Raw genomic sequence first — 71,112 nt, 5'->3', positions numbered from 1 at the left:
TAAAGAGGGAGGAAGCATCAGGCTTGTGCTTGTTTGTGTGTGGGAAGCGTACACAAGGGGGCAAATAACTGTATATGAATGATGAGAGTGACAGAGGCAGATGTCTGCTGAGGGCCTGTGTGGCTTCAGAAATAAAGATATTTTGGTGCAAAGTGGCTTCATTCTATCTTAAATGTTCCATAATCGCTCTATAATTGACATCTTTTGCTTCCAGTAAGGAGAGTGAAAAATGCGGGTCGTTTGTGTAAAGTGCCACTGGGATTTTCGGTCACGTCAACCGAGAAAAAGCAACTTTAACGCTGCAAGTGTTCCATTTATTTTCATATAAAACATTCAAATATGATGGACTGCATGCACTCAGTCTGTGAAAATTACATGCTGCTGTTGCCCTCAGTTTGTATGAGGCTGAGATGGTATCATCATTGAAAAGCTGGTTTTTCAGTGCGGTTGTACAGTCAGTTTGATGGAAAATTGAAATAATCATCTCCTGGTGATGCTTCTCTGGTCATCAGCGGCACTTCTCACAGGTAATTTTAATGGCATCGTCAATATGTTTTGTGTTCGACTCTTAACAGCCTTTTTTTTCTTAAATGAATACTTTCCTGTGTGGAAAGCAATTTGTGAAGTTCTTAAAAAGACCAGAATTGCTCTCTGCCTCTCAGCTGGAAGTCAAGCGTCAAACACCCACTCATTTTACTTTGAACACACAGATGCTGTATGATATATACACTCATCGTCTACTTTATTAGATACACCTTAGTAGTACTAAGCATTTCTCAGAGATTTTCATCCATATTGACATGATAGCATCATGCACCTTCTGCAGATTTATCAGCTGTACGTCCATGATGCTTGATTGGGCTGAGATCTGGTGACTGTGGAGACCATTGGAGTCCGGTGAATTGTTTTTCCAGTCTCTTATTTTTCAGTTTTGGTGCAATTTGTAGCTTCTGTTACCTGTTCTTAGCTGACAGGATTGTTACCAGGTCCCATCTGCTTCAAGGTTGGACGTGTTGTGTGTTCAGAGATGGACTGCTGCCTTTCTGTCATCCTGAACCAGTCTGAATATGCCCCTCTGACCTCTGACATCATCAAGGCGTTTTGGTCCACACAACTGCCGCTGGCTGGATATTTTCTTTTTTAGACCATTCTCTGTAAACCCTAGAGATGGTTGTGTGTGAAAATAGTTCAGGACAGGTCAACTAAACTAAACCTTTGTGAGTGGATTTATCATGTTGCCCTGTCGGCAGTGGCGGGGCTAGCTCACCAACATGTCCACTCCCAACGCTAGACCTAAAGTGAGCCTATCGAATGCAAGAATGGTGTGCAGCATAACCCGCTGTGTCAAACATTGGATTCAAAACAATGATTTTGTGTTGAAAAACTCATTTGTAATTCTAAAATTAGAAGATAAACTATCAGTCAATCAGCTTGAATCAGACATACAGAAAACTAAGGGCAGAGGGAAGACAGCGGGGTATTTTCTCCAGCATGTTAGGCCTGTTTTTCATGTTTATAGATACACTAAAGATTGCTCACAGCTGGATGTTATTTAACTAACTATGAGGCTTCTGAACAAAATGGTTGGGGATTTAATGAAGAAGAGGTGAATACATATACATGCACCAATTTGTCAGTTTTATATGTTTCAGAATTATTTATCAGAAGTTTTTATTTCCGTTTAACTTAGTTAATTTGGATTATTTATTGTAGAATTATTGCTTACAATTAATTTAAGAATCTAATAAAACCCCAGGTTGTTAGGCAATAAAACAGAGAGAATACTGTGGGGAGGTGGACAGTTTTGCAACCATTGTGTTTGTCAGTGTGAGTCACTTGGTGAGAGGAAAGAGTTGGTGTGTTTACATCGAGTATGGATGCTGTCCTGTATGCACAGCTGTGCACCTGTCTGTCCGTTATTTCACACTGTTAAAAATAAAAAATATTCTCGTTTCAGGAGGGAAAAGGCTTCCACTTATCTAATTTAATTATTAGATTTTGAGAGGCACACAAGATCCAACTCTGACCCGTGGGAGGGGGAGGGAGAAAAAAGGTGACAATGTTGTGCACAAAAAAGGCAACAAGATTTTTTTTTTCACAGAAAATGTAAAGCAATTTTTAATATTTGTGTGGTTAGCAATTCAGGAATCAAAGACAACTAATATTTATGCTCAGGAGCTGCTCCTGCTAGATCAGTTTCTGAAAACACCACAATCAAAGTCACTTTAATCCCCTTTCTTCCCTGTTCTGGTGCTCGATTTAAACTTCAGCAAGTTGACTTCACCACATCTAGATGCCTAAATGCATTGAGTGGCTTCATTTGGCTGGCTGATTAGCTGATTGCATAAACTGTATATACACACTTGCTTTGAAGTAGTTCAAAACAAACAATTCCCATTTGACAGCAAGGCAGCTCGTAATTCGCAGACTCCCTTGCTGCTCGCCCAGATAAAGACAATGAAGAATCAACCTCAGGATAATGAACTGGGATGACACACCTCCGACCGGACGAGCCACTCCAAGGGCATCTCACATCCTCCTTTTACTCCCACATCTCATTAAGATCAGCTAATGGTCGAGGCTGGTGATTACAGAGGGGTGTCGGGATACAGCAGGGTGGGGATTTATATGATTGAGCTGATTCGACTGACACCGACGCTACAGGGGTGTTGCAAGGTCAAGAGGATGTTTGTACCCAGAACAGGAAGCTGATTGACACTGGTTCTGTCCACAGCGAGGCCCAGGTGACCCGCCAAATTAACCTGTCGTGAATTTTAATAGCAAATGTTTCTTGGAAATAGTTGATATTTATAGCCCACAGCCATGAGCCAAAGGTGGACATCTATGTTTTTGTCTGTTACCAAAATATCTCATTAACCACTGGACAAATTAGAATTATTCTTTCAATAATAATTCACTGGGTGTACATCTCCAATTAATTAACTTTGGGAATCAATCTAATTCAAGATGGTTGCCACAGTAGCAAAACAGAAAACGGCTATAACTTTACAGATATCGAGTTCAAATTTGGTCTGGTAGTAGCTGAGAGTCATACCCGACAAATACTCAGAGCGCAACACATTACACAAGATCTTTGCTCAAAACCTTCGCCTCAACTGTTGGAGTCAACCCTGTTTGTTTGTTAGCAAAATAATTCTTTCAGAAAGTTATCATTGGATGCACATCTACAACTGGAGGTTATTCATTCCAAGATGGCCACCACAGCTAAGCAACACAAAAATATCTATAACTCAGTCAGGTTTACAAATATTGAGTTAAAACTCTGTGTGGTAGTAGCTGAGAGTCATTGATAACACGTACTCTGACTGGGACGTATTGTAATATTGCAACTGATCACACATAACAATGTTTTCAAGGTTTGGCCAAAATGGCCGTCATTTCTTAACTTAAAATGATTTTATTCTAAAACTCTGGCATGAAAGGCAATGTGTGATATGCATTTTTTCAAGGCATGCTAGGCCTTTATATATATATATATATATATATATATATATATATATATATATATATATATATATATTTATCCCTTTGATTTGTGTAGAAAATTTGATCTGTTTATGAACAAAGGATGTATTTTGGGTATGTTGATTTTCAATGAATAAAGACAGTAATGTAGGTCTTTTTTGATCCCTGCAGGAAGTCGTCTCTCTTGCTGCTGTTCGGTGTAAATGAGAACACAGGAGTGAAGGCCTTCTCACGCTTTGACATTAAAGCTCTCAGCTTGACTTCCTCCCTCTGCCACAAGCCGCTGTATTCATACAGAATTTTAGTTCATTGAAGGGTTAGTTTTATTATGGTGCCACAGATGATCCAAAGTCAAATATTGCTCCGATGGGGCCACTGAGCAGCTCAAAGGGGATGTGTGAGCGCCTGATATGAGGCTGAAAGTCCTTGTCCCAGCAGATTAGGGTGCCAGTCTATCTCTTATTTTCAATAAAGACCACTAGAGCCCAGAAAAAAAGTCTTGTATGTACATATCACCCTGTTCCGGTAGTGGGTGACGGTGGTGGTGGTGTGTGTGAGGTTCTTGTTTTCTCTGCTCTCCACACACATGCAGATCACGCAGACCATTGCAGTCCAGCTGCTTTGAAATTTCAACATCCCAACACAAGCTGATGCAAGAGGAGCTTACTCTGAAATACAGAGAGGAGGGAAAGCAAGTAAATATTTGAAAACAAGTTAAAATTTTTTGCAAACATACTGTAAGGGAGTCTGTGTTGCCCTGCATCTTTCCTCGACACAGTGGGGGCGACAGATATCAGCAAGCAACCTCTCCACATGCTCTCAAAGCATTACCAGAATAACAAACAATTTTTACTGCTACAGTATACTTTTCAACAGAAAGTTGTGTGAACTCCTATATCTGTAGCTACTGACCTCTGTACCTATGTTTTTTTTACATTAATATTTAGATTTTACATTTATATTTAGACACTGTAGATCAGATGTTTTCAGACAACACTTGTGCAGTAGCTGGGAATTAAGTGGAAGATTTTAACTAAATTTAACAAAAAAGAAATGAACTAAAAATCTGTAATCTGTTAAAAAAATACTGTAATTATAATTTAAAGAAATACTAAAACTTCTAATAGTTACAATGAATTATTTAAGTAGATAAACAGACTAAACTTAATATATAAATGAGTAAAACAGATTTTGATTAAACTAACCTGAAGTAAAGTAAAGATTGAACTTTGAAATGCTCACAATAAAGACACTAGAAGTTTGCTAAATATATGGTATAGACACTTAACTAGCTGGCTTAAAATCATCTTTATAAAGTGAACAAAAGCTTTGGTTAAATGGTGTCAGTGAAGGCATGCTTGTGTTTCTTTAATGCAGACATTGACCAGAGTCAAAATGTAAAACCCACAGAATGTATGAAACATTTTCTGAACAATAACTGTGGTTGTGTTTGAGCACACAGCACGTCTTCTCCAGTCCATCTGTAGTCTGTGTGTAACTTTTTTTTGAGACCACTTAAGATGATTTTTAAATGTGTGAGGACTGCTTGGTCTGGACTTTTTTGTGCAGTTTCTGTTCACACATCTAATTTTTCCAATGATTTTTATGAAAAGTAACTGGGGATTTCCGGAGTTGGAAAAGAAACTCCCTTCATTAATGTCGCCTGTCGTGCTGAAGCATATTAAAGGAGCTACAGTTGAGGAAGCAAATATTAGCATATAACTTCAAATGAGTAGTTTATAGTAGTTTTGTCAGGCCTTTTGGTTTCCGACTCCCACTAAAAGGTGGACGATTATGTTTTTGCCTGTGTTTGAGTTTGTTACCAAAATATCTCATCAACTCATGCTGTCGTAGCTAATCAACATTAGCCAACACAAAAATGGACATGCCTCAGTCAGTTTTACAGATATTGGACTAAAATTTGGTGTGGTGGTAGTTAGGAGTAATTCGCAACACATCCTCTGAACACTTTTCACAAGATCTTACAATATCGCATGACATCGCGCATAATATAATTGACAAGGTTTGACTAAAATAGCTGCAACTCTCTCCCTTCTTATCATAAGAAAGTTTCTAGTCTAAAACGCTGGCATGAAAGGCAGTGGGTGACATGCATTCCTTCAAGGGATGCTAGGCCTTTGTTTGTCTTGTTGTAACATGTTTAAATAAAATCTTGTCAAAATCGTATTAAAGTTCCCCGTGACCCTGAGCAGGAATGAGACCTCAGCTGAAAGGAGTCGGCTCTGCCGTTCTTTGTGTAACAAATGAAAAGGTGTTGTCAAAACTTCATCAACATTTTTTTTAAGTTTCCAAAAGACCAAGATTACTGTGGAGCAGTGAAGGGCAGAGGGTTCTGTTTTTCTTCATTTAGTTGGAGAAATTTTGAGAGACATCTACTATTTTATATCTTTGAGAAGGTCCAGCAAGTCCTTCACAGGGGATGTTTTTTTAAGGGGAGATCAATTTCAGCCTTATAGACATAGCAATGGAACAAAAATTCACATTTATTAAGAACTGATCCAATTGGGATCACGTAGAGGGAAAAGAAAAATAGTACTGGACCGAATATGAACCCTTGTGGGGACCTCATATGTGAGTGGAGCTGTTACTAATGAAAACCCACCCAGTCTGACAGAGAAGCTTCAGTCTGTTGAGTATGATGAGTATAAATCATTTAACAGCACTTCCTTTAAAGCCAGAAAAATGCTCCAGGTGAAAAATTAGGAATTCAAAATGTCTGCTGAGGCTGCCCACTTACTGCCTTATTCAACACACGTGATATGCTACCCTAAAAAGGTCACGATGCAAGAAGTACCCTGTGGAAATTGCAGTTTACAGCACCTTGAGTAGAAGATGAAGCTCTTAGATGATTGCATCTATGTCCATTTCAATACCACATGTACAGTATGCTAATGGATCCACAGTATAGAAGAGCAAGTAGAAAGCTTCATGCAAGTCAGCAAAAAAGCAGCAGCTCTTACCATCACACTCACTTGCTTACTGGCACACTTGCAGTAAATGTTTTGGAAGATTATCTGCTACATTCACACATTATCTCACTTGGCAATCTTTCAGATGGAGGGTCTGTCGGGATATGGATAAAAAATAAAATCACATCAACAAGTCTGGAGCAAAAAAGCTGCAGATTTTTGTTTTCACTTCCCACCCATGTGAAAGATTTCAGAAGAATTTCTGAATTCTAGTGCATGTTTTGCACGCTTTGGGTCTGGATTGAAAATCGACTGGACTTTTGTTAGTGCTTACTCTCTGTTTGCAATGTCAGGAAGTAAGAAGCAAAATATGCTTCTCATATCGATGATTATTGTATCCCAAAATTCAAAAATTGTAAGCAAAATTTGTGAACAGCTGCCAGCTACCGCCTGTGTTTGTTTACCTGCAAAAACAGCCAAAGTGACTGAAAATAGGTTAAAAAATGTGACAAACATGGGAGAGCTATTTGGGATTCAGCCGAGTGTTTTGTTTACATTGAGTGTGTACCTGCATTTCAGAATTGCATATCAGTAAATCTGGAAAACTACTGGAATAAACTCTTTTAAAGTGTACCATTTGACATAGTTTAGGAGAACCTTTTTTATGTTTAGTTTTATAGTTTGCAGCAGTACTTTTAATTAGGCTTCACAATGATTTGGTTATGTTTAGGACAATATTAGTGAGTAAAACAAGCCATTCTAAACCCTGTGTTCATTGCTGTCTTTATTTGTTGATGAGACTCACTTGTTTTTTAACACTACACATTTCTGGGTCAACAAAATATGAAAGTTATACGCATCTGTCGCTTCTAGAAACAAAAATTGGCGGTCTGACAGCTCTGTGAGGGTGGGAACCACTGATGAATGGTGTGCTTTTTTGCATTTCCCATTCCCAGCATCTACCTCATATTTGTTTCCAGCGTTGATAAGACCTGAATTTATCAGTGCACTCAAGGAGACGGAAAGGCGTTGCCTGTATTGAGTGCAGAAGAACTGGGTAATTAGCTGACAGCTGACTCAGGCTACTTGCAGCTTTGTGTGTCAGGGTGGGGATGGAAAAACCGATGAAGCACATCTCCTCGGGTGTCATAAAGCTTTGCTTTATGGCCAGTTTGTGTAGCCCAGCAGATTAAGTTCAAAGAAAGGCGGCTGGTCTTTTCTCAATGCATCTTAAATCCTGTTTCCCCTCAGCTGAATCTGTAGATCAATTCTTTGTGCTGATATATCCCTGGTGTCAGCATCTAAAGGGAAGCCACAGGAAAGATGAGAAGGACTGGGTGTCTAAAAATACATTATTAAAGGGACAATTTCACCTCAGATTTAATAGTACTTACAAAGCAGCGTGACTCTTGTAGTGAAATTGCACACTTTCCATCATTCTGTTGTGGCTTTCATCAGCATCATAAGCAAGAAAGCTCACAGCTACCAGCAGGAGAGAACTGCAGCCTCCATAGGAATGTGAACACTGCCTTTTAAATGCAATGTTCACATTCAAAAGACAAGAAAATCACAGTCAGTCAGTGGTTTGTCTACTGTTCATGCAATGAGTTTCCTTACAAACAGTGTTTATCTTGAGACAGCAGTTCCACATAAAAAAGAAATAAATATGCTGGTGCTTGGAGACGGCACACATCCTTTTTCTGTTTAGACACAAAGTACAAACAGAACTTATAGCTGTCTAATCTCTGACCATACCGCACAGCAGACAGAGGCTGAATGATACTGATATCATCCCTGTGAGGTTCAAAGATAAATTCATGTTTTCTTGCATCAAAAACAGAAGTTACTAAAGATGCATCAGAGGAATGAGGCCAGAAGAGAATCGAAATGAAAGGTACTGACTTGAATAATTCTCTATTTTCAGCTTTAAAATTTAAATATTATCTGATTTGCTTATACAACTAAATTAAACACATCAAACAAGTAATTTCCACATGTTGATAGTTTATTTTAAAAAGTTGTAAAAAATCACCAAGGACATTATGTTGAAAATAAATAAATAAATAAATAAATAAACATGTCCATCACATAACATTTGCACACTTTTAGTAAGCTGCAGGACTTTTTTTATACAACAAGGACACAACAGATTTATTAAAAATAAATAAACAGAGTTTCACCAGCATTTGCTTGCAACAGTATGTGCCATTTTCAGAACGTCACTGGAAATGCTTCCCGGAAAAGCCCTATATATTCCTCCTTTTCCTCCTTATCTTTGCAACAAATTCCCTTAACTTGCTTAAGCCTCATCCTGTGTATTTCTTTTCTTCCGCAAATTAAAAACATGTAAAAGCTAAACAACAAAAGGAGAAAAATCAACAACTCAATTTCACCGGAGCTCAGTCTGTCACTGTTGTAAGACTTGAGTGGTGTTGGGCTCCAGGAAGGTTTTCAGGTCAGTGGAACAAAACCAGCCCTTCTAATCAACACTAACCAAAAAGGCAGCTTTCAAAAAGAAGGCCTCTGAGATCAGGAGCAGGGAGCCGGGCGGCACAGAGCATTGCACCATGATGTGTGTGCATATATGAGCTGATCTGGAGCTAGTTTGAAATATTTATACAGTAAATATATAACATTATCTCCATCAATTCTTACTTGTAGATATTATGAATCCCTTTTGTCAGAAAGGGTTTCTGCCTCTGCAAAAAAAAAAAATCTTTATGACCCACACTTGTAATTTAGCCAACATTCAATCAAGCTTTACACGTTTTTAGACGCTTTTTTAAAACTTTTAGTTTCATTTCAGAATTTGGAAATGTTCAGAAAAACGTGTGAACACTAGGACATTTTCTGGAGTTCCAGCTTACACACATACAGTACAGTACTTTACAGCAGGAGATTTTCTGCTGCAGACGCTCTCTTACAGCTGGAAATGTAAAAGAAGGGGTGCAGGGGTGGGTTTTTAATTCCAGCGCACAGGATGTAGAACAAAGGGCAGAAAAAAAAGTGGAAATCACTGTTTTCCTTACAAAGTGTTTGAATAACAGAGAAGGCTCCTTGTTGTGCTGATGCTGATACAACATGTAACCAAACAAACCCAACATATAAATTAGAAAGAAACACATCGGCCATCAGAGAAAAAAAATGAAGCAACTCTTAGCAGCATGCAAACATATGCATGCTCTGAACGAGCTGCTGCCTCATCTGCACACTGACACAGCCAGATATTTCACTTGGAACATTCGGGTGGGAAATGTTCGCAGGAAATCTGAAGAAAACTTAGTTTGCATTTTTCCACGACACCCCTCATGAACATCTTCAGAACATGACAAGTAGAATAACGTCAGAAAAATAAAAAAATAATGAATAAAAGAAACTATTTGTCTCTGTATATGGCATGGATAACAGCCCCACCTACACTACTGCAGGTTTTTATTAAACAGCTCCTTTTTTCACCATTTATTTATTTTTTTCTCCATCTACACATTTTAAGAAAAAGGCTGAAATGCCCATACCACACCACTATGTGACAAGAACATTAACATATCAAAACATAGAGAAAGAACATGCTTAGTTTGGCTAAAAATTCTCCTAAAACCTTTACAGTTTTCTTTCAATTATTCAGCACAGGACAGGGATGAAGAGAGACAGATGCAGAAAAACCGGCAGAAACGGCTCCATATTTCCATATTCCATATTTTCATAGTGTTAACGGGGCCTTATGCTGCATTCCTTTTAGCTCAAAGGTTTGAACTCGGATCTGGGAATGACATCGAACGCGACTTTATCGGGTTCCAGCTGCAACTTGGAAAACCAGCAAGATTCACTGATGGTTGTGATCAGTGACCAAGCTAACTACTATTAGCAGCAAAAGTCAATAATATGGGATTTCTCTGCATTCTGTTCATTCAAACATTGCAGCAACAGGTTTACTTATAGTGGTTGAAAAGCATTATGTGTGTGACTGAGACACATACTGGCAAAAGGTAAAATAAAAGGTTTTTTACGACAACTTTCGTGCGAGGGCCGGCCATACTGGATTGACTTTCTGAGTCAAAAATCCAACCTTGGGGAACATTCCAATTTTTTTTTTTGACGTAGAACTCAGAAAATCCTACTTCAGAGGACAATTAAAATGCTGCATTAATCTGACATACAAGACAGCATATAAAGAAAAAAAAAAAGGTTTTAGCAGAATCTAATTTTTCTTTGCAACACTACCTAATGAGAATGGTTTCAAAATGTTGTAATCACCTATAAAGAAGGCATTAAAGGTAAGCTAAATTAAAATCTCTTCACTGTATCCAAATCTGCAGTAAAATCACACATTACATTTTTAGAATGATTAACCTCCTACATTTTGTAAAGCAACTAGAGCTATTTTTCTGTGTTCAGCGTTGTTTATTTTCTAAGGCATTTGAACTCTCATGAAACAAACAATGGTGCAAGAAACCCTCTTTTGGATCGGCAGGTCTACAAATCAGGAAACATTTAAATCTAGAAGGAACTGGGAAGAGGATTTTGCTACAGTATTGATTATTAGATTCAGACATTTCCATCATTTCTAAAAAATGTTTTGATCGTCTGTTTGAATTTGGTAGAATGAGACAATAATTTAAGAGTATATTTGTTAAGGTTATAAACAATAAACTGTTGGGCACAGGAACTTTTTCTGTATTGTATTTTGTGATCTGAATTCTGTTGTTTTAATACTGGTTTTAAAGTTTTACATAAAGTCCTAAAGTTGTACCGATCCTGGTTTCATTTAGGACTGGAATCAGATGGTGGCGTTGGTCTCAGTGCTGTTTTATCTGGCACTTTTAACACTGATAATGTTAAGCAACTTTAGTCAAGATTAATGTAAGATACATTCATTTTATCAGCATGTTGACACACTGAAACTTCAGCATAAATACAGGAAAAAAATAACATTTTAAACTGATACTAAAATCATGTGACAGGCTGAAATGTCCTGGGTTCCACCAAACTACGTGACAAGTTTCGGAGTTCAGCAGCAGAATGAACCTGGCTGTATCCCAGCAGGGCCAGAGTGTCATTACAAAGATTTTGAATCGTTCTCACAATGTCAAAGCTAAGGCGAAGCCTCCAGCTCTCTGCTGTGACTCTGGAGTCTCTGGTGGTGGAGTATTTGTAATTCCACTCAGATGGAGTCGACACGTTGCTGTTGGTGTTCTTCACAATCCACATCCTCACCCTGTCCTCCATCTCGAGCCCAACAAACCTGTAGATCTCAGTCACTCTAGCCTCCGGGCTGAGAGCCAAGTCCTCGTATCGCACCAGCAGGTAGCGTCCCCTCAGCCATGCTGGTCTCTGCAGGCCCGTTTCGACCGAGGCCACCATGTCCTTACAGGTGCTCGTGATCTGCGACAGGTCTACGTATCGGGGCTGCCGTCCAGTCACGTTCCATATCTTCCAGGAGTGAAACTGCTCAGAAAATGCCATTATGCGTGAAGCCAAGATGGCTCTGGGGTCTCTCACCAGGTGGATGATCTTCAGGTCCAGGCGAGGATCTTCGGTCAGGGTGCGCAGGTCCCCCACCTCAGGAATCCGCACAGTCTTTATGGCTACGTGTCCCCTGGACAGACATGACATAGAGGCTAAAGTGAGATTCAAAGCCCCGCACTTTTTAGGACACCAGGTTTCATCGGGCGGATCGACTGCATCCACCCCTTCCAAACACACAGGAGGAGAACAGAGGGCGTGGCTGGAGCTCCGTCTGAACAAAGAGCTCGTGATGTGGTCCTGAGGCTCAGGGCGGATATAATTCTCCATGAAGTGCAGGTCACATGTGTAAAGGTTCAGGAGGAGGTCCCTGTATGCTCCCAGCAGGGCTCGGCGGTCCAAGGTGCGACGCAGCCTGCTGCTGGAGTTCGTGAAGGCCTGCTGGACGTGGTAGAGAGGCTCAAACACGTAGAAGATCCCAGGATGCTGGTTGAGGAGCTGCCCGGTGAAGGAGGAGCCGCTGCGTGTGGTGGCAAACAGCAGGATATGCTTCTGAGGAAACTCAACGGGCATCCAGCTGTCATCACACAAGGCTGTCCATCTGGAATCTAAAGAAAAGAGAAGAAAAACTCTTTCAGCACTACTATCGTTCGCTTCACTTTCTCACAAAAGCGACAGCCTTAAATAACCCATTCCACAACATGAGGTTATAATTATTTCAAGCTCTGAGGAAGAAAAGATCTATTCCTTTCATTTCAGAAGAATAACGTCAGCTCATAAAAGTGAACTACAGTAATATATAACCCTGGAAAAAATACTAAATAAAGCTAATAAAGTTTAAATAATTCAGAGGATAAATATGCATGATAAGTTGCTTGTCTGCCGGTGGTTTCAGAGGGGGCTTATGAAATGGCGGATCTCTAAATATAGAGCAAATAGCTAATGTGTAATTACTGCTGATGAAGAGTTGATTGCAAGGGGGATGCTTTTTTTTGGGTACACAGGAGCTCATTGCTGGCAAGTTACATCTGTGCTATGAGAGGGTATTAAAGCAGATAAATTGGAGGATAATTGCCAAACAAATCACGCATATTTCACTTCTCTATCCAATCCACTTAAAGGGAATTCCCTTATTTAACGATCAGCTTCCTTTCTTTAATTTTCGCATTAGGAACAGCAGTGATGATGAAGCCTCATTCTTTCTGTCCTGAATGTATCCTTTTGCCCTTTCATTAACAATTCACGTCTTAGGTTTTGCTTTTATTTTAAAATGTGAAACGATATCTGGGGCAATCTTAATTTGTTACGAGCTTGTACCTCCGTGGTGTCTGCTCTGGCACCTGTAGGCCCCCCGACAGGGTCCAGACAGCGAGTCCCTCAGCGTTCGGATGGCCGTGTATTGGACCCCTAGAGACGCACACACCAGCAGCAGGATCGTCTTCCAGGAGCACTCCATCCTGCCCCCACCTCTGGCTCTACATCCTTCACGCTGAGGCCACCGGGGGAGACAGAAAGACCTTAACTGAGATTTCATTTCGATAGTTTTTTTCAAAAAAACAGTTTAATGCATGTGCAGCTTCCGTACATTTGTGCCTGCAGGATTTTACTGATGGTCTTCGACTGATCAAAAGACTTCAGCAGAAGGTTATGTTTAACCTTCCTTTAGTTTTATTTTTACAGATTATTCTTGCAAGTACAGAACGTACACCGTAACAGTAGGTTATTTTAAGTAAAACACATAATTGTGTGAATGCTGGTTCAGCGTTCACACATTTTTTCCTGTTTTTTTGGGGTTTTCTAGATACTTTTTTTGCATTTTAACATCTTCTGCATACTTTGTGCTATTTTAGCTATTCATATATCAAACTGTTTGGGTCATTCAGGAGATGGGTGCTGTGAAATTTGTTTTTTGTAACGTTTGTACTTTTCTAAATATTTGGCTTAATTTATTGTTCTGATAGAAATACAATGAGATTTTTTCGGTTCCTTAAAAAAACTGTTTCTGTGAAATCTGCTTCAGCATCTATTTTTATCCTCTTAAGCTACATTTAGCTAACCTTTTGCTATTTTGAGCTTTAAGATAATGTTTTATTACTTTGGTCTTTTAACAAGCATTTTTGCATAATTTAACTTTTAGCTAGTGTTTTGCTCCTTTTAGCTTATAGTTTATGTTCTCTTTTTTAGCTTTAACAACCCATTTAACATTCGGCACTCACCATTCTGCATTAAATACATTTTTTAATGAGAGTAGAAAATTGGTGCATTAAATATGAAGCAGTCTATAAGCATTAGCAGGCTGCAGAAATACACAAAGTCAAAACTACCTAATGCTAAGCTGAGTGGTAATTTAGGTTTTAGAAGAATCCACCAAACATTAAACAACTTCTCAAATTGCCCTCCACATAAAAAATAAAAAAAAAACACCCCAAGAAACTTTTTATCTACAAGAGGAAAACCCAGAGAGCCGTTAATACCCTTTCTGACATAAGTAGCTTAAATATTATGAGTTAAAAGTTAAAAAGTTCAGAATTTGTTTCTTGAAGAGCTCTTTTTTGCCTTTTACTGGAAAGAAAGATGCAAAGGTCAGACCTTTGGAAATAGCAGCGATGTTCCTATCAACCACAGCAGCACTATTCGGGAAACTCTGCACACTGTTGCATAATTACATTTCATCTTCTCTTCCCCCTCTTCTGGGTAATTAAGCCTCTAAGCCCAGTAGAGAGCTACATACTCAGATAAATATAGCTGTCTTCTTGAGTGGAGATGTTTCCTTTGTGTGCTTCTGAGTTCTTTGCCACTGGGCTTGAAAGAGCAAAGGGAGACGTGAATTTCCCAGATGGAGTTAGAAAAAAAAAAAACTGGGCTGCCATTTCTTCATTCATTCATATAAGCATAAAACTGATGTAGATCTCTGGGTGTAAACTGTCCATACCTTGAAGTGGCTTTGCAGAGCCAATCATCATCATAACTGCAGGTGAGTATACATCATCTCGCTGACAAAAAAATAAATTTTCCCCTTCCTGTTTGCTCCCTCACCCTCTTTCTGTCTATCTCCAATCTGCCTCTTCTTCATTAATGATGTTTATGTGTCCCTGGCAGACTCATATCCTCGGGAACGTATCACACTGAGCTTTTGATGTTCCATTAATCACAAACAGCGCCAAACGAAAGACGTTTACTCCGTGGGTGAAGGGGGGGAAAGGGAATCAAGCTGACATCATGAGCCATTCTGTTTGAATACAGCTAAAAACACAGAGAATGAACTCATCAGGGAAAAAGTTTCTTAAGACTGGGAGTTGACAGGAACAGAAATACAGTCTGTTAAAAAAAAACTAAAACAGGAAAGACATGAATGTGTACAAAGTGCAGAAATATAAAAAAAAAACTTTAAAAAAATATCAGTTTAATAGTCCTGCTATCCCTCTGCCGCTTGTAGTACACAGCTGGCTTACCAAGACGTATCAGACAATTCCTCAGTGGCAGGGTTTTGTTTTCCTTTCCAGTCATGATCAGGGCTCAGAGCCTCTCCGCTCTTCACCCTGCTGCCCTCTGGAGAACGAAGACGGATGCTTCAATAGATTTAAGCAATTTGATTTGCAAGTCCTCCTGCCTCCCTGTCTTATAACTCTTCCTGCATCAGAAATAATAGACACTCTGTCAACAGCTGGAAGGAGACTGCAGCTTCGGATGGTCTCAGCTTTTTTTTTTTTTTCTCTTTCTTTCGTTCTTTTCGTCTCCCTCATAAAATAACAGCTCTTACAAGGGATGAGAGCCTCAGGGACAGGATCAACTAAAGATTACGCTGTGTGGCGCACGCTCCACCAGCAGGTTTGAGTTGTAAATTCACTGGGCACATTCACTGGCGCAGCTGAGATAACACAGCCAGCAGCAAGAGTGTCGATGCGAGGAAGGTAATTGCCTCTGTGGAAAATAAAAGCAACAAATGAGGTTAGAAGTTAGTGATGAGGGTGGGACTGAGGGATTTGGAGATGCGAGTTATTGAGGGATGGGGACAGTGCCAATGATTTTTCTATTAAGGCGCCTCGGAGAGTTCACACATCTTCAGAGTGAGGCTGTTTATTGGCAAAGGCTGGTGATCAATCCTGGAAAACACAGAGGAGCGAGCAACAGTAGCAACACCGGGGAGCAGTTGCAAAAACCAATGGCTGGTCTTTCTCGCCCCGTCCTCCATCCATCAATCCTTTTCTCCCCCGCTTTTTTCCCTTAGTTTTAACCAACATCACGTCCACAAAGCCTGAGCAGAGCAACAAGATGCATGCAAGCCCTGGTTATACAGACGACCTCCTGAGGTAAGAGAGAAGGTGAAGCTTGTCGTACATAAAAGCCACACAGAAAACATCAGTGAGGCAGAAGAAGGAAAAATTAAGAAAAAGGTCATTTTATCTTGTCTGTGGTCAAAACGCTTTTTTTTCTTTTACAGGTTAAATGCTGGCTGTTCTCGCTGTTTGAAAGCAGAGACAAATGTGGAGAGCAGGCGGTTTGGTTTGAGTAAAAGGAGATAAATACTTTCAACTTGTACTGAAGTTTGTTGTTTCAGCATTAAATTTAGAGGCTGAAGCAGTTGTGAAAAAAATGAATATTTAAATTTGCACCTAAGAACCCAATGGCACATAATCACATCAACACATTATTCTCACAAAAGAAAAGATGTGCAGTTCCACAATACAGGAAAACCTTTAAAACAACACTACTTCCTCACTTTGTAGAGACCTTATATTTACTAATTACACAACTAATTTTAAAAGTAGCCTATCTGTTATGTAATTTTTAAATAAAATATTACACTAATCAGGTCTAACACGAGGTGTTAAAAGCCTAAAAATATGTATAAGAAGGTTGCTTTCATTAAAAGCAGAAAACGAATTTAACCTAAAAGAAGTTCATAAAGAATTTCGCACAGAAAGTAAGAATTAAAGAATTAAACTCTCACCAGTGTGCAGCTCCGACACACTTTCATTCCCTGCATGAACAAAACGTTTCTCTAAAATTCCTTCCTTCATCCTTTCGGAGTCCGAATTTAGTCGCGTTTTTCCGGACGGAAGCGGTCCAAAAACAGGAAAACAACAACAACAACAAAAACAGCCTTACCATCACCGCCTTCCCTTAGATGTGGTATTTCTCCGGTCAGTCCAGTCCTGATCGCTGCATTTGCACAAGTGTGTGTGTGTGTGTGTGTGTGTGTGAGTGTGTGAGAGGAGCGCTTCCACCGGTGTCCAGAGCCAAAGTGGCTTCAGAGCTGGAGACGCGCCACGGAAGGAGAGGCTGGGAGAGGAAGCATCTCTCCCCCTCACCCCCCTCCAGAAACCAAACACAAGCCGAGGTAACAGATTGGGTGCAAGATTCTCGTGCGTTGATGCTCGAGGCGCGTTTCATTACGTCTTCCATCCGATAGGAGAGGAAATAATCCACATAGTGAGGTACCACTTAGCCCAAATACTACTACTACTCAGTAATTTAAAAAGTACTTATTATGAACTGTGAAATCAAACATGAAGAGGTTGTCCTGAACGGTGGTAAATGGTGCAGATTGAACGAGTTTACTCTTGTAGTTTTCCAGATATATTGATATGCAACTCTAAAATGTGGGTATGCACTCATTGTAAACAAAGCAGTCGGCTGAATCTGCAGGGTGGAGGAGCGCCATAAAGGTAGAGCTTGGCAATCAAACACTTCTGCAAAACTTCTGCTTGCCAGGTAAGTTTATCATTTGACTTATCTGATTAGGATGCCTTCTTTTGGAGGTTTTTCAGGTATGTACCACTGGGAAGAGACCTCAGGGCACACCCAGAACTCGTTGGAGGTATTGTGTATCCTCTTTGGCCTAGGAACAACTTGGGATCCATCAGAAGGAGCTGGAGAGTGTTGCTGGGGAAGAGGATGTCTGGGTTTCTCTCCTGGACCTGTTGCCTCTGCACCCCAACCATAGATAAGAGGTGGAAGATGGATGGATTAACCATCAATATGAGGAAAGTATTGTGCATATTTTGGTTATTATTTTTTGATTTTTTTTGTCCAGTCTTAATGACTTTGCAATGAGTACCTTTAACTGGTTTGCAGGAGATGTTGTAATGTTTCTTGAAGCAGGCTTCATCAGCTTCCAGCTAAGCGTCAACAATCAGTCCTGCATCCCAGTAACTCTCTCTGCAAAAGGCTCGCAGATACACACAGATAAACTGTCCTCCAATGGGGTTACAGTGCCACAATGACCTCTATTTTCCCTCATTCCACTGAAGATGACTGTTATGATCAGATGTGGCCCCCTTCTCTCTGCTACCGACCCCCCCTCCTTCCTGTAGAGGGATGGACGCTGTATCATTGCCCCCTGGGGGGTTACTGTGGGGTCAGATTTAGCCGGTGACAGCTCCATTACTCCTGAAAATGTGGGTGGATTCTGTTTGCAGTCTTTCAGATTTATCTCCCGCAGAGGCAGAGTCATGCTGACAAAACTGTGTCTTTACACAGATTCACAGGGAGATTGGTGAAATAATGTAGCTGCTGCTGCAGCAGCTCGTCTGTTTCCTATAAATTCTGCTCCCAAGCAACATTTCTGGTGGTTGTTGCACATTTTCTTCTCTTTTTTTAATATCAGCAACAACTAAAATAACAGAAGGTAAAAATTATCTCAGAAATGTCAAGAGGAGAAGAAGGAAATCTACCCACGCAGGTAAAGAGCAAGCTTTTTCTGGTGCTCCGAGGTTGAGGCACATTACCAATCACAAAGGACGACAAGCTGCCAAGAACACCCAGTGAGTGATACAAAAGCGTCCTCCTCTCCTGTTTGCACTGATCCCTCCCTCCGCCTGCTTACAGCATAAACTCCCTGAATCTGAACAGCCAAACGCCCCCACACCATGCATCTTGGTTAGATTTGAAGAAAAAGTTGAATTTTTATGTGAGTGAACACTGAATCCTCTGTGGGCCATCTCCGATTAGCTATGCCCACACTTGTTCCTGACTCGCAAATGTAAAGACTCAGATATGCTTGCATTAAAGAGTCAAAGTGCCTTTCATTCTTCTGAACAAATATTTCATCAGTCTACATTCTTTCTTCCCCGTATTCCTGTGATTCACGTCTATATCTAATTTTAACACGGCTGCAGTAGTCATCATAGAGTATAAAAATGCTCCACTGTTGGTGCACTTTCCTCTCCAGTTAAAAGATCTTGTTAGTCAGCTTGCCACAAGGGAATCCAGCTCTTACAAAGTTTGCCAGTGGAAGAAAGCTACTGATTCTGTACAATTCATCTAATTTCAGAGCGCTAAAACAACATCCCCTTTATTCAGGCCTTTCTTGCTGTTTGTGAAGTAAGCAGGTAAAAGAAATCTCATTTTACCCACTTGTGTGGCAGCAGAGACGGCTAAATTTAATTCAACAAACCAGCACAGGGTGCATCAGCAGGCTTCTTCTGTTTCTTTCTAGCCTTGCAGTGAGAACGTTTAAGTCACTCAAACTGTAAAAACTCAGTGAATGCAGGCAATCAATAAAGAAAAATGAGTATGAACTGCTTCAGGCGGTTCATACTCATTTTTCATTTTACTGGTGTTGAAAACTCTACTTAAGAGATAGAACATCACTATCCATTCGTCCATCCATCCATCCATCCATCCATCCATCCATCCATCCATCCATCCATCCATCCAGGTCATTCAGGTAACAGATCTAGGATGAAACATAGATCAGTCATTAAATTGTGAGCTTTGGCTTTCAGTTCCTTCTATATCACAGCAGAGCAACACCCTCATTACTGCCATCACTTGTGAACAAAACTCCCAAATATTAGAACTTTTCCACTTGAAACAAAAACTCACCCTCTGGGACAGTGGTGTTCAATCCTGGTCCTCGAGGGCCACTATTCTGCAGGGTTTAGATGGTTCCCTGCTCCAAGTCACTGGATTCAAATGAATGGGTGATTACCAGGTTTCTGTAGAACTTAGACGTGTTGAAGAGGTAATTTAACCATAGAATCAGGTGTTGGAGCAGAGGCACATCTAAAGCAAGCAGGATAGTGGCCCTCGAGGACCAGGATTGCTGTAGAACGTCACCGTGAACTTAAAAATATCCCTTTTTGCTGTTTCAATGATGATGGTGACATGTTCTGACTAGCATATGATTCACATAATTTTCTTACTTATAAACCCATCTAGGGCCCATCAGGCTCTGAGGATCTGAATATCCTTGGAGGTGATCTCTCCTGTCAGGATTGAAATGTTTCATTATAGTGGATCACCCAGAATAATGTTTTAAAATCACAAAAAGAGAAACTTAATGCCACGTCACCCAAATTGAGTTATCTCTGAAGCAAGCATATACTGCATCATTTATCTTCCTTTACAAAAGTTGGGAAGACTTTCAGTCTTTTAGACGCTAGTAAAACTCTAATCCATGCACATCATTTTTTTTTGTTTGCTGCAGAATCAGCCAAAGTTATTCAACATCACGTACGCCCCAGAAAACCCAACAGCCCCTAACTTTGCAGTTCTAGTTATTTTCTAATCAACAAAAATGGAATAATGATTATAGCAGTGCTACAAATTGTGAAAAAAGGTGGAATAAATTACAACTGAGTGTACTTTTCATCCAAACTTTGTGCACTGCTTGTCACTGAAGTTGTACATCTTGATTATCTGCAAGCTTATCTTCAAACTTTGTGATTATCTTCAAACTCTTTTTTGTTTTTACTGATTTTTCTACCAGATAGAATAAACACTGAAGCCTTGATGATTGGGAAAACAGAGAAATATCCATTCTCATATAATGTTCATTTCAGTAGCATTGCTTTTAGACATTTTAAGATTTTTACTACACTTTTCGTAATGTTTGTGAGTAGACCAATTATTCAGCCAACCAATTTATTCAACCATATTGGCTGCTTTTAAAAAACCTTTTGCAGATGGCCATGCCTGTGCAAATCTAACCGATTACCAAGTAGAAAGATGAAGATGCAGCAGCAACCAGCTCACTGTAGCCCACAGTTTATTATATTTTTATAAGCAAGAATGTTCTACTTTACAGTTTTTGAAGTGTCCTGGTTCTTCTAAGTGTTGTTAAATATGTTTATTTAAGTTAACCAGTTATGTTATTATTTTGTAAATGGTAAGTATGTGCTGGCAAGACATTAAAAAAGTCAGTGTTGGAAAAGTATAGGAAAAACCATAACGGTTGACCTCTAATTATAAGAATAAATTATAAGATTATAAATTATAAGAATGAAGCAACATGTGATCATATAAAATTTTATGACAAAGGTCTGTCAACTTAGAATTTCTCTATAACCAGTTGTTTATGTACACTTACCCCACTTTAATGTTCTGTATCAACCTACGAAAACTTGTTCTTTTATCCGTTTTCTCAGGTTTTTGCAGATGCATTACGGTCACTGAATCTGAACTATCTGACCACGAATTTATACTCTTCTCTCACTTTAGTCACAATATTTGTGAGTCAAGCTTTCACAATCTGTGCCCAACAGTGAACCTTTCAAAGTCACTTGAATTTTTCCTCTTTGCCACTTTGACATAAAATCAGAATCAGGGGGGGTCTGTTTACAATGTTGGTGCATGCCAACTATGATTGGATGGTAATTACTTAATTGTTTCATGCAGTGCACCTGTGTGGAGGCATCTGCATTCATTGTGTTTTTGTTTATTCAGGTTTGTTATCTGTCAGAGGGGGTCTGAGGTTCTTTTGTTAAAAATGAAAAACAAAGAGGAGTCATTTTATCCTCCTGAGGTATTTTTTTTATCTTTTATTTTTATTAAGCACGTTAGACCATCTACTCTAACACGTTTAACCATAAGAGTCCAACACATTCATGTTCAGATTTGTTGGTTCAAATATTTCTTTGTCGATGAATCATTGGAACAAATGTGAAAATAAAGAAGACTTGCTACTCTAAGATTTAATATTTTGTAGTTCATTGTTTGGTTTTGTTTGGATGTTTTATTGCTTTTTTTTCTTGTTCTGCAACCAAGTTATCCTTCCTTTTTGTTCCCCCTTTTTTTTAAATTGGTCTTGTTTCTGTACTCCCAGCACATCTGGGAGTCACACATGCTGAGTAAATAAAGTTAAAGGTTTTCAGTAGTTTTTTTTATTCTTCTCTTTAATTGTAATATTTTATGCACATCTCATGACAGTCAAATTCAATTCTGATTTCTGTTCTGTCTCAAATTTTAATTTTGTTCTTCCATTTGGCTTCCAAAGATCATTTGTGTTTTATTTTCAGCATTTATTGACAGCAGCTAAAATTACTTATTCGGTTCTTGTATTGTCAGAAAGATTTGTTAACACTGTTTTCTGTCTAATAGAGGCTATCAGGGTGCAACATTATGTCTTTAGTCATGTCGGAATAAGCATGTCCCGAGGCTCTGTGTGTGTGCTACATATTTACTTTAGTGCATTCACTGTCAGATGAACAAATGAATAGAGGATGACACACACACACTGCTTTCTTCAACTCTCTGGTGCACAAATTCAGATCTCAGTAAGCATCCATTTGAAAAGAAGAACTGCAGAAAATGTAGTTAGCTGAGTACTGAATGACTGCTGAAATTCAGAACACTAGTTAAAACGTAGCAAAATGATAGCTAAAAGGCAAAAGACTAGCTAGAAGCTCAAATTTGCAAAACAGTAGCTGAAAGCTAAAAGTAGAGTAAGAAAACAAAAATACAGCAACTTTGCCAAAACAGAGTTAAAAGAAAATAATGTTTTTAAAAAACTGAAGAGATCTTCATGTATTTCTACAGACAAAATATATATAAAGAAAAAAAATTCAGTATTTGAAAAGTAAAACAGTTACAAAAACCAAAAATCATAACACTGTTACTGATCAAGCTGAACATTTTGACCTAAGAATGGTTAAAATAGCACAAAGTATGCAAAAGTAGTTTGATTAAAAAAAAAAAAAAAAAAAAAAGGAAACAACAGTGTGAACGTTGAGTCAATTTTCTGTGTTTTATTGCTCATCTGTTAATGAAGTGAATGAATTCAGCTTTGTCCAGTCGGATTTTACAGTTTGAGTTTGTTTTGATGAACCTCTCAGACTGCCGGACTCAGTTTGTCTCTGTTGTCCCTCTGCTTCCGTCTTCAGTGAACCATTCAGAGACGAAGTCTTATCATGGCTGATTTCTACAAAGAGTCCAAAATCCCACTCAGAGCAGCATACCAAACGTTTCACAGCTAACGTTCCCCCAGCCATGGTGTTTGCACCCTGCACACCAGGCTCGCACAGCCTAATTTGTTAGACTTGGGTGTGCAAGTGGAAATGATGGAAGAGTAAAAGATTTCTTCGGAGTGATACGCGGGTTGACAAGAGGAAGGAAGAATGTGGGACATGACGGATGAGAGAGTCGGAGAGATTAGAGGGGAGGACGAGCAGGAGGTGAAATAAGAAAGTTTATACACACCATCTGTGCATCAAAGGTGTGGATGTGCTGGCTTGCATTAACAATACACCACCGTGTGATTGTTTTTGAACAAGAGATCTCTTGAATTTAGATGGTCTCATTTCCACTTTCCTCTCTAGTGAGTGCTACCATTTTTTTAGCTTTTCAGCTTTAATCTAGCAGCACCTGCACATGAGTGAACAAATCAGCTTTGTTGTTTTGTTTGTGAATCCTGCAGTGAGCAAAGAAAAAAAAAATAGGTTATGCTTCTGAGCAATAAAATGAGTAGCTTAGGTCTAAATAGATACATTTTCTCCATGCTTCTTATATTTCAAAAATGCTAATTAAGAATTAAGAATAGGAATTTTTCAGCTCAACCAGGTTAAAGTGTTTAGTTTTTCTTAGGATAAAATGTTTTCTTACATGACAGATAAGCCAGTAGGGTTATTATGTTTAAATATGACCATATGATCATTTTATGACCTACAGTAAAACACGTCTTAGGTCATCCTATGATTTTTTGAAGGAAGGCATATCATTCCCACCTTTATGCCAAATTTTTAAACATAGATTGAACACAATATGTGCATTTTGAGTAAGGGTTGACGATGACTCTCAGCTACTACCACACCAAATTTTGGCACGATATTTGCAAAAATTCTATGGTTATAGCAATTTTTGCATTTGCTAATTTGATTTAAGTGTGAATTGGACTGACTCCAAAGATTAATCAGCTGCAGATGTATATACAAAAATACTTTACATTAAAATCTGTTCACTGGTTCAATAGATATCTTGCTAACAGACAAACAAACACAGGCGATTACACGATTGCCCGCCTTTCATAGTGGTGTGGTTTGGCTGTCCTCCCTGTCTCCCGTCTCCTGTCTCCTCCTTTGGATTCTCCATGTATGAGTGTTCAGGTGTGGCCAGCTGGCTCGTTTCTCTGTTTGCTCCACGCACCTGTCGCTCATCACCTCATTCTCCAACTGTTTATCTACCCTGGCTCCTCAAACACAAATCACCAGTTCAACAAAAATGAGACTATTTTATGAAGCACTAAGCACTTCTGGATCAAGTATTTTTTTATCCATCTGCAGCTCACCTGTTTGCTCTGCTCTGAGTCACAAAGAGGATTTAGTTTGCAGCTCAGTTTTCACATCTCAGATGCTTCGCAGCATTGTTAGAAGAAAACCAGGTCACTTGTCTGTTAATCTGTTACAGTTATGAAATAAAATCCATTGAACCGGGCTCCTCCTTGTTAAATGTGATGGATACTTCCTTTGCACTCCATTAGTTTCATCACACAAAGGAGCAGAACATTCTGATCTGACAGAATCCAAGCATCAGTTCTGAACTTATATACTTCAAGCTAAATCTACTGAGCCTTTAAGACCTTCAGGCTCTATTGAGAACATTTGATTGTTCCTGGACTTGCTTGGATTGCCCCTTCCCTGTAAATAACATACATAAATCCTTGTGGGTGCAATCCAACCAAATACCTCCACATGTCTGGGTAACTAACAGACCACTATTAGGAAAAGAGAAGCCCCAGGTGGTTCATCTCACACGTCTTTTGTTGGCAGTTTTCAGACCCGACGGTCTTCCTCTTTACCCATTTTTCCTCTGGCACCTTTGCTCTAAAACCAGCCCATCAACTGTGCTCTCTGGTGCATAATTGGTGCCATTAGCAGGAGCCATCCCACACTCTCAGACACTCCAGTCAGACAGGAACAACAGCGAGGTACCCCACTCTTTTTTCCTCTGTCTCGCTCCCTCTCCAGCTCTATATCCCACCAACTGTTACACACTCTCAGGGCGCGCAGCCATCACATTTGTGGGAGTAATGGACCTGGCAAATTACAGCAGATCAGGCCTCAGCAGGCTTAGCCCGGCAGCCACCGGGGAGCGCCGAGCTGACGTGATGACTCTGCTCAACAAGGCCTCCTGATCGGACGGACAGCTGCCCTGTGAGGGTGGGGTGTGTTGGAGGCTGTGATTCTGATTTTGAGCAGAAAACTTTAGATAATCCCTTGATTGGTAGTCTGGTCACACATCTTGGTGTATTCTGAAGAAGTTAAACAAGCCAAAAAAAAGAACCCAGCAGAGTCTCTGAGTAAAACAACTTGTCTAAACACAATTTCCTAGCTGATTCTATTGATTGTTTTACTAAGTTTAGTTCTGCGCTCTCGCTGCAGCTCCTTACTTTGCCTCAATGCAAACAGTGAGAAAGACATTCACACAGTTCTTCCAACTTGCCCTCCCACATACACAGATGGTCTGAGGGACGCTGCAGCAATTAAGCCAATCCATTTAAAGTTTCCGACTGTAACAAGCTGAAGGAAGTTAGTACTGCTGGAACTCGCCATTCTGCGAGGCATGAAGAAGTGTCTGCGCTCTCTTGAGATTTCTGTGTGACTGAGTCTTTTCTTAATTACACCTGAGAACAACAACCAGCTGCTTCCCCTTCCACATCTGCGTCTCCATCAGTCACCCATGTGAGGAGGCGTATGTAAACGGGCTAACGAGCATATACAGAAGACCCTCATCCCCTCCATTTCTTTTCAGATTGACTCATCAGATTCTCCTGCACTTCCTGACTACAAACACACCAAGAGCTCGCCTTTTTTTTAAGCATTTATGTTCACAAATTATATATTTTCATTTGTTTGTAGCATTAGCAAAATATCTTATGAATCAGTGGACAGATAACAACAAAAAATACCCCTAACCATGTGAGATTTTGTGCATTAAATTTTAAAAACTCATTTGTTGATTGCAGCATCAGTATGAAACATTGGCTCAACATTAAATTAAAAACAGAAATGGAATAAGAGTTGATATTTCCCACATACAAGAACAGAAACCATATTTCTTCTTGATGTATTGGCACAACTGTGCAACATAAATATTTATCGAAGCTTTAAAAAGGTTAAGTGTGTAGGTGTAAGAGGATTTGGCAGCAGATATAAAACTGAACACCAACATCCCCACTTTCTAAGATTTAAAGCTATTATAAGCATGCAGCAAAACTATTTTACATTTGCATTAAAAAATAAATTTATGTTTTTAAAGATATAATAACCTGAAGTTTAAAAACAATGGTTTCACATTGTAATGTCCAGGCTGTTATATTTGTACGCTGCTACTTGATATCGATCTAAACCTTTTAAATTCTAATTACCAATGAAACTGTTATTGTTTCAGGCACTGACATGTAAGTCATTACTTTCAGATACTGTTTTCTGCTTCTTTTGTCCTCAGCTTTTCTATTTTCAGCAAATTTTTCAAAGGCGCATCAAAATTCATGCAGAGAAATGACAAGTTTATAGATCATTTCCCTTTTTTTGTAGATTCGTTGAAAGAAATTATTCAAAATCGTGTCTCAGCAACAAGCACGAATAACAAAGTGTTTAAAGGTGCCACTTAAAATTAGTTATTTGCTAAGTTGCGTGTTTTATAAAGGTATTTGTTTTGCGTGGATTGGTTTTCTGGTTCATCCCTTGATGCCTTTTTTATTTTTGAATCATTAAAGGTCAGTGCTATTTGGCCCAACAAACAAAAACCTATTCATCATTAAATGCTGAAGTACAGCTAATCTGAAAGGAAACTTTTAAAGACCTTTAGAAAACCATGGAGCTTTATTGCCAAGATGATTAAAAAAATGAGAAAGAAAGTTTCTCTTTTGGGAAACAACAAATAAAGGAACGAATGACTGCCTAAAACATGAACACAATCTGTTTGATAAATAAACTAAAATTTATTCTGTTGTAAATATAATTTTCAACTAACAGAATGTTGAAGTGTTTGCAGAATTAAGATGATTATGAACATCTTTCCACATGTGTGTGGTTCACATGTTTTAATAGTGCAGCACAAAGTGTCTTATACATTATTAATGCCTCGTGTGAAATGTGGTCAGGCAGGGAACGGAGACCTGGACCTCGTGTTACTGACAACCCAGAGGGAGAACAGAGGTGTTTCAGTGGCCTCGCTGTGAAGGAGCCCAGGGGCTCACAGCTCACCGACTGCTGCATATTAACTCTCTACAGGGTGTCGACTGAGTGGATAATCAAGGCCTGAGAACAAGAAGTTTTCTCATTTTTGAAGTTCTTGTAAGTTGTGACTAGGTAGCATAATGCCATTGATGCAATATATATATATATATATATATATATATATATATATATATATGTGTGTGTGTGTGTGTGTGTGTGTGTGTGTGTGTTTAATTTCAGATTAAAGAATATTATTGGTGCTTAATCTCAGTACAAAGTGATGACAGTCTCCTGTTCATTTACTGAATGTTGGACTGAATTACAACAGAAGCCATCTCAGACCCTGTACAGAATAAAACTATCAAATTCAGCTCAGTTCTATCTTTTGATCAAATAAATCTAATTAATTTAAATATGTAATTAATTAAATTTATTTCAGTACAATACAGCCCACTGATTGTATTTACATAATGCTAAACATAAAAAGAAGCCTTGCTAGCAGCTCTTCAGTTCCCTCCCTGAATGCAACCCTTGATTCAGTTGTGTTTTTTATCCACACTGATTTAAAATGCACAACTGAATCAATACAAATATATTTGGAAAGTCAAGATACTGTAGACATGCTTTTATACACGTATGAGCACGTTTTGTGGTTTGTCACTTAATGCAAACAGTTGATAAATTGGATCAAAACCGATGTTTACTCTGCGCTCTGTTACTAAATTGGATCTTGAGCTGCAGCAGATGTTGCTACAAAAATGCAGTTTATGTGTTCAGCACAACAACAAAAATTATATTTTGTTGAAACAAAACAAAAATTAGATTGAAGTGCAACATACCTAAACACAAGTTTGAAAAATAACACACTGCATGCAGGCTTTTTAGAAAACATTTTTATAGTTTGCTTACTGATATTGTGTAACAAGAATAAAAAGATGCATTTTTACATCATGATAGATACAGACAATCATCTATAAATCCAGACAATATAAAGCCCTAAAACATTAACTTTTCTTCAGCTGCTCTAATAAATTATTCAGTAAAAGACTGGAGGAAAAAGGCAGTCATAATCTGCCTCTAAAGAGTATAGCATGTGTTGTTAGCATGTGTGAAGTCAAACAGGTTGTCATATTTATTTAGAGATTTACAACTACAGCAAACTACACAACTTAGACAACTTAGCTGTTGAAAATAAACACATTTGCCACATTCTGACACTTAACTTCCAAAAAACAAGGCTGTTTTAAGGAGCCGAACAGTGAAAATGAGTCAGCATTTTGTCTAAAACTTGTTGCACAATACAAACATAAGATAAGCAAACTCATCATTCGTACAAGCTTTTTGTTTCATATAATTTTAAATATGAAGTTGGAACTTATCTCAGCTTTTATACAAAGAAAGGTGTGTTACACCATGAAAAATAAAACATATTTTTGTAATTCGTGTCACTAAGTTTAACACTGTCTGCAGTTCACTAATTTATGTGTAATTTAGCATCTGAATAATTGGTTAGACTCTTTGATTTATTTTCAGGTACTTTCTGATTGTCATTGTCATCTACTGTATCTTGTCAAGCAGTCTGTGAAAAGACAAGCAGTCTAACAGGTTTTGACTTATGAATTAACGATACACCCATACAACACTGTCACGCCGTCAGATGATCACACAGACTACTTGGTTAGTATAATATGGTGTTTGCATTAAAACTAGATGAGATTGTTTGAACATTAATGGCTTTTAGGAACGCTATATGTTAAAAAAATAAAAGTTTTAGTATGTCAAAAACACATTTTGAACAAACAAATTGCATTTTTACTGATTTACTGTCTCCAGTTTTTAGTCTTTACTAAGAAAACCTTGTTTTACATCAGGATTCTCAATAGAGGATGTTTTTTGGGTTGACACTTTCCTTTTTTTAGCAATCACTACAGCTACTATGACTGCTGCAACCACTACAAGCCCCACCACTCCTCCCACCACTGGATACCAAGTAACGTTCGTGTGTTCTGGTGGGTTCATCGCCCTCACATTCTTAACTTTTAAAAATGTCTCGTGTTTCAAGGTGCACCTCACTGTCACATCAGTGAGTTCATAGTCAGTAGTATAATCTTCACTGATAGTTTCATCAGAATCACCATCATCAACATCATCAACATCATCACCATCATCACCATCATCACCATCATCACCATCATCACCATTATCATCATAATCATCTAAATCATAATCACCATAATATATGAATTCAGGGCCGGTTAAAGCAACACACATGTAAAGCCCTTCATCTTTCGAGTTTAGGTGAGAGATGGTTAGCAACCCAGATTCAGACAGGTTCACTTTGCCTTTCAGTAGCTCTGCGATGATAACACTACCGTCGTCTATTCCACCAATAAATTCGTAGCGGGTTGGCGTCACTCTGCGGTACCACTGCACGCTGCTGGAGTTCTTTTGTCCAAAATCACATTCCAGTGAGACATGTTGTCCTGAGTTAACAAGTTTATTCTGCGATTTGCTTTTGGAGCAAACAAACAGTGTGTACTCGATGTCAGCAAAGGTAGAGATGCATGAATACTTTCCACTGTGTTCATCGGAAGCGGCAGGAATAATCAAGGAGAAGGTTTTTGGTTCATCACCAGCTGATATGTACATCTGATTATTTTTCACGCTGCTGCTGTTGATTTCCCCCAGTGGTGTGTCCCAATGCTGTTGATTAGCATCAGCGGGGCAATTTAGAACCACACTGTCCTCTTTTGAGACAAAAATGTCCCTGCTTTCACTGTTTTCTGGTGGGTACATACTTTGGAAAGCAAGGCATGTCTTACCTTTGAACACAACACAGTAAAAATATGGGGATTTCTCGACCACGGTTTTGTCAAGCACAAGCAGTGTCCCATTTTGTCTGGCCTTAATGACACCTTGCAGATCTTCCATCAGAGGCTCCAGTGAAACACTAGTATCCAGAAAGAAGGTCCTTTTGTAATGTGGAGGCATTTCATGGTACCAGTGCACAGACGTTCCCTCCAGGCCAATGGAAGAACTGCTGCACAGAATCTCTGCTCCACCTTCCGTATTCACGATGATCTCCTTAGATGAAATCTCCTCTCTGCACACGGTGAGGTGCTCGGTGTGGTTGCTGATCAGTTTCTGGTTCTGCCAGCATTCCATCTTATATGTTCCAGAGTCCCATTCTTTGAGGTCCTCGATCTTCACTCCCAGCAGGTTTGTGTCATTGCTCATGTAGATCCGACTCTGTAGGTCTGCAGGAAGTGAGTTAGGCAGTTTCTCCTGTGAGGAGTTGCCAAGCAGCTGTTCTCCTCCCGGAACGGATTTGTAAACCACATTATAATCTACTCCGAAACAAAACCCCATCACAACATTTTGGCCCTCTTGCTTCAACACGATGTCTGTCAGCTCACTGCAGACTTGACTGAGGAAGAGGAGAAAAAGCGTCAACTCTGTAAACCTGATGTAGGTCATGTTGTCTGTCTGCTCCTAACTACACTGGACTCACAAAAGGTCTGTTTAGTTTACCTGCCAGTGTTGTCCCGCCTCTAAATTATGTCCTTCCTCTTGCACTTTCTTTTAAGGAACAACCCAAACACACTCTCAGTTCCACTGACATACGCCCACACACACACTCTCTCACACACACAGGCACGTTTTCTTTTGTGCAGACATCGATACACGCAAACTTGTCAAGTTAGAATGACAGGAGCAGATGGAAGTGACGTGAAACCAGTTGTTTTATCATGACAAGCTTGACAGAGTGAACCAACAGGATTCTGATAAGAGCTCCTGCTTCTGTCTCATCAGAAACGATCTCTTCTGCAGGTGTTCATTCAGCAGAGGGAGCGGTCAGTTTCTACAGGTTACCTGAGAGCAGTTTACACCAAGATGTTTACGGGAACTTACTGCATATCTGCTTGGCTGCACATTTGCTAATGCATGTGGTGATTGTTTGTTTTGTCATCATACTTTTGCTTAGGGAGTGGAATAATCTTGACTAAATCTAGCTGTATCAGGTAATGTTGCGTGTAATGTCTCTGCTGCCTTGGAGCGCTCGGTATATTGTTTCCTTTGTTGCTGTGAGGCAACAAAAAACATTAATTCAAAGCTTTTTATCAGCAGTGTCAGTTTTATGTTGTTTAAGAAGTGGGAAATATAATACACAATAAAAGCTTTTGTTCGAACATGATTGAGACCCTGCAGGAACAGACAAACAGTGTTGAGTCATCACACATATCTACATACTTTTCTTCCAAGAAGACAAACTTCCTTGAAATCTTTTAACTTTTTTTAGGTCAATAGTTCCTTTAAGTTTTCTGAAGGAGTGTCAGAGTTTTTGTTTGGACTTTGGTTGCTTTCTTACTCAAAAAGAAAAAACAAAGAAACAAGTGGGGCTGCTACGTTGTAGGATGTTTGCAGGTTTGATGCCTGCCTTCCACAGTCCACAAGAGAGTCAGGTGAACCATGTTTTACTGATAAACTGTTATTCAGCAACAACCCTTGTTAATGTGTAACCTATTTTCTGATCACTAAAAGGAATGTTATTGTAAATTTGTTAATGTTAAACAGGCCCAGGCCTCCTGTGAAAAAGAGATCTGTGATCTCAGTGGGACTTGCCTGGTTAAATAAAGGTTTATAAATAAATAAAAATAGTAATTAAATTCATGCGGCTCAGAAAGTAAAGAGGTTGTCCTACATTCACTCAGCCTTCACAGTGCTCGAAAATGTGTCCCCGACTCGTAAGTCACATTAGATAAAAACATCTGTTTATTACTGAATTAATAATCTAATAATAATCTGCTAAATAATAAAATTTAAGACCTAACATTTCTTGAAGGAATGCGTATCACCTGCCACCTTTAATGCCAGAGTTTTAAGTCATGATCATCTTATGTTTATCTTCTTAATCTACCTTTAAACCAAATCAAAGTTTTCAAACAAGTATATCTTCAAAACTTATCCTTAGTCTTGTGACCCTAAAGATTTCCTCTGAAACTGACCATTGACCTGCAGTAGCGCCGGAGAATCCCTTCATATAATGTTTGAAGACATTGTGAAGTTTGGGGATTTCCTTTATAAATGTGGGGCAGGAATTTATAAGCTCATAAGCTTGCATGCTGTCAGGTGATGAATCATCAAATTTCAACAAACTATATATCATTTTTAGGCTTTTGAGATGGAAAATTTGAAAATAACAACTCAAAATGTGACTCAGTTTGCCATCACGAGTCAAAATTACTGATTTCTCCTCCCTGTGAATGCACCTTTTTACTGATAAATTCCCCAACTGTAAAACTCAGTTTACAAAGTGATATCTAATCTCATTGTTCAGATAACATCTTCAGAGTTGCACAACAAGGAACTTCCAGAAATTTTAACATGGTGGAAAATGACTGTGTATAACTTTATGGTATGTCGGTATTCATGCCATTAAAGTCTTCCTCATACATTTTCTTCTGGTAAAGCAGGCTGTTGTTCTTTATCTTGTTTCAGTTTCTCCTGTTGAAACAGTAAGTAGGTGAAAGACATCGAGCTCTTGTTTGGAGGAGCCTGTTCCTGTACAGGTGCTGCAATAAATGCTGGTTGGGAAATAACCAGTCGCAGACAGAGACGTTTGGCCATGATGAATAAAGTTGAGCAAAACCTCCTCACAGCCCCAGATCTCAGGTTTTATGTAAGAAGAGCTGGTAATGTCACAAATATGTCTCTGTGTGTGTAAAGGACACTCACAGAAGAAATTAAAAGCAAAAAACGACTCTCTGCTTGGTCTGTTTTTTGCAGTCTAATGCATTTGTCAGTATTCACACTACTGTGTTCCTGTTTTGTTTTTGTTTTTTGTGTGTTTTTTTGCAGCCTACTTCTACATTTTTTGTGCCTTTTCAGCCATTCATATCGCAACTCATTCAGCTCATTCAGGAGATGGGCACTATCACTTTTGTTTTTTGAAACTTTTATAATTTTCAAAATTTTTCACTTTAGTTTCAAATATTTCTCCATAGAAATACAGTTTATTTTCCATTTCTTAAAAAGCGTCTGCTTCAGCAATCTTGCTCTTTTTTGTCTTCTTATGCTACTTTTAGCTTTATTCAATTTTGCCACTTGGGCTATAGGCTAGCCTTTTTCTACTTTGACTTTAAACGTGCATTTTGCTTTATTTAGCTTTTAGATTAAACAACTTTGTTTCAGCTTCTTCAGCAAATTCATTGTCGTCTTCCTTTAAAACTTTCTTTTTTGCAGAAAATATAAATGCAGCAGAAATGAGGAAATGTGCGTATCTCTTCAGTTTAGACCTGCCAGCACCAGCCACTCTTTTGTCACAGCAGCATAACTGGATTAGTAAAGTTTCTGCTGCATAAAATTATTGTTTCAGTCTATTTGTTCCTTTGTTGCACTCAATCTTTTCTTTTTTTTTAATCTTGTTTAGGTTTCAAATTCCTCAATAAAATTTGTCATTACAGTTATTGTAACAGTCAACAGGTTGACTGGAATTGTTAGATTGAATGACATTTGTTTTCACTTCAGACATGTTTTTATTTTTCTTTCGTTATTTCCCATAAAAACCATGCAAGTCCACACAGCAGGAAAGAAAAAAACCCTCCGTGTTTGTATGCTTGTGTGTGAACACAATCTGTCTGAAAAGAGCAACCTATTTATAACAAGGCTAAAAATGACCAGTTCTTCCCCATCAAGATTTTGTTTATTAAAAAACAAACAAAAAGCATCAGTCTGTTTTCCTTTGAGGGAAATAATCTGTTTACTAGTACATAAACTATAATGAAGCCACATACTCAGTCAGCTGCAGCAGCTCCTGCTCTGCTGTGGGAACAGCTTGCAGAGCTGGTGATCAAGCATCATGATTAAGCACCAACTGCGAAAGACTCTCCATGTGTTCAGTCCAATTCAGCTCGGCGCTGATTACACTCATCAGGGCCCCTTATGCTGCAGGGTTTGGAGCTGCACCAACTGCTGTTTGAGATACAGATTTTCCCCAAAATTATTTGATTACTGGACATATGGGTGGAAATAAAAGAGCCGAGTTATGAAAAGGTGAGAGGTGTAAGGGTCACTTGGAAAAGAATATTGAATGAAGGTTGAGGTTTTTGAAAAATTTTCCTATTAGTGTATTTTTGTGGACAAAATGAAAATGTTAAAAATTAGGTTAAATTGTTAAAAGTAAAAAAGAAATGGTAGTATTATGTCAAACATAAACTGCATTAATCCTGCTTATTCTCAGTGAGTCAACTTTAGGTTTGAAATATCAGGTTCAGTGTGAATTTTATTCTTTAAATTTGTGGTTTTATTGTGATCATTTCTACAACACTTTCAAAATGCTACTTCAACCATAACATCTCAACCTAATTTACACTTTTCTGACTTCAGTCATAATATGCTGCAAAGAAAGGAAAAGACAACAAGAATAAAAAAAGAGGAAAGAAAGAGAAAATTAACTTAACCTTTTTCTTTTTTTATTTAGGCTACCCTAATGTGAATGCTGAGTGCTAAACAAGTTTGCTAAAGAAGCTGAAATGGAAATTTTTAGATATAAAAAAGCAGGACACAAGCCACAATCTAAAAGCTAACTAAAAGTCAAAAGTAGCAAAACAATAGCTAAAAGTAGCAAACAAATTTAAAAGAGCAAAAAACTAATTGAAGGTTGAAGGCTAGCTAAAAGTTAAAGGAGCCAAAAGGCTATAGCTTAAAGTGTCAAAAGGTCAGCTAAAAACTAAAAGAAGCATCAGAAGACAAAAATAGAGCAAGTATGCCTTAACAGTTTTCAAGGAGAGCAATTATTTTGAAGGAACTGAAGAGATCTCAATGTATTTCTATGGGGAAAATATTTGTACATAAAGTTAAATATTTTGAAAAGTGTAAAAGTTCCACACACCAGTAAACTTAGCACCCATCTCCTAAAAGAGCTGAATCATTATTATATATTGCACAAAGTTGTTGACTTCAAAAAAACAGAAGGAAAAACAAGCAAACAAAAAAATAGGAGCACAGTGTAAATGCTGACTCAGTATACAATACAGTACAATTATGTGTTTTACTTAAAACAGCCTACTGTTATGGTGCACCTTCTGGATTTGCAAGAATAATCTGTAAAACAAAAAATATATATTTATCATATAATGTTTCTGTTTCAGGATCTGTTTGGCTTCTCTCCTGTAATACCTCCTGTCACCTTGGGGTGTCGCTGTTGGCAACCGTAGAAGAAATCGTTTCATAACAAAGCGTCACTTCCTCTGACCGCTGCTGAAATAAGGTAGTTTATTTCATTTTTTCAGCTAATATTTATTAGACTTTCAACATCTCCACATATGTGAACACCTCGGTTAAAAAAAACCTATATTACCGTGTTAAATAATGATACGATGAGGTGCCAGCGACGTTATGTGGCTACTTGTGCGTCTTCTAGCTGTTAGCTTGCAAGCTAACTATGTAGCAGGTCTCTGCAGAGCTCGAGGGAGACTTTTATTTTGAAAAAGAAAGAAAGAAAACAGCATCTGGAGGACGTCAAACATTTTTTAGACAGTGTGACAGTTAGGGAACAACAGCGTCTTTTCAGGTTATTACATGTCCACGGTAAAAGTTCGTTGGCTGATCAAGTCGATCTCATGTCAATCTGTGAAGGTTAGGTTAACCATTAAGGTATTTCGAGAAGCTTGTTTGATTAATTTAAGCCCTGAGATGACTGACAATAATCATTCAAGTGTGAAGGAGACAAGTCATTGTTGGATGTTTCTCATGAGCTCCACTGCATGTCTTAACAGTTCAGAAATGTAGGGACAGATGCCTGCATCGTGTTGAGTTTGTAGTGGAAGGTTAATGGGGCATAATACATTTCAGTCAGTATTTTGTTGAAATGGCCCGTGGAGTTAGTACCAGTGTGTTTTATCACCCAACACCGCGTGTCAGAGGTTAAAAGGGAAGAATGGTTCAGATCCAGATTAAACACTGCATGGTTAAAAGTTAAAAAACTTTTTATGATTTCCTCAGGCCTTAATGAATTTGTCTGTGACATGTTTTGACCAAAATGCAATAATACCACAACACCATGACATCAGAGCTCTAATCTTTACAGCTTATGTTAAAGAGGGATGTAAGACACTTGACATCTGTCCTTGGATATGGGTGAATACAAACACCACATGACGTGATACAAATGATAAAACTGATTATCATTTGTATCATGTTATGTGGTGTTTGTATTCACCCATATCCAAGGACAGATGTCAAGTGTCTTACTTCCCTCTTTAACATGAGCTGTAAAGATTAGAGCTTCAGTAGCCCTTAAAAACTACTAAAGTACCCAATCAGGTCAAAAGAGCAAACACAAACTCAGTACATACTAGACTGGCACTCAGCAAGTTGGTAGTTTTTTCTTAAATTTAATATTTCTTTTATATGCAGTTTTGTAATGTTCCATCTTTGCATCCAACTCTGCTCATGAATTATGTGATGTGCTGGCCCAGGTTAATCAAACACCCCATCTTAGATTCAAAAGCTAGTAAGTAATGCACCGGATAGCTAAGGTGGTTCAGTTAAGTTGTAATTCCTCCATCACGTCAGGGTTTCATAGTTCTGGCCTTTACTGTCGCTCCATTCATCAGATTTTTTTTTTGTTTCATTTTAAGGTTTAAACTTTAAGAGCTGCATAATTCAAATAAAGTTTATAGGTGTTTTTTTTTGGAACTGCTAATGTGCTGATTGTGCAGTTTCATTAACAATAACAGGTTGAATTTTATATTCTGTATATAAAATATTAGCATTATTAGCTGGTTTTGTTCTGACCTGAAATGCATAACTTCTGATAAAAACTTTATTTTTGCTGTCACTCCTCAGTTTCTGAGCATCATCAGGATTTTGCATTAATGCTGCGCTTCAATGCAAAGTCTCTGTTTCTTCGATGCCGACACGCCACAGTTCTACCTCTGAACCTCAGGAGATGTGCGTCTCTCAGCTCAGGAGAGAACCAGCAGACTGTGGAGGCTCTTTATGAGCTCTCTGTGGACATCCAGAAGGTTCGGAAACTTAAAGGATGGGTGCTACACCAGAGTCCAGCCTACACTAAGGAGGTAGCCAGTCTGCTGAAGGACATGGGGGCCTCGGGGCCCATCATTGCTCGTATCTTAGCTATTCATCCTGAGGCGGTTCTTTGTAATCCGGAGCAGATACAGACTCAGAGGGAGCTGTGGATGTCCGTGTGTCCAGACAAGAATGAGCTGATTGGTATCATTGAGAAATTCCCAGCCTCCTTCTTCACCTCCTCCAGTCACCATGACAACCAGCGGAATAACATTATTTACCTCCAGAGTCTGAACCTCAACAAGCGAGTCATCACCAAACTCATGGCCAGCGCTCCACAGAGCTTCAGCCGGCCTGTAGAGCAGAACCGGGTCATGGTCTGCACCCTCCAACAGGCCTACAAGGAGCTCGGGGGCGAAGAAGCCAACATGAAAATCTGGCTTCAGAAGCTGCTGAGTCAAAACCTGTTTGTTCTTCTCAAGCCTGCAGAGGCGCTGAAGCAGAATCTGGTGTTCCTGAGAGACCAGGGTTTCAGCACTGCGCAGCTCCTTCATCTCCTCTCCAAACTTAAGGGCTTTGTCACCGAGCTGAACCCGGACAGCATGCGTCGCACCCTCACTGTCTCCCAGGAAACTATCGGCTGCTCCGAAGAAGAGCTGCGGGAGATGATCCTCAGGTGTCCCGCGCTGCTCTACTATCCAGAATCTACTTTTACTGATCGCTTTGAGAGCCTCCTCAGCGCTGGGATCAGCATGTCTCAGATCATAGAGATTCCAACCGTCCTGGAGCTGACCCCGCAGATCGTGAACTATCGCATCCAGCGACTGAAGGCTCATGGATATGACGTAAGGACGGGTAGTCTGGATGTTTTAAATGGCACAAAAAAGGACTTTGAGATGAGTTTTGGAAAACTGCAACTGCAAAGAGAGAGACCACTTTTTAACCCTGTCGCCCCTTTAAAAGGAGATGACTGACAATGATTACTGAAAAGAGACTCTAATTGGATACTGCATGTATTCTTATCTTATGTCTGAATAAGATTTCAGTGTCTTACGTCTAAAGGTGCACTTTAGTCCAACGGTTATTTTAAATTACGACTTTTTCAGCAGGACAAAATGCTGTTATGTCATTTTAAACATTTACAAAGTATCCTGTCTGTGAAAGTGCCTTTAATTTTAATCTAAAAACTCTTTTGAAGCTTTCATATTTCTCTTGGTGTAAGAAATGACGCTTCTGGTTTTCTTTCACATATTTTCAAAAACTGTTTTCACAGTTTGCTAAAGTTACAACTAAGAGCATATTTTTTAAAAACTCTTTCTTGCTGCTGCCAAAATGACCAATCTTCTGGGTTGCAAAGTGAATAAAATGCAAATAAATTGTTGCTTATGAGTCATGTAGCAGTTTTTTTTTCATTTGCCTCTTTTCATTCAATTGGTTTATGTTTATTTTATGAAAAGCTCATTCATAATTCAGACCAAAGTAAACTTTATTGCTACTTGAACTGAGCTTAGGATTACTTCAGTCTGCACTTGGGAACGCAGACCTGGTTTTTGCCTTCTGTGTCTTGGATAACAAACATAAAACTAAATGTTTGCAACTTTCCTCCACCTCAGATTCTCAAACTGTGTGACTTCATCGTGGTCATCATCACGCCTGTCGACAGGGCCGTTCTGGGCTGGATTCTGCAGCATTTTTGCTTCTGCTCCCAGAACAGAGCTATGCTGCCAACTGCTACTGTAACTGCAGAAAATGTTCCTTTTAATTCAGAGTTAAGTGGTCCTGGCTGATCGTGTAGCTTTTCTCAGTACGGTCTGATATTATTACTCAAGTAAAGGAGCGCACTGTTATTGCAAGTGTGAATGTTTCTGGGAAGAGATGGATTACAGCGTAATGATGACAAAAAGGCAAATGCAAGGATGCTGACAGTTAATTGCTGACAGTTTGAAAAATTAAAAAAAGAGATGATCCCAGCTCGTTTCACGTTACACCATCACAATAACGCTTTCATAAATTTCTGCCTGACATAACGGCGTAATGATAGACGTGCTGAGTCGCCTATCAAATGTGTTATTGTGCCTAACTGAGGCTTTTCCACTCATTTTATTTACAGCCAGAGAGTCATTTTCACACAATGTTCTTGGAAACACAACTGTTCCCCTCTGGGAAGAAATAAAGCTTCGACTTTTATTGTTGCTGCACAGATGGAGACACTTTATTATAAGCTACTAAAATGTCTTTTAGTTATCACCTTAAATGAATTTGAATGCTTTGAAAAGGAAAAAGGTTTGGATCAGAAGTACTTAATTTAAAAACACTCTTTTTGGCTTCAGCTTAAGCGTTGATTTGAAAATAAGTCAAATTTTGTTGCTTTTCTGTTTGATTTTATTCTATAAAAGGATAGTCTGGTCATTTTTGAAGTGATGTCCATGTGCTGAGCAGAGACTGTAGATCATGTCGTCGGTGCTGAAGCTGCTGAATGTCCCCATCTGCCCCGACATCACGTGTAGTTAGTCAAAAGTTTACTGAAGTTCAGGGTGACTGATACATTCAGGGGCATCGGGACGCGACATTTACACGGTTTATGTCCCGCACGTTTACATTCATGACGTAAAACAGAGACAAACTGTCACACAAAAGTGCACCGGTTTAATTTGAGTTTGTGTTTTTTTACACCAGTATGTGGTTTTGGAAAGAAAAGAGTTGTTTTAAAAGGTTGAAAAACGACATAAAACGAGCCCTCCTTTGGCTAGCCATTAGCCTAGAAAGACTAATGCCCTTTATTCAAACTCTGTTCTGTTGTCACAGCTGATATTAACTATTGATAACTATTTGACAGAACATCACTTTGATGATGACCAGATTATCCCTTTAAGGTTTTTTAAAAAGCATTTGGGTGAGAACTAATTGTATGAAATAATATTTTACTCTCATAGCGGGCCCTGCCTCTACTAAGAGGCCATGTTAAGATGTTCCCTGTGTGGTTTGGAATGTGTTGTAATGCTTCAGAGCTGCTGAAAGCCCTTGAAACCGAGAGTGGCTTTTAATGAGCGCGAGCTTCACAGCTAATGAAGCCATGGCTTTATGCCTCAAGGTTCCCTCGCTCTCACGATGGGGGTCACGACAAAGACAGAGGATGTGTGTGTCCAGATCTGCGGCGTCGTACGTTAACAACTTCCACTTCCCATCTGCCGCCGCCGGCATCACTCACCACGGTCCTGTAGTCATGGCGATGGCCAATGGGCAGAGGATGCGACAGTAAGTGCATCTGGTAATGAATTTGAGCTCAGCAGATGGATGTCTGACTGGAGTTCATTTTTTCCAACCATTCACAACACGGAACCCCTGAGGGGGGCACAACATTACCACGAGTACACTGCAGCTGAAGGTTTCTAATTTTCACTGGCATTTGCTTTAACTCATCAGGTTGCAAGGTTGCGGCGCTTTGTCTCTCCCAAATACAAAGTAATAAACACATGGAGTTAATCAGAAGTGTCAAGGTGAGATGAGACAGGCCTCAGGTGGAGAAATGCAACTCTGATCTATTCCTCACCTTGTGTTACCTTGTCCTTTGTCGACAGCTGTGCAGCTTCGTACCAAGCTCTTAAATTACACCGAGAAGTCAGAAAGGTTAACACGGGAGTGCATGACTGATTCTTTGATATTAACCAAGCTTAACTTAGTGCTGAGGCAGATAAAAGTCATGACTTTTAGCTGGAGCACAGATGGCCTTATCTTTAGATCGGTGATAATGTTGTTACATGTGTCTGTCTGTTACAAAACCACTTAATGAAACCCTCAGAGAGTAATCACTGGATAATCATCTACAACTGAATAATCTTTGGAGTCACCCAATTCAAGATGGCTGCCACAGCCAACTGATTTTAGGAAAAAGAAATATGGCTGTAGCTTAGCCAAAAATCTTGAGCTAATAACCTAAATGTTGGTATCTGAGCATCATCCTCAACACAAACTCAGAGAGCGCTACACATTGAAAATATTTGACTTCAAAACTTTGGCATCAACCCTGTCTGTTAGCAAAATATTTCATGAACCAATAAATGGATTTTAATGAAACCATCAGAACGTAATCACTGGATGTACATCTCCAACTAATATACTTTTGGAGTCAACCCTATCTAAAATGGCCGCCACAGCTAATGGCTACAGCTCAGTCAGTTTTACAGATATTGAGCTAATTCTGGTGTGGTAGTAGCTGAGAGTCATCCTCCACACATTCTCTGAGCACTGACAGATGACGCCGTATACACGGGTGCAGATAACGCCCTGTTCCTTAAAACAATGTTGATTTAAAGCTCCTGCATGAAATGAAAGGCGGCGGGCGATATGCATTCCTAACACTTGCACTCAGTGTAACTGAAGTTGTTAAAGTTTTCTTTGGAGCCATTGGGCCAAAAGTTGTTATTGTTGATAAAAAAAAAAAGTTGTTGCATCATCCACTGTGACTCAAGGAGACAGATAACGTCTGCATTCCAATCAAAATCAGGTTTTTATCGTCATCCAAGTATTTCTGACAAACAAGATCGACCTCACGTTGTGCAGAAAGTTGTTCTGATTGGTTTGCGTTCGCTTTGTGTAAAGCAACATTTAAATGTTCTCTGGTCTAAATCTTCCCCTCTTGTGTTCAGTGGAAAGTTTGTTTTCTGTCACCGCTCGTCGATGACACAACACAAATATATTTTACATGCAGCAGGAGGAAAATAAATGTCACGGTGATGGACGTTCGACGACAAAAAGTAAATAAGATTCTATATTGACCGCCGTGGGAGATTCACAACTCTAAAACGGCTCATCTGTCACAGGTCTGCTGGGCATCATTGTCATTTATTCATTCATGACTGATTTTATCATTCGACTGACCATTTAGGCGCCTCTCTCTCTGAGATGAATCAAAACTGCTCTGCTGAGAAGTGGAGAGCCTGTTTCAGAGAACATGTTTCAGAAAATAAACTGACTTTAATAACAGCCCTGTATCCAAAGAAGGTTATGCCCCGCATTTATTTAGAAACTATTACAAAGAGGGGATATCCGCTGCGGAAATAATATGTTAATTTTGAGTTTTATGAGCAGAAACGTCTCAAAATAATTGGAGAAGAAGAGAAGAAGAATAACCATCTGGAAAAGTGTGTAACACTAAGGTGATATAGCTGTTGAATATTTATCATAATTGAAGCAGGTTGGTAACATTTGTGGAATAATTTAGGCATCTTCAGAAGGCTAACTGTGTCTCCTCTCCCCTCCTGCCCGTGACCCGGATCCTGATCTCAGCAGAATATTTTGAAGAATGGCCTAATTTCTAAAATGCACCTGGAGGAAGGTGCAGAGGAGCGATTATCAAGGATGCATGAAAGTCTTTATGTGCCGAGAACAAGGCTAAAAAGCTACTCTGACAGGCTATAAGCATCATCAACAAGGCATCAGAAGCAGATATGATCACAAAAGCAGGTGTGTGAACTCAGGATCTCCTTTCAAATTTAGTGTCAGTGAACGCAGTTTGTTCATACATCAAGAAATGTAAAGAGGGAGTTTAATATTCAAGAAAAAAATCACATTATCCAGCAACATACTGTTAACTTTGGGCCCGAGCAGAGTCTATAGTGTCTCATGGTCTGATAAATCCAAATTCCAGCTCCTTTTTCATTTAATCTGAATCCTGGATAGTACTTTAACCGCCTACAGACTAAAAGGTGGAGGGTTTATGTGTCATGACTAATCTATATTTATTATCAACCAAATGATGAGCTTTTCAGGACCAAACATCAGAGCAAACATGGTCTGCTCATATAAAAGGTCTGTTTTATTTGTACACCAAAAAAGATGCAGTGGGAGCAACACTTTTAAATAAGCTGCTGACATAAACATCTGAAATTAGTGTATATGCTATGTTCCATCTTTTTATTTCAGCATTTTGCCATTCAAAACAAGTGTCTTCTTTGTGAAAAATAAAATAAAAAAGTGACTAGTTGTGAACTTTTAGGCTTTTAGCTGAAAGTTGTAAAAAAAAGAGAAATATAATAAAGTCCAAACAGGCTGAATGTGAACTTTGAGTCGTTTTTCTTCCTGATGTCGCCATCTAGCGGCTAAAAGGATCAAATACATCATGATGAATATGAATCATTTTTTATTTAAATTGATAAAAAAAAAAGACACATTCTCATTTATTTGTCAACTAAAACATTCAAACAGTGGTAAAAAAATCATTAATAAAGGCATTTTTAGTCACAATAAATTAAACTCTATATATCTATAAAAACAACTATGACAGTAGTATAAAAACAAATTAGCAGGTTGATTATTTATAACTTTAGAAGCTGGAACCTGTTGTGTAATTAAAAAAACAAAGCAGATGTCCTGTTTAAAGCCAGGATGTGGGCTGTGTTTAACGTTAGCTGCTGACTCATTAAATGACAAACATTTTATGAGCAGCTGCAGGAAAACTGAGTGGGAGGATGAAGCTAAAGGATGACAGCTGAAGGCAGCAGCAGATTTCGTTAAATGCCTGAGTTTAGTATCATTTCTGGACAAAGATTAGAAATGTGAAAAAATACATATAATTGCACAGATTTACCTTGATTTAAAAACTAGACTATGTCTGTATTCAAAGTGCTTCATTTATTTAATGTGACTTTAAGGCTGAATAAATTAACTTTCATTGACACATTGTGTTATCGAGTGAAATCTCTACATTCTTTTCATAGTCTTCAGATTATGTCCATTTTTTTATGCTGTTAATATTTAAATGGCATCAGCAGTATCTCTCTTGAAAACCTGGCATTTAAACTTGATGCCGTTCTCCTCCTGAACGTCGGACGGCACATCAGGAAATCTTATTTGGAAACAACAAAAAAAAAAAAAAAAAAAAACAAGAAAAGTTGCTGTGAGTCAATTAGGAGCAAAACATAAAAAACTGACAATCAAAGTGAATAAAATGTCATTTGTTGGGAGCGATTAGGCATCTTTTAAATAATTTAAACCGGATTAAAAAAACATTTATTGGAGATAAAAATACAGATACAACCCTTAAAGATCCAATCAGCCTAATTTTTATGTTTTAGTTTATAAGTGATAATAAAATTGAAAATTTATTGCTTCTAATAACAAGAACTGACTCCACTTTATTTACAATTCAGATTTATTCTAATATCAGTATCAGTGCTCTTCAAAGCTTTGGTAAAGTCAGCAAATCCTTTTGAGCTGCTCAGACAGCTTCTCCTGACAGCTCTGCTGATGTTGGCTTTCGAACAAAAAGAGAGGATCTTTCTGCCGCCGGGTGAATAACTCTCACACAACGGCTGCAATACCAACAGGTTCAGACGTGACGACGAAGCCTCGGGATCAGAAAGCACTCAGTGTCAACGGTTTAGGAGCGAGATGAAACCTTACCTGTCCTGTAATCTGAAAAGCTTCCTGTCAAACTCTGGGAAGAAAACATCGCAGTCAAAGTCGGCCATCACATCTGTCAGGTAAAGGAGGTCACACCACGGGTGTTTCAGCGCATCCTGCTCAGAAAGAAGGAGCGTAAAGTCCAGTCACATCACAGCGTTCAGACAGGTCAGACCACAGCTATCAAACGCCAGGCCCGCGGGCCAAATACGGCCCTTTAATCTGGCCCACAATCAGAATCTATAACACATAAGCTCTCTTTCACTTCACAGCTTGCTTAAAAAACTGAGCAGAATTCCCGCTTGAGTCTTTCAGTAATTCTCCTATTTCAATGTGGAAAGAGCAAAAAGTAAACATCCAAATGTGAGCAGTAGATCTGCTGAAGATCGCAGCCAAGAGCTGATGTCAGATAACTGACTGAGAAACGCACATTCTAATTAAATTTATAGCTTTTCTTCTTTTTTATGTATGCTCTTTCAAAGCCTGACATAATGTATGTATCTCTGGAGAAATATTGAGACATATTTTTAAACTGATTTGATGGATTGTGACTAAATGTTTTACTAAGAAAGAAAGAAAGAAACTAAAACTGCTGTTAAAAGCCAAGGCTAAAGAAATGAGAAAAAATACATTTTCTGTGAAAATGAGGAGTAAATGCTGAATGACTGCTGAAACAATTGAGAGTGAGTTAATAAAGCTGAAACAAACCCAACAAGTGCAAAAAATCTAGCTAAAAGTAGCAAAAGGACAGCTAAAAGCAGAAAACAGCCAGCTAAAAGCTAAGTAGCAGAACAGTAGCTGAAAACCAAAAGTAGCTCAAGAAGACAAAAACAGAACCAGTTTTATGAAGCAGAACTCAAAGAGAAAAATGTTTTTTAAAATAATAAAAAATATCTCTAATTATATTCTAATTCTATGTGGAAAAAATTGTAAATAAAGGTAAATATTTTGAAAAGCATAAAAGTTACAAAAAGCAAAAGTCATAGCACAGATTTCCTGGACGAGCTGAACATTTTGATGTATGAACGGCTAAAAAAGCAGAAAATATGCAGAAGTTGCAAAGACTGAACCACTGCTGGTTCTATGGTTTAAGTGTAGCTCAGTATATTAGTTAAACCACCAAAAAACTAAAATTTTTTAAATATACAAGAGAATGTGGCGTGTTTTTCCAACTTTGCGTGTGTGAAATGGTTTAATTTAAGCTAATTAAAATAACAAAGGGCTGCTTTTTGTCTTTAGCTTGGCTGGCAGAGACAAACTGGGCTTTATTGTTCCGGCTGAGCAGACATGGAATTTTGGCAGCGCCGGGAATCATGTGAGATGAATGAGTTATCCAGGGGTAACAGCGTATTTCCAGACTGGAAGGAAAATTTGGCGAGCTCATTCTTGAAACTAATCGGATGTAGAAAATCAAACTTGAACTTGATTAGTACGTTTTACCCCCACAGACTAAAACACCTTTAGAGCGACTCAAAAACATTTTCTGACAGTCTACTGGGAAATAATACATTCTTTTCATAAAATTTCTTTTTTAATTTGATAAAATAGGTATAGCAAGAGGAGTACTGAGTAATTATTAAACTGTTTAAACAAATGCAGGTTTGGAGCCTCAGCAGAAAGCCTGTAAGTGTAGCAATAATCAGTTGTTGTGCCAAGAATCTGCCACAAGAGGGGGCTAAAACTGTTCCTGCTGAAACTGAAGCAAAGCTACAGAAATGCTACTCAGGGACACTTCCATAAGGTAGAGGTCTGCTGCTGTCCCAGCCCTTATTGTTCCACAGCACACACAGGTGGGATGAGAAATATAGAAAGTGTCCTGTGGGCGTGCTGTGCGACTGTGAGACAGCTTGTGTTGAAATGTGAAAAACAGATGCTGCCTTTACACACTCAGGTGTCAGACTATCGAGCTGCTTTACCTCGTAGACCTGTGTCCCACCAAGAATCCAGATGGTCTCTATTATACCTGAGAGGGGGGGTTCAGCTGCCAGTCGGATGGCGCTCTCAAAGTCTCGACACAGGAAGTGAGCGCGATCCGGGACTGTGCTGTAAGGAAAGAGATGAGACAGAATAAAACATGGGATTAGTTTCTGAATGCAGCTGGCCTTTTTGAATTAAAGCTCTTGTTGATGCAGAACTGTTTGTGTGGACGAGTATCTGTCTTCTGTTAGCTTTTAGGACCTGTCCTGGTATAATCCCCTACAGTATCTTATCAGGATGAGTTATCATTTTGGTGAGCAAGGCCAGGACCTATTATGGTTGAATGTCAGTGTTTGGGTTTAGGGTTAAGGCATGAATTGTGTTTAAATTAGGATTAGGATTATACTGGTGGTGATGGTTAGGTTTAGGGTTAAGGTCAGGGTTAGGATACAGAAATGAATGGAAGACAATTCAATAAGAATAGAAATACAAACTTGTGTGTGTGTTTGTGTGTGCTGATACTCACCTTAGTGTTTTACTGAGCAATACATGCAGAGTGTTGGGCAGAGGTAACATGTTGTCTGGTTGGGATTTCCAGCACAGCCGACCCCAAACGATCAAATTCATGTTACCTTCAGAATAAAACATGTAGGTAGAATTTACTGATCATACTGCACAGAGCTAATGTCAGGACCTAATCCTCAACAGCAGAGGAGAAACACTGTAATACCTGGTCGAGACACTCTTGTGATGGTGTCCAAAAAGTACTGAAATTCAGATCTGTGAAAAAAAAAAAAATAATAATTTAATATTAAATCAAACTGCAAAGTTCAAGGTTTTTTTATTATGTCTCTTTATCACCATGGAAATTACATTCTGTCCTCAGAACCAGCAGCATCAACAACAATCCAGCAACCAATAAATAAAAATAAACACCCCCGCACACATTTATACCTGTAGCTCAGATTCTAACCTGATTATTATGGAGACAAAAGGAAAATAAGACAACAGCAGTTTCCTTTCTCTGCTCTGGGTAAACTGTGCTCCACTTTTTTCTTTAACATGACAGCTGTCACACGTTAAAACAGTCTCCACATTGTTCAGTCCTGCTTTTATTACAGCCCAATATAACCTTCCTTACCTTTAGCACATAACACTGATCACACCCAGCAGCCCCATCGTTACAGCCGTGACCCAAGTTCACAGCAGTTTTTATTACCCACCTTTAAATGACTTTTTGTCATTACTCTGTGCTCTTAGATTTATGGTTAATGAACAGATAAAAACCATATTAGTCTGCGAAAGTAATTAGCAGCAGCTTCAGAAACACTTTGTGACAAAAATCAGATCAGATTCTTCACTTAATGCAGGATGTTTCATGTATTCTTAATAATAATTACAGAAATGTCAGATGATTTTAAGAATGTTAACTAACACTAATTAAATTACTAATTAAGAGCTGTTAATGCACAGTTACAGGCTGTGAAGGTTTTTGTAAGCTTCATCCTGACTTGTTTCAGTCTTACGGTAAACTCCAGGGCAGTGAGCCATCTTTCCCCATCCCCATGTTGCTGCAGACTGCAGCGATGAGGCGGATAGGTTTGGTTTGCAGCTTGTCCCGGCTCTCCTCCATCTCCAGCAGCAGCTTTTCAGTCAGACGGCAGGAAGCTGAAAACAGAGGCGGTGACATGTGTGCGAGAGCAGTTTATTCAGTCTGAGCAGTCTCCTCCCACCCAGCAGCAGCTGCCATTGGACACTGCACAGTTTCTCTGCATTTTTAAGCTGCTGAAACGTGACTCACCGCTTAGGGGGCAGTCCTTACTGCTTATAAAAGAAAACCCATGATAAACTACATTTATCTGTTTTAATCTGCTCTCAGAGAAGTAAAAATGTGTCAGAGGAGCAGAAGACGAGTAATTCTCTGCATGTCTTTGTTCCATGATAAAATCACATCACTGCACTACAATAAAAACATTCAAAATCTAATTTATGCAAATACAGAAATGACATCACCCTGTTAGCAGCATTTAGGCACAGCCTGATGTTACAGAATAAAAAAGCCTGTAACAACAGATCCTGTGGAACCTGAGCTCATGCTGGGATTTATCTTGTGTAACATTTTGTCTTTGAATTAGTGCTGAGAAAACAAACAATACGTCCCTGTTTCCCCCCCTACGTTTTGAAATAATTTACTCTGGAGGATAGACTTTGACTTTTTGGTGGCCCTTGTTGGTTTAAAAACCTTGATTTTGTCTCATAAAGTGCAGTAAAATAAAACAAGTTACTGGGTTAGACAATGAAGTGTTTTAGTCCCAGACTTCGGTGACACTTGGTGAATTTCAGCTCAAAGGAAGGAGCCTGTATGTAACCTCTCCCACCCAACAACGTTAAAAAGGGTCAGGCATCAGTTAGTCTGTACGAACACAATCTTCAGACAAATTCTGAAATATGGGTACGTACACAATGTGAACAACGCACTTCTCTGAATCTGCTAAAAACCTGGTGGAACCCGTTTGTCACATGATTGACCAACATTAGCCCGGCGTAGTTTTTGTAGGTAAACCTTTAACAAATGTATTTTAAATTTACTCCAACACCAAGTCAGACAGACAGAAAAATGTCACATTGACTCACCATCTACAGGTCGTTTATCCTTAAACATCAAAATTGGATTCTGGATCCGACTCAGACAACTCACCTTATTGTTTGGACAGAAAAAAAAAGTTGAGACAACTGAAAGAAAATAAAAAAATAGGGCCCCTAAGTTTTTACAATGTGCATAAAATGTATTTTAATAAAACCTTGTTCTACCACATGGATTTCTAACATCAGCTTGTGTTTATGTGATTTGTTTCGGAGGAACTTCTAAGTATTTATTAAACCTTCTGATATAAGTTTTTAGCTACGACTCTAGATTTAGGACTCATAAATGGCAGAAAACAGAAAATGTCAAAAGGTCTGAAGATCTTAGTTTATTGGAGGTTCTCAACTACAGCACAAGTTGGCTCCGGTCCAACTAGGAATGGTGTTTATATTATAATTGCAAGGTTTTAAATCCTTTTTATAGCAGACATTTTGATCAGTTGTGTCAACAAACAAACAAAACAAAAAAACAACAACTGCAAGTGTGTATTTTGGTGAAAGTCAGACCATAAAGCAGAATAATAATAATTAATCAGAACCTTACCAACAAGTATCTGCTATCCAGATAGGAAAAAACTGGAATCAAAGTAATAATTACTGTATAAACTCAGAAAATAAATGCTTATAAATTTCTGTCTTTTATTCCCATTTCATTACAGTCAGGACATTGTCATTTATTAAACAAAAGAGATTTACAATAACAGGGGGACAGAAGAACATGTTTATAATAATAGTTTTACATTATTATTATTTACAAAAAGAGGTGAAGGACCACGTGAACAAATATACAAAAGTTGAAAATTAAAATATTTACAAAATGTTTGATGGTCTGCTTCATCAACTGGCTTCCATTTTTCTCCTGAACATCAGACTTTTGTTTTGTTAGCATCAAAAACAAAAATACCTTAAATACATTCAGAAGTTCATGTTCTTTCGTCAGGGTTTTCATCTAATGTGCTGAAAGTGGATGAAGGTGACTCCTCTTCACATTAGAGCTTTCATCCCTCAGATGGAATTACATTCCATCTTTTTATCCAAATTAGGGCGCAAAAGCTGAAGAAATCAGATTATCAGCAACATGTTCTGATGAGTCTCATGACACGAAGGACAACAGAGGACGGCTGTTTAACCCACTGAAACGGCCAACTACAACGCAGTGCATGCTGACGAGACGAGAATTTGTCCCGCCATCTTGGCCTGGCGCTACATGGCGTTGTTAGTTAGTCAGCATGGCAGCAGACCACAGATATTTGAAGGAAAGGAACTAAACTCAGCCACAAAGCCTAATGTTTTGCCAGTAATTATTATATTTATTAGAACCTGAACTTCAAAGAAAGTGGTATTATCATTCAAGCCACGTGGAGAAACTGAGGCAAAAACTAGGTTTTATTTTTGGAATAGGTTGTGTATTTTTTTTGTAACAGTGGTTGGATGACTTCAACTCTCCCTCCCATTCTGCCTCAGTCTTTTCATAAAACACACCGAGGCGGGAAGAAAGGTTTTCAGGTCCAGAGTTGAAGTAACATGAGAAAAGGACGAAAGTAAAGGTTGGAGACCAGATGGATGTCTTTAGTCCTCTTGTGTTAACTGACGTTTCTCAACTTCACCAATAAGCAACTATATTTCCTTAATTATCTGCTGTATCTGTAGACTACTGGAGACTTTCTGCTGTCAAGGTCCGACAGTAACAATATCTCACCTCGTGAAATTTTCTTTTTGCTTTATAAATACACCCGCAAAACTATCAAGTTGGGATTTTGCTGCTTTTTTAGCCACAACAACTCAGCAGAAAAGCCAGAAATACTGTGTAGAACAAAGACGACTGTCTCCTCCGTGGTTTCACAGTTTGATGGTTGTTCGCAGAAGATACAGGACACAACACAAACCCTTTGTATTAAACTTTGGCCACTCTATTTGCTTGGCTTCCAGGTTTTAGAACAGCTTTCAGGTTCGGTGTCTTCATGACAGCGCTTTTGAGTGGACCGCCTTCTTTCTGCAATAAAACACGACTCAGATCAGATTATCTGAGACACAGCTCGGATCAGTACAAAAAAACTATTGTTTATTTTACAATATAGAAACCAGGATTAAGGCATGTTATCGTTTTTATATCTAATTTTAGCAGCCAAACAGCAGAAGTGATGTGTTGAAATGAAGCCAAAACTTTATACTGTAGTTCTAAACAACTCAGAGATCCTGCAGGTCAGATTTGGATAGAATGCTGGACACAGAAAAAGTCTCAAGCATAGTAGATTTTGCCAAGAATGTGAATATTATTCCATAACTAACATATGAACTTACCAACAACACACAAGGTAAAGTCTTCTGATGTGTATATACCTGTCTGAGATGATCCCTCCTTCACTGTGAAGTCTTCAGAGGACCCTCCTGGACCCTGACCTGTACCTGTGTTGACTCCTTCAGCTTTACTGACACCGCTGCTGAGATTTACTGGTACTGTTGCTAGCAGGCCTGAAAGATAAAGTAATTTAAGTTGATCCACCTGGTACAAGTTGAAAAGGAAAGGAAAAAAAATCCTAGTCCGTTACAACGATTCTTCAGCTCTGAAACAAACATGAATGTCTGGCACTTACACTAATGATAATTTGCATACTAATTACCGCAGACATGATTTGCTACAATTTTCTCTCCTCAGGGGTCGAAACAGCACAGTATCAAAAAGCTGTAAAACTAAAGCACAATCAAAACCTTGAACTAAAATTGTGGTTTGATTTGGAGCAGCGGACACAAACATGCATTAAGAAGAACCTGCAGAGAAGAAAATTAGTGGGGTTTATTTCTGTTAAAGAACTATTAACCTTTATTGCCCTTTAATTCACATTTACTTTCTACGAGATTTCTTTATATCAATTAGCAGTCATCAGTTTATGTGAGGCTTGATTAGCATGCGGGGGATGTCTTTACCCAGTCCTCTGTAGCAGGAAAGCTGCTGGTAAATCTGCTTCATCCTCTCGATGTTGATGCGGCTGGCCTCGGCATGGTTCACCATGGGTTTGGGGTAGTGGGTTCCTATGATACACTTGGACGCCTTCTGCACTTCCTGGGGAGCGTTCCAAGGATCATAAATGTATTTGGCAGGAAAACCCCTCAATGCAGGTAAATAACGCCTGGTAAAAAAAGAGAAGAAGAAAGATGTGAGAAACAAAACTGAGAACTTGAGGAATCATTCCAAAAACAAGGTAAACATCCACCAGACACTGTGTGAACGCTAAAGGGATTATAGAAGTTTCTTAACTTGATTCATGTTAACGTTTTGAGAAGTCATTTACTTTTAACTGTTTTCTTTTGAAAAATAGTTACACGGACTCTGGTGTTAACCTTAATCCAGGTCACCTTCAATGCCTAACCTCCTCCTGCTCTGGATCTGTGCTGATCAGATGCACGCCGTTTTACTGACACCGTGTGTAAGATGTTTACACTTATTGCTCTTTTGCTTTATTTCAAATATCTGACATTTGAAAACCTTGATTTGTTGCTGCTATAAGAGCCAGTATACTTGATTTGTGCTGATCAGATGAAGCAGCCCTTGGTATTTTATTTGGAGAGGGGTAGTGTTAGAGAAGTTTACCCTTCATGAGTATCTGTCTTGGATTTAATAAATACTGACAGTCAATTTGAAACCCTTACAGCTGCATATTTGTTTATGTGATGGGATTGTTCCTGTTAACGTGATTTCCTGTTTTTGTAACTTCCTTCTCTGACCTCACGCTTACCTCAAGTTGCCTTTAAGGACACACATGCATACATTCATTCACATAATACTTGCCTGCAGAGAAGAGTTTACTCCAGCCTCATATAAAATCAACAATAATGATAATAATATTAAAGTACTGGTAGCAGGCAGATAGCCAAATTCAGGTATCGGAATCAGATCGGAAGTGAAAGAATGTGGATCAGTGCATCCCTACTCAGTACCATACTGTCAGACAGTCTACATTTTATGAATATAGTAATGACTACAAAAAGTCCAAGAAAAAATTGTATATTTTTAGTAATCTTAAAGAAACCACGGTAAATTCCTTCCCCCATGTGAGGCCTTAAAGTACAACTGAGCCATGAGACTATTTCCCCCTTTTAACAGACCGTGGGAAACACAAACAGCAGAAAACCCTGTTTTAAAATTCATTCATGTGAGGCACATGAAAGTAAAGACTGACCGTATGTAGTCGCCGCTGGGGTCTGTGCGCCGACCAAAGCCCACAGGGCAGTAGCAGTGAAAAAACTGCTGGAAAAAGGAGCTGCAGGAGAGCCACATCCAGCTGCCAGCATTTACACTCCAGTCTGCATCAAGTAGCAACTCCTCAAAAACCTGCATGAAGGAGAGACATCTTAGAGACCAGAGAACGCACACGGTCACAGCGACAGAATAGCAATTACCTCTTTGTTTATTCTAACCTCTCTATTCCTACCTTCATGCCTTCTTCCCAGCTGATCCAGAGGTCTCCCCTGGTGAGAAAACAAGCCACAGCGTGCCGAGCCAAATGGTGGATCCATCCCTCCTGCCTCAGCTGGGTCATAATGGCGTCAATCCACGGGTAACCTGTCCGTCCCTCCGCCCACTTGGCCAGCGCCTCGGGGTTTCGGTCCCAGGGGATCTGTAGACACACAGGGTTCCCCTCCATCTTGTCAAAGCAGGAGTTGTTGGTGGCTGTTGTATAAAAGAATTCCCTCCACAACAGCTGGCCGTACAGGGACAGTGGTGGGGTGCTGTTCTTCTTGACCTGATGAAGACAAAATGAGTGAATAGTTTTATTATTTGCAATACAAACTAATAAAAAGGAAAAAAAAAAGATTTTTCTAATCTTAAACATTCTGAACAATCATAAAAAATGTTATAAATGACTTACAGACATGAACATAGAAAGACATATGCATCTCACATGAAAGAAAAAAAAAAAGTCCTAAAACACAATGCTATAATTTGATTTTAAAGGGCCACTTCTTACCTTTCTGTACAGATCGGTGAGTTTGAAGTAGAAGAGACGACAGGAGAGACATCCAAAGCACAGGTAGGGGCTGAGGCCTGTGGGACTGGCCAGCAGGGAGTTGGCGTTCATACGTGGACGCTCAAAGTTTGCCACCCATGCCTGTCAAAAGATAATACAGACATGACAATTTTTAACAACCGTCAGTCAGAAGCTGAGGCTAAAGAGTTGAAGCAACAACAATGTTGCAAACAGCAGGATACACAAATGGTTAAAAAACAACAGAGAACTGCAAGAACACTAATTCAGCCACAGTGATATTAACAGGCCTTCAGGCTTGATTTAAGTTTCCTGTTGAGAAATTTTACTGGTCATCATAAGTGTTAACCACTCATTGTTTTCTTGCACAGGTAAATTTGAGCTCTAAAGTACAAGTTTGCAAAAGAAGAGGAAATGCAAATGCTGATGTGACTGCATTAATAAAGAAATGCAACAATATTCCAATAACAAAAATTAACTTATGGCATTATTAATACACATTAAAAAAAGAACAGAGTAAGAACTCATGCAAACAAAAGTCATCTGTCTTACAGGAAACTGTTACATTTCTCTCGTGCATGTAGATCATTTGTTGGAAGCAGAATGTTAATGTCAGTTTGGATTTAAAAAAAAGAAAGTGTTTAACCTGAATAAACACTACCAGAGACTGATAATGATAATTACACCCGTTGCTCATAATTGTAAAACAGTAACATAAGGGAAGTCATTAGTGTCATAAAAGCTGGATGTAATGACAACATTCAGATTTTATTTTGTGTTTACGCAGAGCAGTAAATTTGACCTTTCTCTCCAGATGTCGCTCCAGTCTCATGAGGGCTTCTGTTTCTCCACCTGGCCAGACTGCTGTGGTGAGCCCATCTGTCTCGAAACCTGTCAGATAAACAGTGTTGTTATCCCCCGACTTCAACACTGTGGCATGATGGGACCGGCGCAATAAAGTGGGGTCAACGTATCAGGATAGGTTTTCATTATCAAGCTTAATTATTCCTAAAAACAGGTCTTATTAAGCCTGCCACGATTCTGGATGTTAACTTAAGTCAACCCGTGGTTCTGGTTCTGGACGTGTAGGTTGATGTAAAAAGCTCAGCGATGACATCAAACATACCACACTTACTTATCTAGTAGTGAATAATTTTACCAGAAACAACAACATCACTGTTACATAATTAAAGCTAAACTTGGTGATCTTGTGTATTCTGTTTAATTAATGTGCTGCAAGTGTAGCTTATTCTTGAGACATGTTTTAGTCTGATTCAGCAATGGCTGTTTTATAAGTACTTTGCATTAAATAAAAGGAAAAAGAAAAATAACATTTAAACCACTAAGCAGTAAAATTGAGAATATGATACGAGGTTCTAAAAAAAAAAAAGTAGTAAAGGGGTTTAAATGTTGTTTTAAGTTATTTTATAAGATCATGGAGGATCAATATGAACTGAGACATTATCCTGCAGATTCATGCACTCAAAGCACTTTTTTCCTTTCATTGATTAAAAAAGAAAACAGGAAGATTCTTTACTCACAGAAAGTATGTCTTAGATTTTATTACTGTAGAGTTAAACCAAAACAACTTTTCATTCTAAAAGAAAACAGAGAAGACAATCTACCATTGTTTAATCTTTACACTTTTCTTATGCTTTCTCAGAGAACAGGTTAGTCAGGAAACAGTGATTCACAGGTGCAGATCACTTCTTCATACTTGATCTGCCATGACCTAGGTTACGTTTCCAGCTGGAGATGTTACAGTGACACACCCACATAAAAAATGAACCAGCTTTGTGTCCCTGAAAACAGAGAGAACCTGAATTTACTTTGTTAATACACCAATCAGGCGTGGCCGGTCCATGAAGTCAGGTGGGGCACAGCTCCACCAAAAAGTATAAATAAAAGTCATCCGCCCCACAAAGTAGTTCCTCCTAATGAACAATGCAAATCACTTACTTAGCTTGCTGTGTATTGTTTTGTTCTGTGTTTTTCAACTGATCTGACAATTTTAAATGAAATTTAAAATGTTTTGTTGTGATTCATTGTCAGTTTTTGACTTATTTGCAGTCATAGGGTGGTACAGGTCAGTGATGGCGTTCAGCAGCAGATTTAACATGTCTCCTGTCGACAGTGAGCAGGACTGCAGGGCAGCTCCAACAGAGTCTCACTGGGGCACAAAATATTCTGCCCTGTGGACAAATTCTGCTGGTTTTAGCTCAGTGATACGACCACTACTAAAGTTACCCCTCGTGATCATATTTAATTCAGAAATAGCTGCAGCAAAACCTGCTGTGTCCAACAGTGGAGATTTTCTGATCAAAAATCCATTCATGAGGTTAAAATTAGAAGACATCTTCTAAGCTTCAAGGCAGCTTGGAGCAGACGGACCCATCATGAACAGAATACAGAAAATTAAAGACAGAGGGGAGATATTTTTTTTCAACATGGTAGGCCTATTTTCTGTGTCTGCAACTATCTATATCAGCCACAAGTGGATGTTATTTATCCAATTATGTGGCTTCCTACGGTGTGTGTCTGCTGTAGCTCAGTGGTCATTTCTGTGGTTTAATAATCTGTAGGTTCAAGCCCAGGTGGGTGCTGTAATCAAAGGGTTTAATATATAAAGTGCCAGCAACACTTTATTGAATTATATATTTTTTTAGAATTACTTCACAGACATTTTTTCACAATTTACCTTTAATATTCTCAAGTATTATTGCTTCAAATACCATGAGAAACCCAATACAGAAAGCCATGCATCTGCCTGTTTAATTGTACCCAGTTAAAATTAAAAATACAGATGGATGTGTGTGTGGGAGGCATCCGTTTCTCTGATTTAATTATCAGAACGGACCATTTTTACGAGACACCATCTCAACCCATGGGGAGGGAGATAAAGGCAACAACTTCATGCACAAAAAAAAAAAAGAATAAAATGAATATTAAACAACATATAGCCCATCTTTTTTTCCACAGAAAATGTAACCCTAATTCCAATATTCATGTGGTTATTGATTCAGGAAATGAATGTCTGCCCCATTAAAATTTATGCTCAGGAGCTGCTACTGACACCAGTCCTGCTTGTGCAGAACAAACCACAAGTAAAATCTAAAATATAGAAAATGCTCACCAAGCTCTTCCAGGGAAGGAACTCCAAACTTGTCATCATGATCATCTTTGATGGGAGTGATGCAGTCTTTAAGGATCTCAGATGTGATCGTCTCTGCTAGGAGCTCCACAGCATCCATTCGGTTGATTAGCCCCTGGAAACGCTTGTATGTGAGAGGAGGCTGGCCGCCGTTGAGTTCAATAATCCTTTAAGGAGAGAAACATGCATTAAAAAGGAAGCCTCTAAAAGTACACAGGATATGAAGCAATATCTCTCAAACAGGTTTATCATCATAAGACTTTAAAGTCCAGTAACTCACTTGTCCAGATCGTAGAGTGTGTGTGAAATCCGAACCATCACCTCAACACCCGCCTCACTGGCAAGTTTCTGGATGGCAGCGTCACGTTCCTTACCAAACGGCTCAGAGTCGTATTCATAAGACAGACGCCCAATCTGCCATTCCTGAAAAACAAAGAAGCAGACACACAGCCAGTTACAGACGTGTTTATACTGTTACACTTTCATCATATTTAGAGTAACTCACAAAGTAATTAAATTAAACCAGACTGCATTTAATCTAGAAATGTAAAACAATCTCATAAAATATTACGGAATGATTGCATCATGGCACAAAGAAGCAAAGTACACATGAAATCATGCAAATTATTATTTTTTTTATTATTTTGCTAGAATTTTTGATATTCAAAATAGTATATCCTCATTGAGTATTTCAATTTCAATGCAGCCTTTGGGTATTTGTGTAAATGTGCAATGTGTGGATAACGTGTTCTAAAATACTTTAATATAAAAACAAAATCTATTTTTACAACCCATTTAAAAAAAAAAAGACCAGGTATTTCCTGTTTTCTTTTCCTAAAAATCTGCATACATTAACCTGCTTTTTAATCAGTTTTTTTCTCTGCTTCATCACTCATACCTTAAAAAGCCGAGGGAAGACATCTGTAGGCTGGCCTCTGATGACAAATAAACGAGAGTTGAGTTTGCGCAGACTTGCATCCAGATCTTCTAAACATTGCAGCAAAAACCTGGGAAGACAAAGGGAACTTGGTAAGTTAGGCAGTAAAAAGCATTAAATGTAACTGAATTGGACAAACTTTTTTATGAATAAATAATAATCTACTCTTGTAAGGCAGTCAAAATGTCTACAGCATTGGGAAAAAAAGATAGAAGTTTTACAAAAAAAGAATATAAACAGAGGTTTTATAGTTGAGTAAAGGAGACGGTTAAACAGCCTGATGTGTGAATTTAATGTAGGTTAGGCTGAGTGGTCACGTAATGAGAATAAAAACACACTGACCCAGTTTCCCAGCCATTCATTCAGAGGCGAACACCAGAAATAGTAAGAAGGAAAAATTAACTATTATTGTCACGGTGGCTGGGCAGCAAAATTACTACATGGAGCCTTCAGCAGGAACTGAACGGTCCGTTTTATTTTAGTACAAGTGACATGACTTTAAACGGACAGTCTTGTGAATTCAAAGGGACGTACACTGAAACACCACCAGTACTATAATCTACCATGTAGCCCTGGACTGATTCAGGAAAAACTTTTACAATTTGCACAATGAATGTCATTTATTTAACAATGCAGCCGACTGGCCAACTGATCCAGCTATGCCAAAGGCTAAGATCACAAAGAGATCGATATCAGAATTAGTCTACTTGTCAATAATGTAGTTTCTAAATATAAAGTGCCATTATTATTATAAACAGTCATCAGGGAGCCTCAAACCTTGTGAATAAATGGATTATTTCCACAGCAAACCTGTTTTTGCACCATGTTTGCACCATCTTTGCTGCAATAAGACACCACTTTCCAGCTGGAAGAGAACATCAGCAGCAGAAAATCTCCTGCTGTTAAAAAGCTGTGTGAAAAGCAGCTAATACGTTTCTCCAAACTTTTTTTCCCCTTCAAATTCATAAAGGGATGTTCGTGTAACATTTTCCAGTCTAATGAACATCTGCAAGTTTTTTCAAGATACTCTGAAATCTTATTTTAATATCTTAGATGAAACAGATCACTATATTTGCTGGAAGCTTATTCTTTTATATGAAATACGGCCCGTTTCAGTAGAGTTAAAGCTAGTATATTAACTGCTCTGACAAAAACCTAAGTATAAACACTCATTCGTGACCAAAAGTGCTCCTTAATATACATAGGAAATACAACATATACATCTGTGTGGCAGAATTTCTTCATGTTCATCTATGTGAAGGACTGGATGAAGCAGATTCCTCTCTGATGGTCAGCGGGACTAACAGGCGGTTGTTCGCAGTCAACCGCCCACCCTCCTCACGAGTACAGCTGTGTGATGATTTCCTCCCTGCCTGGTAAAGTCAACAATTATCTTCCTGGTTTCACAAAGACTGAAGCACAGGCTGTTCTCTTTACATCAGGGCGAAGAACAGGTTGATCGTCTCTCTGTAACCTGACTCATCATAGTTGTGAATGAAGCTGAACATGATAAAATCAGAACATTTTGGGAAGCTGTTGGTTTTATGTGCATCTACATGGGCATCTGTGCAAACAAACAATGAGGCACGCAATCTTGGGTTAGGGTTATGAAGATTTGTAACTTTTAAATTCAGTTGCAAGTAGCGCAGTGAACTGTGGAATCTGATGTTCTTCACTAGTTTTTTTTTTTAAGATTCATTTTTTTTGTTGCCTTTTTAATACAGAAAACAAAAATCTAAATAGTTTATAGCAGGGCTATATAACTAAATTGCTCAGCGAGGCAACAGTTACTGAAAGTGAACAGCTCAGGGGTTGGACGTCTGGCAAATATTGTCATTACATGAATTAAATTTACAATTTAAAGGCCAGGGCTGTTTAACTGGCAGGCCACCAGCTGACTAGCCCTGGTTTATGGCCATCGAGGATTAAAAGGGGCAAAATTTGGTTAAAAAGGTCAAGTTTAATACGTTATGCTTTAACCTGCTGATCAAACATTCATATTTAACTCAGATTTGACCATAAAGGTAGGACTTGGATATTTGCCAACCTCTACCATAATAGTTTTATTTATGCTTTATTAAATGTGAGGTTTCTTTAAAGAATTGTACAATTCACAAAACAGCAGCTAGTGTTTACCATTTCATTAGGTTATTTCAGGTCAAATATTATATAATTGGAATTTAGTTTTCCCTTAAAGGCTATGACAACTTATTATTACTGATTAGCAAGTAAACACAATTATGCATTACCAATGACCTTAACAGGTGCATATTTCAGAAACAGGTAAATATTTTTGAGTTTCAATTATTTCCAAATGTGCAAGTGGAAAAAAAAAGCAATTGGCCTGATGGTCAGGTGAGCTGTCACAAGAAATAAACTCTAAAGGGAGAATTTCTGCAAATGATTGCTAATATTAGATGTAAACAAAAGGTGAGGAATATTTGATGTTTTCTAATGCAACTTTGACAAAAACCCTGGAGAGTTTAAATTACATTAACTCATAAACAACCCTTTAACGAAATCGTGTTTGAATTGAGAAACTATTTTCACAGCTATTATTGCTTTAAATAATAAGTGGCTGTGTTTGAGTTTCATTGTCTTATCACTGAACATCATAGATTAAATATAGACAGACTGTTCGGATTTGATGTGGGTCTGAAAATATTTCCGTTTGTTTATATTCTGAATACAGATTGCTGTTTAGGTAAACCTTCAATAAATCAGTTTGATAAGGGCTGCTGAGGTACACAAATAAACATGCACTCACTTTCAGGCAGGCTAAATTCATTTCTGATAGGGACGATTACAGGACTGGTCAGCCTAATAATAAACACAGTCTAACAGATTTAGGTTTGAGGTCCAGGAACAAAATATTTCCCCCCATTTAATCTCCTACCTCCATCTGCTGATGCCCACATTGGAGGAACCAGCAAACCAGGGGTCCAGGATGTAGATGCAGCGCAGGGTGTCCGCTCCCCGGATGGAGTCCCTCAGAGCTGGGTTGTCGTGCAGCCGGAGTCCCTTCCTGAACCAGTGGATGGTGTTGACCACCATGATGTCGCCTGTGCGTCCTTCTGCACGATGTGCACCACCAAAACAACAACAACAACAACAAAACTCTCTGTCGCTGTTCTGTCAAACAAAAAGTCACACAAGCTTTCGAGGAGCTTGTTCAGGTGGTTTAAAAGGTCTGTCCGAGCTTAACCTCGCTCCATTTATCCACAAAGTTCTGCAAAAAATGCACAGATCCTGTCAAGGTTGCGGCTAACGACGAAGTGAAAACACTTACCAAAATAAATAAATAAACGAGCCGCAGCTAGAGCAAAATTACAACCAGTAGCGAAGCTCAACCAATCCGTTTGTCTCCAGTTAACCTACACAAAACCGAACTCAATTAAACGATAAAAAACTGAGTATTTTACCACGCTGTCAACCCGACCAGGCAAGATGTCCCCTCTATCAACATCCCCACCCTCACTGACGCCGAGGAAGAAACGCAGGGCTCCAATTGGTTACCATCAACTGTTGTATAACGTTTTGTCGGTCACGTTTCCATAATGCGTTGTTATTATCTCTGCTTACGCAGCCTCTGTTGCCGCTTCAAACCTCTCGAACTCGATGTTTTCGATCACAGTTTCGCCGCAGGTCGCGTGGACAACGGAAAACCCTCGACGCAAGCGAGGAAAACTTGCCTTTTGGAGCAGCTAACCGGAGTCCCGGGATTAAGAGTTATGCTGAGTGCCCAGAAGTACCCGGATGATCACGTGCCTCGCGGCGTGGCGGTGCCTTCGAAAACGGTTGCGTTCGATTTGATGCGCGGCGCGCACCGCCACAGAGCAGCCGCTCTGTTCTCTCGGTGGTAACCAGTCCCCGCCCACCCGCGGGCGCGGTAATCTGAAACCAAAGCGAGTCAAGTTAAATTACGTAAAACTGTTGTGATGTGAGATCTACTGCAGGCGTGTACGGCTCGTGCTACTCGTATTTAGAGTCCTGACATGAACTAGGCAAAAACATAAACAAAACAACAGAATAAGCGTCCCCCCCGTCCCCCCTCGTAGCAATGACTCTGAATGTGTGTACAAAAAATAATCAGAAATGCATGCAGTTTTGATTTGTTACCTAAATAAGTTTACAATCAGACTTTTTTTTAGTAATAAAACATCACAGGTCAGATTACAAATGTATACCAGATTAAACTACATGTGTTCAGTGCTTGCACCTACCATACACTGTTTTGTATAGTTTTTTTTTAATAATTCAGTTTTGACTCAAAGCAAAATCCAGAAATGAGTCAAACTCGCTCCATAATTCTCAACTGGCTTGCCTGTATTTACCACTAGATGGCAGTATGAACAAAGAACAGATTTAAGAGGCTGTATAATTTATTTTTTTCTAAATTAAAAAGTTTATGCCAGTGTAATAAAAAAGATTTCAGTAGATCAAATTGGAACTGAAATTTGAGCTAGCTGATGAAGGTGCCAAGCAAAGATCAGCTGTAATTCTTATTTTTTAATTAAAATCTTGCTCACTGTTCAGAAATATCAGGTCAGTAAAAAACACGAGATCATATGAAAAAACAAACATTAAAAAGTATTGCAAATCTAAAAGAAGAGAAAATAAATCAATAACAAGTTGTTGACGGGGCTATAGGTGTGTTTCTGACACCATCAGTGCACACATTTAAGCCCCACAGGCAGCAACATTTTTAAAATATATCATTAAAATACAGAATAACACTTGATCTTCACTTAATTGCCACCAAAAAAAGAATCAGTGGAATATAAACAGCCTTAAGAATGAGGAAGGTTGAGGTTCTGCTTCAGATCTTTGGAAATAAGATGCCTGACTCACAAAGTTGCAGGATTCATTTTATTTGGTAAATTAAAACATTACATTTACATCTTTAATACCATTTTCTCATTTTCACACTGTTTTCATCGTTCAGTAAATTGTGGGTGGGTGCTTCCCCCCCACCCCTGCCAGCCCCCACCTCCACTCCACACCTGCCATACCAGTCAGTCACCAGGGGCCAGATTTGGCACCCATGCGCAATTTGGTGATGATGGAGTTAAACAGAGTCCCAAACAGACTCTTGAACAGTTAGCTAAAGTGTCATCTGGCTGCAGAACACCAGGGTTCGCTGTTGCTCCGGAAAAACTCCAAACTGCTGTCAAATGCAGCTATTTTCTATCTGCAGTGTTAACTCAGTGTAAACAGGATTTTATTCTGCAGAGCTGACCTTAACATTTTACATTTATCTGCACAAAAATGTTGTTTTTTTTTAATCAGTGGTTCTTTGCAGTTTAATTGAACCACCTCGCTCCTCTGAACTTTGTGGCTCTGCAGAGGAAACATGAAGAAGTTGGAGCCTGTGAGTAATCCAGCAAATGTCCTTGGTAGTATTTCAGATCTTTTCAATGAGTTCTCCTCCAGAGCAACAGGGATACATTATGCATGCAATCTATTATTAATGCTCTTGAGTCATGTTACGATCAGACATGGGCCCTTTATCTGAAAAGCCTGATACCCTCACGGACTTGGACACAGGCAGAGTCAGCATCTGCTTCTACATCATGTGATTTCTTATTTTATTCACTCGAATTCATAAGATGTTATTGTTGTATATATGTATTATGTATTTACAATATTTGGTTATGTTTCTGCAAAGGTTTGGGTTTTTTGTGTCCCTAAACTGCACACCACTAAGAACAAACACTTTAATTCTTGGCTTTTTTATTTTTATCTTGCAGCTACATCAATGAGCCACTTTTATTGATCGTTTAAAGTGATCCAATTAAAACTCTTGGCTGTTTCTTCCCGAGAGTCCATTGGCTGCCAGCTGCTCTCGGTTCTCCAGGGCCCCTCCTCCATCTGTCAGGCACTGCGTTGGTCCCGCACTCAGAGACTGTTGATGAGCTGAAGTAAAAAAAAAAAAATACTGCAATCCAACTTTGTGCGTCAGGCTCGGATGGAGACTTTTCTTTGGGAAAACGACGAACTTAGTGAGCAGATTTCTTTGTTTCCAGACTTCAGTATCTTTAAACATTTCCTCCACTTTCCCCCACTAAGCTCTCCTTTGCAGTATGAAGTGCAGTCATGGCTCGGAGTAGCAAGTCAGTCGCGCGGACCCTGGAGGATTTGACGCTCGACTCGGGTTATGGTGGAGCCGCGGACTCCTTCAGATCTTCCAGCGCGTCGCTGTGCTGCTCAGAGGCACATGGGGGGACTTACTGGCATCTAACCGACTCCATGCACAGTCGCCACAACAGTCTGGACACGGTTAACACGGTCCTGGTCGAAGACGCCGAGATCCTGGAGTGCAGCGGGCAGTGCGCGAAACTACCCGAGCTTGAGGATGTGCCGTGGAGCCTCGGGGAAGTGGCGAGCGCACTGAGCAGGGACGAGGAGATGAGCCTGCCGACCCCTCCGCAGGACGTCCTGCTCCGGCTCTCGGTGCTGGTCAGCCGCGTCCTGGTCCGGGTGGCCAAGGAGGCGCAGCGCCTGAGTTTGCGCTACGGCAAATGCACCAGGTACGAGGTCCAAAGTGCCACGAAGATCGTCCTGTCGTGGACGGTGTCTCTGCGCTGCGTCGGCGCGGCCGTCAGTGCCTTGTCCCTGTACAACATGAGCACGGAGGAGGACAAGTTCTGCCGGGGCAAGTCGGCGCGCTGCGGACTCGTCTTCAACGTGGGGAAGTTCTTCAGGTGGATGGTGGACAGCAGGGTGGCGGTCAGGATCCACGAGCACGCGGCCATCTACCTCGCCGCCTGCATGGAGAGCCTGTTCCGCGAGGTGTACGCGCGGGTGCTGCGCAGCGCGCTGCTGGAGCCCGACAACGGGATCCCCAAGTTCACCGTGGAGACCCTGGAGCAGGCGGTCAGCGGGGATGCGGAGATGTGGGGCTCTCTGCAGCCCTGGCAACACCTGATCTGTGGCAAGAATGCGAGCGGTGAGTTGAAACCAACAAGCCGACAGTCGGCGCAACAGGGTGTTCTTCCACTTGGCACACATTTCCCACATTCCTGCACAGCACAGATTCATCATTTCATTCCAAATTTACAGCATTAAGTGATTCAAAGCAGCTATTTAATTCGGATTCACCTGCTGCCAGAGATTTTGTTTCAGTTACTTCTAGAGATCCACCGATGGGCTTTCCTTTGGCCGATCCCGATGCCGATTTTTTAGAAATCAGGGCAGTCATGGCTGACATAGGCTACATTAGATTTTAAAAACATTTGCTCAATATGCACTTTTCATTTAACAAAAGGTAACAATAGTTGCTTACCTCAAATAATAATATATTTATATATTCTCTTTCCATTCTTATGAAGACCAGGCAAAAATAAATAACTAAAAAAAAATAAAGCAAGAAACAAAATCTGCACATTTTTTCCCTACATACTGATGGTTATTATGTCCTTAAATGTAAAATTTGTGAACTACTGCCCACTACTATTTATGTTTGCTTACCTGTGAAAACAGCCAAAGTGAATAAAAATAGTCCAACACTGGAAACATCCATAGAATAAAGAAATCTGACAATTTTGAAGTGTTGATATGTATTACCATTCAGTTGAGTAGAACATGCAGATAAAGTTGTTTTATTTACTCTGAGTGTGTACTTATGTTTCAAATTTGCATATTCATGTATCTGGAAAACTACTGGGGTGAACTCTTTCAGACTACACCATTTTAAAAAGTTCAAGATAACCTTTTATAAGTTTGCAATGAGTACCTTTAACAAACCTTATAGACCTTGTACTCTTTAAAAAATAGCATAAAGAGGAGCATTCTCACTTAAAAACACAAAATTACGGGCTACAGTTTGCTCTTTGTAGCAGCTGCTGCTTCATCTTCATTTTCCTTCCTGATAATTAATTAAATATATACAGGCACAACTTATTGCCTTTTTTTAAGCTGCCAATATCAGCCGATTAAAATGAATCCAGTCTACCTCTTATTTCTTCCTCATTCATTAAGTGTGACCTTTAACTTTCATTCATTCAGCTGCAGCCATGCCTTTCAATCTACGGCTGCAGGACAATTCTCTCCTGGCTTCATCACCTCTTCTATTCTCCAAGCAGTGTTAGCCAAAGCTGCAATAGTTTCCAATCTTTTTACTGCATGCAGCTGTTTTTTAATGTGCAGTGACAAGGATGGGTGCAATATCCTCAGGTTTAGTGACTCACTCAGAGAGCTTTCATTGAAAAGGCCCCTCCCTGCTGGTTTCCTTTAGCAGTGATGCCCTGCAGAAGAAATTTTCTTTTTTTTCCATTCAAAGAAAGAGGAGGTTTCTCACTCATTTCTGTGCACATTTGCTGATTCTGCTCCAGATGAATTTCCTGAACAGTTTACACATTTAGTTTAGCACCGAGAGACACTTTTAGTTATTTTCTGGAATGAGTTAAAGACAAGTAATCAGGCTTCACTCCTACTTAACCATCAATACATCACTCAAACTCTTGCCCCTGTTTTGATGGATACAGTTTAAGTGCTGTTGTGGCTCCTCTTGCAAAAGGTTTACATAATAAAGAAAAGCCTTGGGGGACTTGTGTGCTGTCGTGCATTATGCAGAGTGATGTAAATAAAACAGAGCTACGGAGTGAGGGACAGAAAGCGAGACAATCAGAGGAAAGACTGACACTGCTGATGAATCCTCATGAGAAGCCTGCTATTGTGATACTTTAACTGTTTTACATGCCTGGTTGTTTTGCTTTTTCCACGTCTAATTGCTCAAAGCAGGTTGAGTGGCTGCATTCAGACTTGCGTGCCGCGTGCATGTTTATATTCTGACACGAAACGCCAACACTGGTGTTGTGCAGTTTTTAAAAAATGAATGCAGCAGAAAGTCAGAGTACGAGCGCCTTCTGTGCTGCCTTGAATTATCAGTCACTCTGCAGTCAGCGTGGCATGCAGAGAAGCTCCAGCTGGGGAAAGGTGTGGGAAGCATTCACTGCTGCATTAGATCAACGAACAGAATCAGAGGCAGGTAAAACATCTGGAGCATGTGGCATAATGACAAAATGCTCGAGGCTTGGAGAGTGACAGCTGTGTCACTTTCCAAGTCATTGATTTCTTTCTGATAGTTTCAATAAAGTTTGTTCAGTAGACACATGAACACACAGCAAAAAACATTCGCCTTTCTGTTGTGGATGATAATCAGAACTGCAGCAACAGGTGACAGAAAAAACATTTTAACAGTGTATCTTTCACAGGTTATTTCTGTTCACCACATTTAGTCAGACTGTTTATAAAGAGCCGTTATTGCATGTTAAATAAGATGGCGTTACATTGTTGACAAGTGTCTGTGAATTACTGGTTGTTCAGCATAAAAAGCTCCATATCGTGTCCTTTATTCTAAAATGTTATGACCTCTTCACACAAGACATCTTCAGTGCTGTCATCTTCATTGACAGAAAAAGCGAAAACACTGTCATTTGTTGTCTTCTTACTAAAACCAAAGCAGTGAAGCAGAGGGGTGGGTTGACCTTAACAGAGCTTTTCTTCTTCAAATTGTACCCCGCTCTCTTCTTTCTGTCTGTCTCCCTCTGCCAAGTGGGAGAGAATGAGGTGATTCTTTCACATTAAGCCAAAGCTGTGACCCAGCTTCGCAACAAGGCTTTTATGAATATCTTTATTGCATCTCTTTCACAAAATATTATTTCCATTTCTGTGCTGTCACAAATCCAATAAGGTTGTTTCTTCAGTGGGTGTTTTCCTTTTTCGAACATTTTGTCCCTATCAGGTGCCTTAATGAGCCTACAAGTAAAAAAGTACACACTCTGCTGATGTTTTAAACATATCCAAAGAAGCAAAAGTTTGATTTGATTTTGTTTTACAGATTTTAACGTCCTTCTTGGCTTTAATTAAAGTGAATAATCAATTAAATTACAAATTAAAACAACATTTTGTAGTTTCCTAAGTTAAATGAACAAACAAATGAATTAAAACCTAAAAATTAGAAGCAAAAAAGTCCTGAAACTAGCCATCAAACATAACAAGTGGCTGTGGTGGCCATCTTGAATCAAACTGACCCTAAAATTTAATCAGTTTTAGATCTACGTCCATTGGTTACTTTCTAAAAGTTTCAGTAAAATCCATCGAGTGATTCCAAAGATATTTTTTTAACAGCCACAGTTGAATCCAATAGTTAACACCAAAGTTTTAAACACAGATTTTGTGCAATCAGTTAGCAGTCAGAGTATAACCTGGGAATGAGTCTCAGCTACTCCCACACCAAATTCTAGCTCATTTACTTGGAAAATGACTGACTTACAGCCATTTTTGTGTTTGCTAAGGCGGCCATCTTGAATCAGGTTGACTTCATAATTTAATCAGTTATAGATGTCAACCCAGTAATTACTTTTTAAAGGTTTTTATCAAAATCTGTTCAGTAAATGAGATATTTTTTCTAACAATACAGATAAGCAAATACTGTCAAAAAGATTATCGCTCCACATTCACCTTTGGGCAATTATACATAAAATATATTAATATTTCTCAAGATATATCCACATATTATATGGCTACAAATGATTGGGTTTGGTTGGAAATGGTTGCTTTTGGAAATGAGCTTCTTTTGTTTCCTGTTATATTGTATATGAAAAACCAAACACTACTTTTTTATCTGGACTGTAATAACGAAAGTAAATCTTTGTGGCAGATAGCTTAGCATAAAGATTAGAACTGAGTGGAAACAGCAGCGTTTTTCCAGAGATGACAGAATGTTTCAGAGGTCTAATTAGCACATCATATGTTGTTTCTTTTTTGTTTCGTTGCATAAAACAATTATTTTCTAGGAATAGAAATCCGCCAGTAAGCATGAAAATGTGTTTATCTCTCAAAAATGCAAAACTGTTGGTTGGGCATTGGATTTACGGTAACTTATAAAATATGCATGGCTCTATCTCTTTGCATTTCATCCATTTTAAACACGCTTATTCTTGGTTGCTTAAAGAATTGATATGTCAGATTTTAACATAGGATCCATAATTACTATGTGCTATAAGGTGTCTTCTCACTATGCTGCAGCACCTTCTGCACTGGCACATTCAACATATGGTGAATTTCCCACATACAAGCTCAACACACACATCCATTCTCCCGCACACACACACACCCATACATTAAGATGTCAGGGGCTCCTCTCACTGCGTCTGACTCAGTGTTATTTGCAAAGTGGGTGTCGGGTTTTCCTCCTTCAGCTCTGGGATCCTGTCAGAACAGGAAAATATTCTACATGGTGAGGTATTTCTTATGCTTTCCAATTCAGCACAGGGATTCTTTAATATTCCTAAAGACGTGTACATGTCACAGAAAATATCTCACGGAGCATTATATACAGTGCTCAGGGATCGGTGCCACCCTGAGGACAGGTTTCCAATCTCACTTACTGTGTGACATGACTTTCAAGTCTGGGCAGTACCAGCTCACTGAAGTATTTGGGAGACTTCTTCAACAAATTTAGCAGCACTGTTTGCAGAATCTGTTTGTTTGCATGGTGGTGATATGGTTTTTGTTTATCTTTTTTTTTATTTGACAAGAACAGATAACAAATTTGCATGAAGTTGGAAAGTACAAAAGTCCAGCTAGTTGATTTTCATTTCCAGAAACAGAAATCAGGTGCTGATAGGACACCCTAGCACACCTAGCTTTTTGATGAAGTGGCCCTAACATCATGCATTATATTAGACACATGCAAAGACTGAAACATGTGAATTGACAGTAACTTGCAACTCATGTGCCAAACTTTCTAAAACATCTTTCTGAATTCAAAATGATAAATCTGTATTTCTTTTTTCCTGCTATTTTAAATTAAATAAAAACATTTAAATCATTGCATTATTTCATTATTTACATATCTTTGGACACAGTGTTGAATCTACTACTTGCACCCTTGTTAGAAATTCTAAAAGCAGCACCTTGCATCCTTTTTGGAGCTGTTACCGGGAGCACGCTGTTTAGGGGTAATTTGAGATAACTTGAACAACTATCCTGCTGTTTTGTGCGTTATGTTCTCTCGTCCTTTTTTCTTGCCTAAAACACATACTTCTCTGTTGTCAATGGACACTTTTTTCAGCACAAAATGAGCACCTTTCTGAGTTAAAGCCACCCTGAAAAATGTGGAAAACCAGCAACTAAAAGGGTGAATTAACAGAATGTGGATCAAAAAAAAAAACTAAATTACAGTAAGGAAACACAACTTTTGGAAACTACAGAACCATTATGATGTGAAACAGTGGTCTTTAATTACAATTTAAAAAGGTGTGCCTAATTATTATTTATTTTTTCTAGCAAAGGTCTGGAATATACACATATTTAAATTCTATTTTAGTAACAACCATGAAAGTTTTCTTCACTCACCTTATTGTGTTTTCAGGCCTGCTTTTCTCTTTTGCAAAGAGAGGTGCGACATGGGAACTACTGTAAATGCAGGAAAATCAGCTCTGCATAAAATAAATTACCATAAATGTGTGAAAAGCATTGCTGCCTAAAATGAATTCCTGTAAATGGTAGAAAAGCTGTGCCAGCTAAAATGAATTACTGTAAACACTAGGAAATATGTGCTGCCTGAAATGAATTACCATAAATAGTAGAAAAGCTATATCTTATAAAATGAAGTACCGTAAATGCTATAAAAGCTGTACTGCATGAAATTAATTACCATAAACTGTTGAAAAGCTGCGCTAGGTAAAATGAAGTGCTGTAAATGTGGTGAAAAGCTGTGATCCTGAGGCTGCAGGTTTGAGCCCAGGTTGCAGCAGGA

At 39.0% G+C, this 71,112-nt stretch overlaps 4 protein-coding genes across 7 annotated transcripts; 1 reads left to right on the top strand and 3 right to left on the bottom strand.

The window, feature by feature from the left end:
* Positions 1–8,412: 8,412 nt before the first annotated feature.
* si:ch73-62b13.1 (uncharacterized protein LOC100002270 homolog) lies at positions 8,413–17,119 on the bottom strand. 2 transcript variants are annotated; one of them, XM_017418862.3, is made up of 3 exons: positions 16,989–17,119; positions 13,197–13,368; positions 8,413–12,487 (listed from the first exon to the last, which is right to left on the bottom strand). In XM_017418862.3, the coding sequence occupies exons 1-3, from the start codon at positions 16,989–16,991 to the stop codon at positions 11,367–11,369; spliced, it is 1,296 nt and encodes a 431-aa protein (XP_017274351.1). In that variant the 5' UTR covers positions 16,992–17,119; the 3' UTR covers positions 8,413–11,366. The 2 variants fall into 2 exon arrangements, with proteins under 2 accessions (XP_017274351.1, XP_017274350.1); XM_017418861.3 differs by lacking the exon at positions 16,989–17,119 and having other exon boundaries at positions 13,197–13,949.
* Positions 17,120–35,442: 18,323 nt separating this feature from the next.
* Positions 35,443–38,701, top strand: mterf2 (mitochondrial transcription termination factor 2). 2 transcript variants are annotated; one of them, XM_017418926.3, is made up of 2 exons: positions 35,443–35,549; positions 37,130–38,701. In XM_017418926.3, the coding sequence occupies exon 2, from the start codon at positions 37,159–37,161 to the stop codon at positions 38,284–38,286; it is 1,128 nt and encodes a 375-aa protein (XP_017274415.1). In that variant the 5' UTR covers positions 35,443–35,549; positions 37,130–37,158; the 3' UTR covers positions 38,287–38,701. The 2 variants fall into 2 exon arrangements, with proteins under 2 accessions (XP_017274415.1, XP_017274417.1); XM_017418928.3 differs by lacking the exon at positions 35,443–35,549 and adding an exon at positions 35,633–35,935.
* Positions 38,702–43,298: 4,597 nt separating this feature from the next.
* Positions 43,299–48,346, bottom strand: zgc:153031 (uncharacterized protein LOC557552 homolog). Its single transcript, XM_017418885.3, has 6 exons — positions 48,157–48,346; positions 47,361–47,410; positions 47,157–47,262; positions 46,630–46,756; positions 44,714–44,829; positions 43,299–44,156 (listed from the first exon to the last, which is right to left on the bottom strand). The coding sequence occupies exons 1-6, from the start codon at positions 48,318–48,320 to the stop codon at positions 44,066–44,068; spliced, it is 654 nt and encodes a 217-aa protein (XP_017274374.2). The 5' UTR covers positions 48,321–48,346; the 3' UTR covers positions 43,299–44,065.
* A 1,240-nt stretch (positions 48,347–49,586) lies between these two features.
* cry1b (cryptochrome circadian regulator 1b) lies at positions 49,587–62,166 on the bottom strand. Of its 2 annotated transcripts, XM_025006515.2 has the most exons (12): positions 62,039–62,166; positions 61,243–61,420; positions 58,308–58,416; positions 57,690–57,832; positions 57,392–57,576; positions 55,061–55,149; positions 54,241–54,381; positions 53,704–54,015; positions 53,452–53,603; positions 52,199–52,401; positions 51,614–51,745; positions 49,587–51,266 (listed from the first exon to the last, which is right to left on the bottom strand). In XM_025006515.2, exons 2-12 carry the CDS (start codon positions 61,398–61,400, stop codon positions 51,184–51,186), a joined length of 1,707 nt encoding a protein of 568 aa, XP_024862283.1. In that variant the 5' UTR covers positions 61,401–61,420; positions 62,039–62,166; the 3' UTR covers positions 49,587–51,183. The 2 variants fall into 2 exon arrangements, with proteins under 2 accessions (XP_024862283.1, NP_001316296.1); NM_001329367.1 differs by lacking the exon at positions 62,039–62,166 and having other exon boundaries at positions 51,184–51,266; positions 61,243–61,400.
* Between the last annotated feature and the right edge of the window lie 8,946 nt (positions 62,167–71,112).

Source organism: Kryptolebias marmoratus, linkage group LG11 (assembly GCF_001649575.2).
Source record: "Kryptolebias marmoratus isolate JLee-2015 linkage group LG11, ASM164957v2, whole genome shotgun sequence".
Classification (NCBI taxonomy): domain Eukaryota; kingdom Metazoa; phylum Chordata; class Actinopteri; order Cyprinodontiformes; family Rivulidae; genus Kryptolebias; species Kryptolebias marmoratus.
This window is presented reverse-complemented; position numbering and strand designations above follow the sequence as displayed.

Excerpts from the sequence above, each read along its gene's own strand:
- si:ch73-62b13.1 (XM_017418861.3), bottom strand. The coding sequence starts at position 13,413 with ATGAAATCTCAGTTAAGGTCTTTCTGTCTCCCCCGGTGGCCTCAGCGT. Across the intron at positions 12,488-13,196 it reads CCAGAGCAGACACCACGGAG|ATTCCAGATGGACAGCCTTG; the intron begins GTACAAGCTCGT and ends TCTTTTCTTTAG.
- mterf2 (XM_017418926.3), top strand. The coding sequence starts at position 37,159 with ATGCTGCGCTTCAATGCAAAGTCTCTGTTTCTTCGATGCCGACACGCC.
- zgc:153031 (XM_017418885.3), bottom strand. The coding sequence starts at position 48,320 with ATGTCACCGCCTCTGTTTTCAGCTTCCTGCCGTCTGACTGAAAAGCTG. Across the intron at positions 46,757-47,156 it reads TTGCTCAGTAAAACACTAAG|CACAGTCCCGGATCGCGCTC; the intron begins GTGAGTATCAGC and ends CTTTCCTTACAG. Across the intron at positions 44,157-44,713 it reads CTTTTCAGATTACAGGACAG|ATTTCCTGATGTGCCGTCCG; the intron begins GTAAGGTTTCAT and ends TTTCCAAATAAG.
- cry1b (XM_025006515.2), bottom strand. The coding sequence starts at position 61,400 with ATGGTGGTCAACACCATCCACTGGTTCAGGAAGGGACTCCGGCTGCAC. Across the intron at positions 57,577-57,689 it reads ACACTCTACGATCTGGACAA|GATTATTGAACTCAACGGCG; the intron begins GTGAGTTACTGG and ends CTCTCCTTAAAG. Across the intron at positions 55,150-57,391 it reads TCCTTCCCTGGAAGAGCTTG|GTTTCGAGACAGATGGGCTC; the intron begins GTGAGCATTTTC and ends TTTATCTGACAG.